Consider the following 72,089-nt stretch of genomic DNA (forward strand, 5'->3'; position numbering starts at 1 on the left):
TAATTATTCAAAATAATGTTTAGCATAAAAACTTACTTGGTAACGAGCAATGTGAGAAACGGCTTCCTTTGAAGTAACACCGCTGATTTCACAATGACTAGTATAAAATAATATTGTCGTCTAGTTAATGAATCACATTTTCTTGATTTGTGTAGGCCTATTAATCATAGACGTTAAACCAATGTTTGCGAGAGAGATTTGCTGTTGCCAGCTTGCTGTTTATATCCCGTGAGGAGTTTGCGGAGTTCCCTTGATGGGAAGATCATTCAAACAAACAAACAAACAAACAAACAAACAAACAAACAAACAAACAAACATATTTTTTGAGAAAGGTAATTTCAAACATATTGTAAAGACTTCAGGCCTGGGCCTTTTTAGGTATCTGAAGGCACACACACTTGTGCAACAAGGGTGTTTTTTCTTTTCATTATTCTCCTTCAACTTTGATGACAAATTGAGTCCATATTTTCACAGTTCAGTTATTTTATGCATAATGTTTGGATATACAACACCAAATATTGAACTTTGACAATTACCAAAGTTGTCCGGTGCCTTTAAGGGGTTTTAATATAACGATACAGCCAATAAACAAACGCTGATATGCCACAATTTTATAACGACGTGCATGACTGGTTCATGAGGAATTGGGATATATGCGGGTATGGTATATAATTATTCTCACTTTATAATAAATTATATAGGACTTTATAAGATAGATATCTGGAAATGTTACCACCTACCGCTCCAGCAAAAAGTGTAGGCCTTCATTATATTATACAAACAGTATTTTTTTAGTACCCATACACCGATGTGTGTTAGCACTGTATACTCTGTACTTTCCCTAGGCCTGTGAAAAACAATATCACAGGCATATTACTGGGATGGGATTCGAACCCACGACCCTTGCAATTCTAGAGCAAAGAATGTAAATAACTTTGGATTGGTAGGTCAGTGAAGCTCAACATGCATGTATGCTTCGCTTTTGAAAAGGGCAAGAACACTAAAGGCATTCACTCCTTGGTAAAGGGCACCCTAAATTTCTATTGGAACATTTCAAGGGCACCAAGGCAACCAAGGGGTATGGAAGCTATCCCCCCCCCCCGAACTGCCTTATTGAGACCTCTCTTTTTCTTTTTGTCTTTTGATTTATTCTCGGTCTTCGTTAACAAATGTTGAAACATCTGTTTCGCCGTCTGCTTTCAGATCCTTTTAATGGTTTTCGTAATTACCACATTAATAACTCATTTAATTTATATAGCCTATAACTACAGTAAATTAACAGTAAGTGAATAACAATTATAGTCATTGGAAGACTACTGGTTCAAGTGATATGGTATAATATAGTGGTAAATATAACTGGGTCATACTTAAAGAGGTTTTCAGTTTGATTAAAGGGAGTGGACACTATTGGTAATTACTCAAAATAATTATTAGCATAAAACCTTTCTTGGTGACGAGTAATGGGAAGAGGTTGATGGTATAAAACATTGTGAGAAAAGGCTCCCTCTGAAGTGCCATAGTTTTCGAAAAAGAAGTAATTTTCCACGAATTTGATTTCAAGACCTCGGATTTAGAACTTGAGGTCTCAAAATCAACCATCTAAACGCACACAACTTCTTGTGACAAGTGCTTTTTCTTTCATTACTATCTCGCAACTTCGATGACCGATTGAGCTCAAATTTTCACAGGTTCATTATTTTATGCATATGTTGAGATATACGAACTGTGAAGGCTAGTCTTTGACAATTACCGCTAGTGTCCACTGCCTTTAAAGGATATTATAGTCATGGATGGTGAACATTTGTAAGCAATATCTTGCCTTCTGAGATTGGGCCCTGGACCCAATTTCATAGATTGTTGCTGCTTAGCAGAAACAAGTAGGATACCAGTCACGTGTACATGTAACATACAATGTGAGCTGGTAACCAGATTCTGGTAAGCATTTCTATGTTGTGCTTATCTACTTTCTGTGCCTTAGCAGCTCTATTAAATTGGGTCTGGTCCCCTTTTCAGAGAACTGCTTAAGCAGAGTTAATAGCAGGATACCAAAAAAGGTGCATGTGACATGGAAACTTGGTTGGTGACGTGATTCCGGTATAAACACAAGTAAATTTTGCTTAATAGCTACTTTTTTTCCCCTATGTGGAATTGGGGCCGCAGGTGCAATGGGAACTGGGTGCTAAAATGAAGTGAACGCTTGCGTCGTTTTAATGCAACCTCTGAGGCCGAAACCACGGCCACCACACAGGAAAACCCACCTGAGACCGTACATTTCCCTTACATGTTAATTTGATATAACTGGTCTACCAGTTTATGATTTGGTGTCACTTTTGGCGCACAGAATTCAATTATTTCAACAACTCCACCCTACAATGTCAGATCTTATATTATTACGATTATTGCAATTTCTTTGCGAAGCTATGATCTGTTTTGCAGGGAGCACACAGGAAATAGTTCTTCTATGTTTCCCCCGGGCATAGATGGCTATCAGGACATTTAAAACAAAAAACGTTTGATTTAAGATAGCACCTAACCACAGGTATTGACAGAATAGGGAGACGGTCAACATAAGCTATAGAGCTCGTTTGGTAGAGTGCCGGCATTTAGAGTGCCGGCATTTTAAGCCGGAGGTCTTTGGACCAAACTCCGTTCTAGTAAGTTTTTCTTTGTTCAACCCTAACTTGTTGTATGGATATAAAAATGTCTGCCGGTGTCAGATGCAATCGTGTCCGCCATGCAAAACTGTCCGCTCCGGCAATTTTGCATATGCAATCGTGTCCGGGGCTATGCAAAAACCGTCCGGTGGACATGTACAATCCATGACTGTATGTGTGCGCGTAAGCGAGCGTGCATGCGCTGAACCTACGTATTTTATGCAACATGGGTATTCACGTATTTTATGATCAGCAAATACCCAACTGCAGAACATTTCCCATGTCATCCATGACATGCACTTATATGTAAAAAATGGCGAACGTGTTCCGTCGACCAAGAGCGTTTTGTTTACTGCAAGGCGGTTTTGCACGGGGCGGACACAACTGCATATGCAAATGTGTCCGGACGGACATATTATTGCATTATGCAGCAGCGTCCGGGCGGACACGATTGCATATGCAAAACCGTCCGGCGGACAATATTGCATATGCAATAATGTCCTCCGGATAGTATTGCATAGAGGACATAATTGCATGCGGCACCGGTAGACAAATACTTTGTGCAAAAGTTTGTAATGTTCAAGAAGATTTGATGTCCCTTGGAAATCTTGACACCGGATATTAAGTCCCTCATTGGGAAATAAACATGGACTTAAGGAGAATGACTCAAAAAGGGCGCTATCAGTAGAATTTTGTACACAGGGTGCGTTCGATAAGTTTCCCTGGGTCGACCCCGCGGTTCTCACTCGGGTGATCCCCTGACAAGAGCTCAATCGAATGATCACACTCGCCCTCTCATGGTGACGTCATGCACATCGGGTCACCCTCAAGTGACCCACTCCACAAGCAGGGCACTGGGGGCTGACCCGGTTGAGCCCATGGAATGACGTCAAAGCTATTCGAACGCACCGGGGCCAGACCGGGGTCGATCCAACGAAGGTAATCGAACGCACCCACAGTGTGTCACAGTTAGTTCGCCTTAGTGGGGAGGGGGCACACAGAGTCTCATGCCACTTCTATTTTTAAAAATGATATTTGGAGGCCTACTGGTTTCTCCTTATTTGGTGGGTTGAACCCCCCAACTGCATGCGTCTGTCCTTTTCATCTGGCACCCATCACCACTCTGCCGTCACACCTTTTAAAATAAGACAGGAACCCGGCTATATAATCGAATCGTGAAACATTTGATGCTATGGTTAGGTAGGACTACTTTATTTGCTCAAGATCGCTTTCAACCAACAAAGCGGGAGAAAGACAAAACAATTAAGTGTACAAAATGTTTCTTAATGGTATGATCAAAAAGATTGTGAAAATAATGTTTAACATGGCCAAAATCTTGATCATTCTGAGATAAGTGTATATTTTTACTCTGAAATATTGTAAAATGGCATACATGGTATACTATTTAAAGTTCCTCATAACACATAAACATTAATTTAATATTTTACATGGGTTGATTATTTAATAATCCTTTATACAGCTGCAAGAAGCAACGTAATCCACACTTATCGCAAAAATGGAAGATTGGCTTTTTTGGAAGTACTAGGGCTTACACATTAAACTAACAAATAATCATGAGTTGCTGACTATTGTTCATTATTTTAACAACATCAAATATGACATTTTTTGATTCATTAACTTTTACTCCGGAGCAGACGCTACCCCAAGAGGGTAACGGCAATTGTTTATTGGATTTGAGGCATTGCATGGTGAGGTATCAATATATACTTGGTTTGCGGTAACACCATGTGTGTATCTACTTGCTTGCTTTATTCTACTGCCGCGGAGTAGCTAATCGGAGGTTCAGGAGACTTCTCAGTTTCCGACAATTGGCGTAAGCTGCACCTAGTTAGTCAATGAATTGATATTAGTCAACTGACACGAATGAGTCAATGAATTAAAAACATTCAATAAATTTTAGTGATGACAACTATATATTCCGACACCCCCATGTTCCAAAAACCCATTTCCCGGTGATTTACACACTGTTATTGGTTGGGGGGTAATTAGAGCAAGGGTTAGACAATACAGAGTGTAGGAAGAGGGGTGTCAAAGCATACAGCCGGCCTAAGGTCGACCTATACGGATTTCTTGCGCCCGCAACAAACCGTCGGCAACGCGCAGTCAAAATATGCCCAGGTCAGAACAGCTGAGCAATACGGTGCGCCTGCGATTGGTTCCCGACCGTCAAGATCACGTCGTACAAGTTGAAACTGTTCTACTCTTGCGACTGTTAATTTTTTTCAAGTGGCGATTGTTTCCGATTGTCTTGAAATCATTGCAATTACGCTCAGGTCGTAAATAATCGCCGACTAAAAAGTTCCCGAGGGTCTTAGCTTAGTCGCAGCGTGATCCTGACTGGGTTTTTTTTTTACCTGAGGCCGGCTTTAGTGTAATCAACTAAACCGTTACAGCCAATGGACTAAAACAAGCCTATGGATTAAAATTAGTGAATATATTAAAATGTTTCAAACACATCAAACTGGATGACTCTTATGATTTCAGAAGCGCTTTATTAAACTTGAGTTTATTCACATTATCATTATATTGCAGCAAGTATTGGCAATAAATTGTTTTGAGGTGATGGTGGAGGTACATAATTATTTATTTTAGGCAGTGAAAGTTATTTTAAAAGATACTTAGGGTATAAAATAAATAACGATGAGTAGATGATCGAATATTATTGTGGAGGTTGGTCTGAGTTGATACTATTGTACGTGGAGAAGGGGATGCTTGTAATGTCAGTTTTCTCGGACCCTGTGTCGTCGTCGTCGTCGTCGTCGTCGCCTGCTGTTGACGAGTCAGTCATGGGGACCATACTGGCGAAGATGCCGCCCATGATCTGTGGGATCTTGACCACCGTCTCGCAGAGAAGGAGAAGTGAACCGACGCCTATTAGTAGATAAGCTGGAGAGAAGACACAACAAATATATCATTTTTTTTTTTTAAACTATCCTAAAATTTAACAGCATTCTATAATAAGGGAATCAATGTGTGATGAAGAACGCTTTTTACTGGTGTTATATCACCCGTTCAAACACCCCCACGTGATGCCCTCTCGACCAATCAGAATGGATAAACTGTCTTCGGTATTTATGAATGAAAACATCACACCAACTTGTAGTAGAGAGGACGGTGAAGAAATTCAAATTTTAGGCGTGGGCGGGAAAATCCTATAGGGGAAACCCAAACAGTCATAAGTGTTTTATTTAGTAATTTCGGCTTGTATTTTCCCCGCTTTTTCTGGATACCGTCCCTTAATCCTTTGCTCCTCTTTTTGCTATTAAAGTGGATAAGTTTTTATTTGTGTCTGTGCCTCTGAAAAAGGTCTGGTTTGGATCGAAAGATAAGGTCAACTACCCTACTTATTATATTATGGATTATATAATGTATTGATTGTTTTATTGATTATGAAACTTTGGAGGGGTGTGTCCAACTTGTGGTGTGAATGTCCTTGAGCAGGACTGGTGGTTGAGCTAAGGTTGTGAGCAAACACTTTCAATTGATTTTGAGAGGTTGAGATTTATGAGGGCATTGGTTGACATAGGGACCTGTTTACTTGGTATTGTACACATAAGACTGTCTTTCCATTTCAAACTGTACTGCAAAAACTGAGGTGTCGAAATTGACACCATTAGTTTTGTTACATTATGCCCACAATAATCGAATTAAGCACCGTATGGTGTTAAAAAAAATGTAATTGTGTCGGCAGATAAAAGTGTTAATTTAACACCCTGTGTTGTATAAAATGTTGATTTACTTCAGGTGTCTACATGTGACAACACCCATGGTGTCAATTTTTAAAACGCAGTGTTTGCAGTGTGGCCCTCTATTGTTCCAAATTGGTACAGTTGCCCAAACAGAATGTCGATTTTAACCACACTGACACTACCCCTTTAACGTCCCATGTATATAGTTTCAGTTTATAGTTGTTAAACATGTTTGTGCTTCGCATGCAGTGCATGAGGCGTTTGTTGCCAGCTGCGGTTTATTGAAGCTGTATTGTCTTAGATCTAATTAATACATATACTGCTCGTTTGCTGGCCCACGCAGATGTTTTTGTTATCATCGAATCGTGGCCTTAAATTAGGATGCATGAATGGGTTGATAATATTATGAATATGGTTTTATGGTTTTACAATATACAGCTTGTCGTCCTGGGGAATAGTAATCTGTTAAGTTTGAACCATTTGTTTTGGAATGAAGATGACATGTGTTGTATATAGGCTCGATTGATACAGACAAATAATGTGAGCGAATAATTGCGACAAATTGGACGTCGCTCATTTAGTCATTTATGTTTATTATCAGGATGTTAACTTCAATCTAATAAATGTGAATGATCCGATTTTATGTCACCTTTTTGAGGTAGCAGTAAAATTTATTTCATTCATTAATTTTATTTTATTACCTTCATTGACAAATACATAAAAAAAGACATCGGTGCAAAAGGGAAACAGCCACACCCAAAATTAGTGACGAACCTTATCAAAATAAGACATGACTTTGGAAATAACAATTAAATACGTCCCGCTTTTTCTGGTTCCCAAATGTCTTTGCTCCTCTTTTTGGTATACTTTAAATATATATTTTGTGTGTGTGCTTGTCTTATACTTCTTGCGTAAGCCCGTTCCCATACATGTTTTACAACAACAAAAACATTTAAAAAGTTAAAACAATAGTATGTATAAATTAACTTGCAATTGTTTATTTCCGAAGGAGGGGATAATTGAAGCAAACATACTGACACTAATAATATACTTTATAAGAGATGTTTTTAAAAATTTGCATCGGGGATAAAGAATATTAGTTCTTGAACTGCTCTAGAATTGCAAGGGTCGTGGGTTCGAATCCCACTCGAGTAAACATGCCTGTGATATTTGTTTTCTTCACAGGACTCCGGGAAGTACTGAGTGTACAGACGTGCTAACACGCATTTGTGTATATAAGGGTAAAAACTAATAACAATATACTTGTAAATGTGTGTTGTTGTCAAACGTGCCAGCTCGCAACATTTGGACCACAGTAGATGGATCGATAATGACGTCATTAACCGCCATCTTTGATGACAAATAATACACGCTGCACATGACTCTTAGCCAATGGTAGCCTGCCAAGTGTGCACGTGCATGTTTCGTTAATGAAACATCATTACACCCGCCCATTTTCATTCTTAAAAAAAAAAACATTAAAACCACATCGTCTGCTCGGGACTCTAGCTCATTAAATGCAATTTGTATGGATTTCATCAAATTGCTTTTACACTTTTTGGTGCTCGTGGTAAATCTCGTTTATTTGGATTTGGATGCATATTCTCAACGCACTTATTAGTAACGAGCATTGGAGAGCAAAACGAGAAGGGAGAAGACAATAAAAATCAGTTTTGGACCAAGAGTGTATTTCAAACCATTTTTGGGCAAAACGAAACATTCCTTTTCTAAGTAGAACATTTCTTTGTTGACTTTGATTATTTTTTTTTTTTTTTTTTTTTTTTTTTTTTTTTTTTTATACGAAGTTTTCATTTAATAACCTTTTGATTATTATGAGTATGAAATTGCACTTTAAGGCAGTGGACACCATAGACATGTTTTCTCACTTAGTGTATCCCGACATTAGGAATATAATAATAACAAATCTGTGAAAATTTGAGCTCGACCGGTCATCGAACGTTGCAAGAGAATAATGAAAGAAAAAACACCCTTTTTGCACAATGTGTGTACTTTCAGTTGCCTTAGTAATAAAATACTTCGGGCCCTTTGATTTCTGAAGCCTTTTAATATTTGAGTGAGAAATGACTTCTTTCTCAAAAAAAACTGCGTTACTCCAGAGGAAACCGTTTCTCACAATGTTTATACTATAAACAGCTCTCCATTCCTCGTTACCAAGTGAGTTTTTATGCTAACAGTTATTTGAGTAATTACCAATGGTGTCCACTGCCTTTAAAGCTACTGGACACTGTTGGGAATTACTCAAAATACTTGTACGCATAAATAACTAGGCCTACTTGGTGACAAGAAATGGAGAGTTGCTGATAGTATAAAGCATTATAAAAACAGCTCGAGACAGAAGTAATTTTCCACTAAAATAATTATTTGATTTTGATTTCGAGACCTCAAAATAAGATTTTGAGGTAATGAAATCAAAAATCTGATGAAAACACACAACTTTGGGTGTTTTTCTTCCATTATTATCTCGCAACTTCGACGACCAATTGAGTTCCAATTCACAGGTTTGTTATTTTGTGAGAATGTTGAGATACACCAAGTGAGAAGACAAGTCTTTGACAATATACAAAGGTGTCTAGTGCTTTTAAAGCACTGGGCTGTTTTTAGCACCAACCTGTACAACACAAGTAGTATAGACTCCTGTAGTCTGCATACGGGCTGTCATAGGGTTCGTTCCCAGGCACGTAGTCTCCTAAACCAATCGTCGAAATAGAGATAAACACGAAATAAAGACTCTCAAGAAAGTTCCACGTGTTTTCCAACTTGTCAAAGATGGCGGCCGGGATGACGAAGAACAACGTGAAGACGATGAGTGCGATGATGATCAAGTGAACAATGTGGATCCCAAGATTGTTGAACTTGTCCTCTGTAATTGGGTAAACGAACAAGCAAAGGGTGAAGAGTTTATCTTGGAACTATTAACTACCGGGAAGAAACTATATGAGTAGACTGCCGGGACGCCAAACTCATCATAACTTAGGATTTATCCTGACACATTGAACCCGTCCTAACTCGAGATAGGATTAATCCTAGCGTTTCGTGAAATCGGCTGCTGGTCCCCTAAGACGGGTGTTGGCTTTCTCTGTAAACTCATGTACGTCAGATTTGACTGCGAATCTCCATGACCATGAGGGACATGTAAATGAATGGGAGGTCAAATGTGATTATGGTCGTGGGCTCAAGGTAGATCTTTGGCGTAAGTCAAGAGCCTCCAAGTGTGACGTAAGATGTTCAGGCAAGTTTATAGTGAACAACTCGTGAGATTGTTTATTAAGTACCATGTCCGTGTAAGACCCAATGGCTATTTTAGAAACAATTATTTATTTTTTTATTTGTTTTTCTCCAGAAGACGATCAGAGCATACTGATCGAAACGTCGAGTTGAAACCAACTGTTTTTCAGAACCACCCCAACTCATTAGAGATAGTCATTACATGGTGTTACCGCAAACCTTTCTATATAATTATAAACATCTCTGAAAAATGAATTGACAATTAAAATAATTATAGTTTCAATACATCAGGGAGTCCTTGTTAAGTAAAACAGAACCATAACCAGAGACAAGTCCGTCCCACCACAAATACCACCGGTTGAACAAAACAGAACGAACCATAAAATGACTTTGGGCAAACATTGCTTGAACAAACCTCATGTTGCTGAGTTACCAGTGGCTGGACAAGTTATAGTGCAAGATTAGGAGATAAAAGCCAAACATAGGGGGTACCGAAACAATATAACAGAGACATTAACTAACCTAAGAGTAACAACTACAAGCTTATTTTGTGTATGAGTAATGGAGTTTTGTGTAGAAAACTTTGGATATTATTACATGAGTGTACCAGACGGGTGGGGATGCATTGTCTTTCGTTTCATATGAAGGCAAAAGAAGATTTAAATAAATTTATTTTTTACGACGTTTTTAGGTATTTTTTTGTCAAAATGGTAAACTACTCGCTGTGAAGAGACTTTAAAAACAAGTTGTCGGTATTTTGAACCGTATCCTGTGAGGGATTCTGAACCAGTGAAGGTCAGCAATAGACCTTTATCCAGTGCTGCCTCCATCTTGGTCATGTCCCTCATATCGAAAAACAATAACGAATGCTAATAATCATTGTGAAAATAGGAACCAGACTATTTTGTTCTTCCAGCCTCGGTTTGGTATCATGATATCAATGGGAGAAATTCAAGATGGCTGCACCATGATAAAGGTCCATAGGGGAGAAGTTGGTGTAGTGTGTGCTAGGTCATGTGGAGCACTCTTGAAGGACTTATTTTGAAGGGATTGTAAACGATCAAGGATCTTCTTTGTGATGCCATTGTAGTTCAGGCGAGATGCTACCAAGGCCTTTGTTATCCGTTGTTTGTACAGCCTTGGGTAAAACTTGCATAGCTGTTTAGATCCAATGTGTTCATTTTGAGAGATTTTTAAACTGTTTTGATCTAGATTCATGCTATAAAATGTTCTATGGATATTAGTGTTATGAATGATTTACTCATGCTGGTGTGAGAATTACTGTGTGAGTTGGTTTGGCATGATTATAAATAACAAGTGTTGGTGTATGGTCAAATGTGCTCTATTAAAGGCATTGTACGCGTTTGGTAATCGATCCTTGTTTGTATGGTATACAATACTGTGTGAATACCACTGCGTGCATGCGCTGTTGGAGAATACAATCGCGACCTTTGCCCTTCAAATCTGCATGACTGACTATGTTTCATATGTATTAATTGTGTGCCATTAATTGGATGATTGAAATCGATTCATGTTCAGGGGATCATTTTATATCTTAGAGATCATCGTATGGATTTTGCTGCACTTGTTGTTCTGTTTTTCAATTGACTGTATACAAATAACCTTCCATCGCCATCTTCAACGAAACCAAAAGACAACGGGATATCAGAAATAGTTGGTTATTATAAAGAGTAAAACGGCAAACGCCCTAACTCTAAACAAATAAAGGAATCTGAAACTTCCCCCTTGCCATCCTAGAAAAAAAAAGGCGGGGCGACTTACCTTGGGCAGAGGGACTGCGTTTGTTTTCTTTCTTTCCTGGTCCGATTGCGGAACAAAAATATGGCAAATATTTATAAAGACCTATTTGAACCCCTTTCATTTCCTCGCATGTCATTTTATTGAGTGGCTATATTGTGCAAGAGCGGGTTATTAATGCACAGACAATAGTTTTACTGGTAGGCTACTATATATAACGCAGTTACGAAAAGACACCCATACCGTTGTGTATTTTAAAAGCACTGTTTACTCGTTACTTTTCTTGCGGGGGGTGTCTAATAAAATGACCGTTACATTTAATGGGTTTAGAAGTTAGCATTAACATATATGGCTACGAACAAACACTTTGGAACCAATACGTTTTTGCACCCACCCCAAGAATAAGATGTGAGGGAAAGTGAATCAAGTCATCAACATGCCACTATGAAATTCCGTTTTTAGTTGAGTAACAAATCAAATGTGACAGTTAGAATACGTGCCCTTTCCTATGCGAGCGCACTTTGTTAGGGGCTTCAAATGTACCAGGTTCCCAGCCGAAGCCCGAGCCCAAGACAAATGGTTTCGAAAACGCCCAAGTCACTGGGTTAGGGCAAACAAGAGGTTTGCATAGTCTGTTCAATCGGGGGAAACAGACAGGTTTAAAAAGTGTTTGATTTCTTTATATGGTATAAATGAGTTTACTCAAAAAGGCAAATGTTACCAGAATGCTGCTTAAAACAATCGAGAGAAACATTGCACTTACGTAGTTTTTTAATGAGCCAATCGAGAAGACGCTGTGATGGTCGGTTGCATAGCGATACCATCATGCCAAGGAATAAAAAGGTAAAAGGGATTCCGATCAAGGCGTAGAATAAAGTAAAGTACTTTGCTCCTTCGGACAGGGGAGTCATGTGCCCGTAGCCTGTGAGAGAAAAATAAAATAGAAACTTTAATATTACTGTTGGTGCATCGAGAACCATTCCGATCAAGGCATTGAAATGCACTGGACACCTTTGGTAATATCGTCAAAGACCAGCATTCTCACTTGTATTGGTCTATCCTAACATAGGCCTATGCATTAAATAACAAATCTGTATAAAAATGTACTCAATTGGTTATCGAAGTTGCAAGAGAATAATAAAAGAAAGAAAAACCCTTGTTGCAAATTGCGTGTGCCTCAAATGCCGAAAAATGGCTTAAGGCCCAATAAGGTCTCACACTGTTACTGTTATCACCTCTCCTTTGCTCGTGACCAAGTAAGTTTTTAGCTAACAGAAGTAATGCTTTAATTAATGCCCAATAGTGTCCAGTGTCTTGAAAGTCAAATTATTATACACTATAGTATCCCGAGTATCACATCGTCTGGCAATACAGCGTCAAAACCAAGCGTAAACAAATGTTTGGTGGTCGGTGGTAGGTGAGCACAAATCGCTCCATTTGTTTTCCACACAAACAAAACAATTGATTGGAACCCCCCCCCCCCCTCACCCACCAGTCAAATCTACATTACAGACCCTTGCACGAGTACCATGATAGTTTAGCCCCCTCCCCCCTCCCCCTTCCATGGCGATCAGGTTGATGCAGTGTCGTCTTGCTTTGCCTGCCACCTCTAGGACCCCAGTTTAAATCCCATCGGGGGCACTATATGTAGATTGGGTTTTCAGTCCCTACTTGACTGCGCGGGTTATCAATGGAATAATTCTCCGGGGGTCTCCTCTCACATCTGAAACTGGGTCTCCTCTTCTACTCTGGCTTATAAGAGTGAGAATATCACAGTCCAAAAATGCACACACAACATTGAATAAATAATCCTTTACTTATCAGTCCCTATTGACATAAACTGATTTCCGATTTATTTGCTTATGGTCGATAGCACAAGAATGAAGATCAACGGAGAAACAACACTCCCCATCCGCGCCCTTCTTCTCTGCCGTGTATCGGTCGAAAAACCGCCGCATCTTATCTCCCACGCACGCTCCCTTTACCCAGCCCACGGCTTGACTCTACCAGCTGTGCCGTGGATGGCCTTGATGTTTCGCAACATCAATAATTCATATCATGTCAATAAACGAATACTTGTACAGGAAACATGATGAGAAGGACCCAGATAAAGTTAGATATCAGGCTGAGTTTATTTGTTGTGGTGTGCTTGGTTGATTTAAACTTTGTATATTATTATCTCCCTTCTCTAGGAAATGGTTCAGACAGAAAATATATATAAGTTTGGACACCTTTGGTAATAATTGTCAAAGATAAGTATTTCCTTTTTTTTTATATAGAAGAAAAAATATAGAAGGAACAAACCTAGTTGTTAGATATTTTCCATCTCAAATTATTTTAAATGGAGTAAACATGGCGACTATACATAGCATCATTGTTAATCCAACGGGTGGGTCTATCACACAAACTTAATGGTATGTTGCCAACAGTGTTATCTTACAACTGCATGACTTGGTTTCTGTGTTGTAATACGTTACTCTTCACTGTAACTGGGCAACATAATAAACCTATGGTATGGACTTAAGATTCGGTAGGTTAGATAAACACCAAATCCTTTACAAGGTTGGTTCATGGTTCAACTACTCACCAAAGTATTGGTATAAAAAAACCACACTTAAAGGGCAATAGGGTGTTGTCACCACACTGCGCTGACACGTCTCAGGTTCGTCATATTTCTGTAATTATGTCTCAAATTAATTCTTGCTATGCAAAAAAATGCTGTCTAGCCGAAATAATTCCCTACATATTGGACCTTCTTTCAGGATTATTATTGTCTGTTTTGGGTTGGGCTAAGCTATCTTTCCATACAGAGGTTAATTACCTTCTAATCTCTCAAACCTTCGTACAGCGTATAGCCTTTTTGAGATATGGTGGCCACTATAGGAGTGCACTGTTTGGTTTGGGTGTATACAGACAATTTACCGAAGCCTAAGTGTCATAAGTCGTGTGTCTGCCATACAAAATTTCTTATAAAAACTATTTTGGGAGAAGTGTTGCAGATTTTGAGGGAAGAACCGGTGTGGTCCCGATGTTTCAAACAGTTCACTCTGCTTGTCTTTATGTGAATTCTACTGTTTAGAAAACAATAGACCCGTTTAATTATGATGTTCTTTCTTTTATCATTCTCTTGCAACTGCGATGATCAATTGTGTCGAAATGTTCACCGATTTGTTATTGTTGGGATACACCAAGTGAGAATATTGGTCTTTGACAATTACCAAACATGTCCAGTGCCTTCAAAGGGTTTTGATACCTTGTGTAGGTCAAGTTTTTTGGCCATGACATGAATCGCTACTTACTGTGAGCATGTAAAAGTTTCAGCTTCATATGTCTTCATGTTTTATAGGGAAAAAAAGGTGAAAATCACAGAGTGATGTTTTCAGGAGAGTCGCGTAAAACTACGTTCTAAATGCTAACATAATTTTCGTGACATTGTTTTACTCATTTCTCAAAGCACCCGAGCAAGTAATATTTTAAGGGCTGCAGCTTCTACCAGCATTCTTTTCAGGCGAAATTGAATGAGCTGGGTATTAAAATGAAGTGAATTTTGTTGAAATTGGCCATGAAAACCTATAGTAGGCCTATGGGGGTTTTATCAATACATTGTCTCGTCCTCTAGGCTGCACCAGCTGTTGGCGCGAAACACTCAACACTCTCATTGATATCGATCTACAGTTTTATCATAACACAATATTTCGAAGAGTGGTGATTTGGGATCATCTGCTATAGTGTGTTTCGGACCTCATTTGCATATGACGTGGCTTAATTTAACGCTGATTTTGGATCTTTTGCTTGTGTGTTTTGGACCTCATTTGCATATAAGACATGGCTTAATTTACATACTGCACACATTAAGACAACGTTGATTTGGGATCACCAGCTAGTGTGTTTCGGACCTCATTTGCATATGACGTGACTTAATTTGCATACATTAAGACTACGCCATGTACATGTCTGGTCGGGGTGACTGAAAATCACAGCCAATAAATGTTGACAGTTCAGGGCCAAACTTCATAGAGCTGCATAAAGCACAAAAATGAGCTTAAAGCAAAACAAAATGATGCTAACCAGAATTAGGTTACCAGCCAAAATACAATGTCACATGAACAATTTGTGACTGGTGTCCCGCTCATTATCGCTAAGCAGTTTTTTGTGCTTAAGCTGGCACTTGATACTTTTGGTAATTTGTCAAAGATGAGCCATTTCTCACAATGTTTTAGTATCAACAGCTCAGACTCCATTGCTCGTTACCAAGTAAGTTTTTGTGCTAACAGTTATTTTGAGTAATTACCAGTAGTGTCCAGTGCCTTTAAAACAGTTTGGACGCAAATGTCTCGTCCGTACCTATCTAGCAACACTTAGGCCTACCAGTGCTTGCAACTCCTAGAAATGAATCCCTTTTGATTATTCAAATAGTCTTGACTATCTACATAATTGTTTGCAAACAAACAAAAACTAACCGACGGTTGTCCCAGCATGATACTAACAGTCATACCTTGTAAATTGTGTCCACTAAAACAATTTGGACGCATACTATAGGTCTCAATGCCTTTTTGAAACACAGTGCTTGCAACCCCAAAAGTGATATCCTTTTATGAAATATTCTTGACTATCTAAATAATTATTTGTCAAACCAAAAACTAACCGACGGTTGTCCCAGCATGATACTAACAGTCATACCTTGTAATTGTGTTCACTAAAAACAATTTGGACGCATCCCAGGTTTCGTGCCCTTTTGATCAGTGCTTGCAACCTAAAAAGGTGTTTCCCTTTATAATTTATTCAAAATATTCTTGACTATCTAAATAACTATTTGTCAAACCAAAAACTAACCGACGGTTGTAACAAGCGTGACACTGTAGAAGACAGCCGAGGCAAAGTTCCAGACCGTAAAGGACGAGCCATCAGGTTCCAGCTTGATCCCTTTGCTCCCCGCCGTCATAACCTCCTCAACGAACCCCTGAAGTTTCACCGGGTCCACGCAAGGGTTCTCGTGAAGGAATGTGCCCGTATCATCCTGTAGCTTTCGTTTGTATTCGCTCTCCACTGGCTGTTCGAAGGCGACAAAAACTCCGGCACCGACACACAAGTAGGCAACATAGCCTAAAGTCAGCACCATAAATCGAAAATAACTGTTTTCCGTAAGCGCAGACATTGTCTTCTCTTGGTGTTTATAAATCCAGCATGAACTTAAACAAGCTTCAAATAATTAGTTTCACGTTAAGTAGGATTTGAAACTTTGCATAGTGGAAAACCGATAATAGTGAAGGCTTGCGATAACACAATGTGATGACAATACCTAAAATGAGTTGAGGTGGTTCTAAAAAAGAACCGTTGGTTTCAACTTGACGTTTCGATCAGTATGCTCTGATCGTCTTCGGGAGAAAGCTGATTTCACGTTGTAAAGTTGATAGCAATTACCACCGCGACCTCACTCCCGTTGAATTCGAGTTCTCCAACCGCTTCCACATCATGCTAACTCCGGCGACCGACCGAACTTTGTAGCATCACAATAGAGATTATCAGTCGCTCCTAAATCAGACTTTTCTTCAAATATAAAAAAGACCATGGAGGAATAACAAGAATACGTTTTGGCATTCACAAAGAACACAGCTAGCCGACCCGTATAGTGTGTGTATGGGCTGGTGAACAAAAACCTAACACACCTTCAGTTTTGTATGCAATAGTGGCTGGTCTCACACTCTGGACTTAGCACAACCTTGGTTGAGGGATGTACACACAGGTCGGACACATACATGCTGGTTTATTATTCCAGTGTGTGTAGGCCTAAATTTTTACCAATGGCAAACAGATGGTACCAAACTATAATACGGCTGTAGATGATTTGAGGATTATTATGATAATGATGTAGCAGGATACTTCTGATGGTTGGTCGCACAGCCGGAACGAGGGCACGCCCCCCCCCCCCACATTATCTGAGTTTTCCCATCACCTCTTATGTGTCTCAGTCTCACTGCCAACTGTACCATAACAAGTTATTTTTATAAGTCTTAGTTCTTTCAGATCGTCATTAATGAATGGTCTACAATTCCTCTATAAAACTAGACATTAGGTGTTTGTGAACAAACACAAAGCTGTTCCGTGTTCTTTTGCTTTGATTATGTGTTAACATTACCAAGGAGTCTATAACTGACAAAAAGTGTGAACTTGGAGGAACGGGATGCTATCCTACTCGGGGATTTTAACACCAACATGGCTACAGATCAATCAAACAATAGACTTGTTAGGCTTCTGAACAATTTTTGCTTTGTGTTCAATCTTACTCAATTAATCCATGATTATACCAGAGTTACAATGGAACATAGGTCGATTATTGATCTAATCCTTGTGTCAGATGAGTCTAAAATTTCTCAACACGGGGTTTTAAATTCTAGTATTAGTGACCACAACCTGATTTTTTGTACTAGGAAAGTAATTCGTGCCCCAGTTAACAAACATAACACGTTAAAAATTCGGTCTATGAAGAATTATTCTAAGCAAGACTTTCTTGTCCGACTTAATCGTATTAACTGGTTCTCTGTCCTTCAGTCTGATGATATCGAATTTGCCTGGAGTGAATTTAAAACTAATTTTTTGAACACACTTAACTCCATAGCTCCATTTAAGGAAACTAGGTTGAAACAAAGAACGGAACCTTGGATTGACGATGAGATACTGGTCAGTATTCGAAAGAGAAACAAGTTGTTTTCAGAATTCAAAAAAACTCGAGATGCTGCCAAATTTTCTGAGTTCAAAAAGGCAAGGGCTCTTACTCGTAGGCTTTTAGAAAATGCAAAAGCTTCCTTTGTTACGAATAAACTTGAAGAAGAAAAATCAAATCCAAAAAAGCTTTGGCAGACACTTAAAAGTCTTGGGTCTTCTAGTAAACCCAAATCTTCCTCTGGTAATCTATGTTTAAATGTTGATGGTTCGCCCGTTTTCGATAAGCTTAAAGTTGCTGAAGTTTTTAACAACTTTTTTACGACTATGGCATCGACAGTTGTCTCCAAAATTCAAGCGGGAAGTGGTTATTTTAGCATTCCTTTTGTTACTCAGTTTTATGCCAACAAGGGTGTAGCTCCTGACTCATTCAGTTTGACTCCAGTCAGTGAGGACTACATACTTAAATTATTGTACTGCATAAACTGTTCCAAATCTACAGGTTTAGACCACATTCCTGCTAAGTTTTTGCGAGATTCTGCTGATGCCATTGTCTCTCCATTGACACACATTATCAATTTATCCTTGCATCTAGGTAAATTCCCAAATGACCTGAAGCATGCCAGGGTGGTTCCTATTCATAAAAAGAACAATACAGGTGACCCGGGAAATTATCGGCCGATTTCAATACTCAGCGTTGTGTCTAAGGTATTGGAAAAGGTAGTGCACAATCAGTTATACCCATACCTTCATGACAATCGATTGTTATTCCAGTATCAGTCGGGTTTTCGAAAATCTTTTTCGACTGAATCGTGCCTGGCTTTCCTTAGTGACCATGTAAGAACCGAGTTGGACAAAGGTAACTACTCTGGCATGCTTCTTCTTGACTTGGAAAAAGCATTCGATACAGTTAATCACAATATCTTAGTGGGTAAACTTAAAGCAGTTGGATTAAACAGCTCTGTTGTTTCATGGTTTTCATCATACCTGTCTGAAAGAAAGCAGCTGGTTTCTATCTCTGGTACTGAATCTAGTTTACAAACTATTACATGTGGTGTCCCACAGGGGTCTGTCCTCGGACCCCTATTGTTTCTAATTTATATTAATGATTTGGAGACGGCTGTAAATTGTAGATTATTAATGTATGCTGATGACGCTGCTCTTATTGTTTCTGGAAACAACACAGGTATTATTGGAAAAATGTTGACAACGGAATTGAAATCTGTCTGTGATTGGATGGCTGACAACAAATTATCCTTGAATCTCGGAAAATGTGAAAGTATTCTTTTTGGTCAAAAACGTCGATTAAAAACATGTTGTGATTTGAATATTCTCTGTAATGATAGTACTAAGATTAAATCTAAGTCTACAGTTAAGTACCTTGGTGCTGAACTTGATCAGGCACTTAGTGGCGAAATGATGGCTGCCAAGGTAATAAGCAGGGCTAACGGCAGACTGAAATTTCTGTACCGTAAGGCCAAATTTTTTGATAGCTCGATCAGAAAACTGTTGGCATCGGCTCTGGTTCTGTGTCACTATGATTACTGTTCTTCATTTTGGTATGATAGCTTAACTAAACACACTAAAACCAAATTACAGACTTCCCAAAACAAGTTGACTAGATTTGTTCTTAATCTGAAGCCAAGGACTCACTTAACGGTAGATCATTTCAAACAAGTTGGTTGGCTCCCAGTCCAGAACCGGATTGATCAATTGAAACTATGTAGTATATTTCGTATCTTGACTTCCTTGGCTCCGGATTATTTTAAAGATTTTTTTCAACTGACAAGTAGTACTCGCTTCTATAACACCCGATCAAATCACTTTTCTTTTGATATTCCCCATCATCACAGTTATGGTCAACACTCCTTCCGAGTTTCTGGGGCAAAGTTATGGAATAAACTTCCCATCATGCTCCGGAACACAAATTCATCCCTAGCCAAATTTAAAAAAACTCTCAAACTGCATTACTTTGATAAGTTGCAGCTCCAGGAGGATGCATTGTTTGTAGTCGGTTAATTTATTCTTTTTTTCATTAGAACAGTACTCGTGGTGACACAGTGGCCGGGCCAGGTGACACGAATCAATTTGTTTGTTGTTGGGTGTCTTGGTCGCCTATTCCATTTGTTTTATTTCATGTGCAATTTTCTAGTCATAGTTTTATACTTGTATTTTAATGTGTCTTCAGTGTTTCTTCATTTTTATTTTGTATAGAGGACCACAATGGAAATAAGCTTATTTTAGCTTTTTTGTGTTATCCTCGACAATTCCTCAGATTCAAATGTCTTTTCCCTTGTATTTTTTATCTGTTTTTGTCCAATTGTTGTATTTTATAGAATTCTGTGGAGATTGTCTAATAAACAAACAAACAAATACTGTACAGTGTCTTGAGTTACGGTGCCACTTCATGGGGTCACGGTAAACAAGGCTAATCTCTAACGCCCAAGGAGGCTGTAACTGAAAAAAGTTAGAAAATCGGTTGTGTAGTTCTTGAGATATGGTGCCACTTCTGGTTGACCCGGAAGTAGAGGTCAACTTGGGGTCATGGATTTTCAAAGTTTATTTTTAATACCTTAGGAGGATAAAACTGAACAAACAGGATTGAAAATCGGTTGTATAGTACTTGGCGTATGGTCCCACTTCCGGTTCACCCGGACGTAGAGGCCAACATGGGGTCACGAGTTTTCACAGTCAATATTAATGTCAAGGAGTCTGTAAGTGAAAACAAATTGAAAATCGGTTGAGTAGTTCTTGAGATATGGTCCCACTTCCGGTTGACCCGGAAGTAGAGGTCAAATTGAGGTCACGGTTTTTCCAAATTTTTCTCCTATACCCAAGGAGTCTTATAACTACAAACAGTCGACATTCTTAAAGAAGAATGTCGTCTTCCTGTGATAATTTATCTCGGAATGTCGACATCCTAAAAGTAGGATGTCGTCTTCCTGTGATAATTTATCTCGGGATGTCGACATCCTAAAAGTAGGATGTCGTCTTGCTGTGATAATTTATCTCGGTATGTCGACATCCTAAACGTCAGTTGTCATCTTCCTGTGATAATTTATCTCGGGAAGTCGACATTCTAAAAGAAGAGGGTCGTCTTCCTGTGATAATTAACAATATTTATAATATTCATGGTCATAAACTACGTGAAACTAAAATAATGGACGAAACAAATTGTCCCACGTAAAACTCCATAAGGTTTGGAACATAATGGTCCCGCAAGTTCAAATACACGCGAGACTTGCTTAGTCTACACAGAAGGTAATAAATAATTTATTACAAGCAAATGCAATCGTACAATAATAGAAAACAAAAACTAAAAATCAATGCAAAACACATGTAGGGGATGGAGGGGCCCATAAAAAGCAAACCTTAACGAGTACGGACCCCCCCCCCCTTTTTTCTAACGAAGAAAGCAATGTAAGCAATTCTATTTAGTGGGTGTAATCTTATGTAGCGGCAAAACAATTCAAAATTACAGGAAGAACAAACACAAAAACAGTTAGCGTAAAATAAAACTTAACCATATATTTAAATGAAACAGATAAACAAAATACCCAAAATAAATACTAGATAAATTGGGCCCCACAACTCTTGCTGGGAAAAAACCATGTCGAAATATACCCGTGTTATCCATTAGAGACGTTTTGTAGTCACCTTGGTTGGGGAGCGAGGACGATTGCACTTTTGGTATTGTCATGTTAAACTCCGGTTCCATTTTGTGCTGTCTGTTACCCTCAACGCATAGATTTTCTTGTGAATAGTAGCTGTGTATGATTCATGGTTCGCTGAATAATATTTGGCGATTAACAAACTTTTATCCTTTTGATCACCATCAGCCCCATGTATAATAAACCTTGAACGGCTGACGATTGCACTTTTGGTATTGTCATTGTTAAACTCCGGTTCAGTATAAGTGAAAGCAAATACTCCATTTACCATTGGTATTGTTCAAGAGTTCCTTGTATAAAAAAAATACCCAGTTTTATTGTTCACTATAGGCCTATACACCTCCCCATGGAGGATGAAATCCTAAACTCCAGAGTCACAGTAGGCTAGTTTGTATGTTTTTGTGAGGGGGGGGGTCCATCTTGTTTGTCCGTCCAAATGAAATTCCCAACAATGGCATTAATTATACAAGTGCACAGCACTTCGAGCACAATCATTTGATCCTAACAATATTAACTTTGGACCTCAAAAAAGTATGAATTTTTGTTTTCAACAGAGCGCTTATTGTAATACTCGGAGAGGGCCCCGCCCGCACCCGCGCCCACGCCCGCCCCTTTTTGACAGCCAGGGCCTAAAATAACTCTGCCAATGGAGGGCGCTCTTCAAGACACATGGATTTCGACAAATTTAGGCGACGATTTTAAAACAGTGACTTATTTTAGAGAAAAACTTCAGATAAGTTCGTAAGTATTACTTTACGGTTTGTGAATTTCTTGTTAGGTGTGACTTAGATAACATTGTGCTAGGAACAAAATAATCTATGAACGTGTACTTTGCGGTTGTTTGTCCCCACCTTCTTTGACCAAGCTTCGGTTCGTTCATTTTGTAATTTAGTTACTGAACTGAATACTGGGTGTTTATGCACACAGACAGTCGGTGACAGATGGTGACAGGTGTGGCGTATGGGAGCTCCATGGTGTAGGTAACAGTGTGTTGGAACCACCAGGGTCTATCCGCCCTTAAAAAATAGGCTTACTTAACTCCAAAACCACTGAATTGTTTTCTTACCCGAGTCTGAGAAGAAGGGTTACCATAGGCATATATAGTTTTTTTTTATAGATAGGCCTACATCCAGTAATATAAAGAGAGATAAATAACGCAACAGTTTGTAAACAACGGTAAATATTGGGCCGGTTTTGACTCGCAGTGACATGGAACTCCGCCATGTTTATGCTGTATGTGTGTGCGAGTGTAAGTTGTGCATCACTCCAATCAGTCAGTCATAGTCCATGGGCATAATAGGAAAAATCGCTCGGACTGATTCATTTCTGAAATTGGAGGAATGTGGTTTTCCTGAGTCTACTCTACTTACTAATACTATACTAAATAGGCCAAGTGAACTGGGGTTTTACTGTGACATCTGACTGAGGTTTTAAGTACGATAATCGCAGATCTCGACATTTTGTTATAATAAAATTCTGATCGCTTGATCTGTCACGTACCTGTCTGTATTAACCTCTATTGTTGTCAGTGTTTAATTTTGCCCTGTAAGTTGAGCTCTTCTTTCTGCTTGATGCAAGTTTTTTAACAGCTTTTGCAAACAGTATCAATCAGAAGTTAGGTTTTACCCATAATGATATGTGTGGGAAATGTAACCTCATTATTTCCCGAGTTCTGTGAAAAAAATCACCTAGGCATATGCAATTCTTTATCCCAAATGCAAGTTCATCATATCAGACTGTCAGAAGTATTTAGGGCCTGATGCAAGGTGGATTTTTAAAGCACTATTGATGGGCGTACTGGGCTTGAAAAATGCACAATAAATACATTTTCTTGTTTTATTTTTGTTCGTCACTAGAGGGCAGTCTATTAGATTATGGCATCCTCAAGGTCATCAGCCGGACGGCCGAGGGACGCCATCGGGTCTCTATGTCAACTCCTGAATCTTAAAGGAATTACCGGACTTACCCCAGAGATCTTCAGGCAGGCCAAGTTCAACAAACCAGAAGCTGTAAGTATATTCATGGTTCATAGTTCAATATATTTGACAACTGTCAACAGGGGCACGCTGCCTTTTACTCCTGGGGCTGAAACCGGGTTACCCCTCTACCATCCACTTGAAGCCTGACTGGTAGTGCAATACCGTCCCATCTTTTTCAAGCAGTTATGGATAATAGCCTTGCTCAAGGGTACAAGTTTCATGACCGGGATTCGAGCGAACACTCTGCTGCTGACGACACCAGAGCTGGGGTCCATTAGGACTCTTTCTCTGTACTGTAGTATAAAACGAAAGTGCTAGAGTCTGATGAGCTAGACCACTTGGCAACGATACCACAATAACTGATATATTAATTAAATTTTTTGTTTTTAGGTTGCTCCTTTATGGTCACTCCTTTACTCCCTCGCCCACTATAACACCCACAAGTGCATCCCATCTAAGAAAGACGCAACACGCCACGCAACACCAACTGACCTCATCTCCTCAACAAAGCACACCATGTGGGTAGAGGGTTATCGGTGTTACAAGCTATATCGCCTCCCAGATGACATGAGTGGGGGAAGTCGTGAGGTGCTTCTTGCATGCGCCTGGCTCTTGGCCAAGACGGATATCTTAGCTGATATCATTCTCGATGACAGGGCGATGGCGGTAGCCGACACGGCGCACCTACACCTTGAGGAGGTCGCGAAGGCCATGACGAGGACGAAAGGAGCTAGTCACTCGGGTGACACGCCGCTGAGTGACTGCGCTAAGAGGCTGGGGTGGATGGTCGGACGATGTAGAATGGCAATGAGGCGCTTATACGTCCAACAACAGGAATTTTGTAGCCTCACTCACCAGGTAAAATGTAGTCTCTTGTAAGTTTGAATACATTCGGGTTGACTGTGGGCTTTCTTTCCTGCCTTTCTTTCATCTCTGTGGACCTGGGGGCACTACTTAGTGGTAAGCGAATTTATGTGCTAACTATAGCAGAATAACCACAAAGCAATACACTAACACCATAATTGCTTCATCCTTCAGATAATCAGATGGGATGCAAAGCTGTATGTGTGTTGTTTAACACACGTAAAAGAACCCAGTACACCTTTCGTGTAGAGAAAAGGTTTACATGGTGTTTTAGTCTTATAATTAAAAACTGGAAAAAAACCATACAGTGAGATGCCTGTAAAGCTGTGTATAAGAATAAAATATTTTTCTCATTATTAGAACCTACCTACTAAAATTTAAATGTAAAAGTATGCACTCCTCAATTTGAAATTGTTTACTTTTTACAATGAATAACTAATGTGACTGTATTTCTTTTGTTTTATATCAGATTCACGTAGCAACCCAAGGATTAAGTGTTTCCATGGATACCTCGCATCTGTCGCCATTAGAAACCTTCATCACCAGGCATTCAGACCAACTCAAGACAGTAAGCGATTAATGGAACATTTTTGCTAGACCCAAATTTGTTTTGTTTGGTGGCGTAACTGCACAGAACTAACTTGTGCGCTTGTGGGTACTGTTTAGATGCATTCACCACTTGCTATCATATTGCAGACTGAGATACTTTATCTATCATTCAAAACCACATTGGATTTTATTCAATGGTCTAAGATGTTATCACCTTACAATAGCATATTGCAGGCTGTTCATTTTGGTTTTTACCCATACACTGATGTGTGTTAGCATTGTACACTCAGTACTTACCCGAGTTCTGTGAAAAAAAATTACAGGCATATAAAACTCGGGTGGGGTTCGAACCCACAACCTTTGCAATTCTAGAGCAGTGTCTTACCAAGTAGACCACATAATTATTGCATGCTGGTTAAGTTTATCTATCATTCAAAACTACTTATTGATATTGAATGGTCAGAAAGATGTGTCAGTGGGGTCCTTTGATTCCTAATTATTACTTCAATCTACTGAAATAAATATGACCCCCCCCCCTCTGTTGAGGGTTTCACTCCCACACTTAAGACTTCTACTTGTTGTCTTCTTTTCTTCATGCCTACTAGTTAAAGTGCCAAGAGCCTTTGTGTCTTTTTTGTTTCATCGTCATAATGAAATGAATAATAATTGACATTGGGTGATTTTCTTGCAGCATTATGACTTCTTAGAGACAGAGCAATCCAGACTTCACATCTGCATCCGATGGCAGGAGCAACAACAAACCTTCTGGCAATGGATGGTAGGTTGGATCTGTCATAGTAATAATACATATACCAGGCAACTTTTTTTCGCAACAAATAGTTTGAAAGATTTGAGCTGTGCTAAATACTTCTTTAATACAACTTTGGGGAAACATTTGCAGCAAAAACAGGGCTGTGACTTCAAAATTCTTAGCGCATTCGCAGGAAGTATAAACTGTGCTTTATTCCCTCTGCATTTTGGCGATATCTCAACCACGCGACCACCTTTTGAAATTAAATTTCACTGGTAAGTTTTATTGTATCATAGGGTTGAAACAATCAAACGGTGCCAAAAAACCAACGGTATACTTTGCTTTTAATCTTGCAGGAGAGTGTGCTAGACGCAAAGCTTCAAGACACGTCAGATGAACTAGAGGAAGAACAAGCTGATGATTCCACCAGACCTAATTCCTCATCGAGGTCAGGTGATCTCATGGAGATCCTTATCGATCTGGAAGGATGCACTCAGCAACTTGAATGCCTCGTTGACGATGATGGCTCTCCTGAAGATGTAAGATTATTAGGTTTTTCAATTTTTAAATATGAACTATTTCCGCTTTTTGTTAGCGTCTTAGATTGTGTATTTAGGGCTTATTCTTCCTGTGTGGACATAAATTGGCTCCGAATTTCCGCGATATTTCAAAATTGGGACCACCTTTTGAATCAAATTTTTGATCATGTTAGTTTTTGGAGGACCAAATGTAAACATCTACATTTATATCGGATTAAACCAATCAAATGGTTCCAAATACCAATATTTATTGAATTTTTTGGGGGCAGAAAAGGTGATATCTTTTTCCATAACCCTAGGACTTTGAGGTGAAATGTTGCTCAAAATGCATTGTACTATCCAAACCTGCTGTACTTCTTACCACATACATTTTTATTGCCAATAATTTTTACAGTAATTACTGTACCAAACGAATACAGACACTTACAGGGACAATTTTGTAATAAATGTGCCAATATGTTTTTTTCAAACAGGCTAGAGACACTTTAAGGGAACTTTTTTTCATGAATGTGCCATTGTGTTTTTTTCAAACAGGCTAGATACACCTCTATGTCCTTGATTGCAGAAGACGTCAGATCCAGACTCGCTCCACCTCCCACAGCAACTTCAACAAGACGACACTCTCATCAGACTACCAGGTTCCATCTCACAAGCAAACAATCTAAAGCGCCCTCTGCAGCTCAGAGTGAACCAATCGATAGAATCCATATCCAGGACGAGATCACGAGACTCTCGGCGGTCGTCGAGCAATTGAAAGTGGAGTTGGAGGACCTGAGGGAAGGCCATCGGTGTCGGATTGAGGACTTGACCTCTGTGCTCCCTGACGCTGTGTGTATTCCTCCCATGGGGTCATCAAGATGACATGACAGGCCCTCCGTCGATTCTACGTCCTAGACCGAGCCTTCTAGTGACCAAACTTAACCTGGCCACACTACCTGGGGCACATAGAGAATTAGACTGGCCCCTCGTCCTTACCCGCAAGGATGAGGACAGGTATTGGCTAATGTATACACATGTACATCGGATTTAACTGCAAATCTCATGAAGGCAATGTGAAATGATGCAAGGTCAAAGGCGATTATGTATGTGGGCTCAACAGCAGAATTCACAAGCCTCGAAGTGTGGCGTCAGGCTAACTGAGAATAAACCAACCAGATCTTGTCAGAGTGAACACCTCTGCTGAAAGAATTGATTTGTATGCAGTGCCAGTAAGAGTACCCCCAAAACTTATCAAGCTAACACCATTATGTGTACGAAAACCGCAGTCACCATGACACAAGTCCACATGAACTTTCTCCCTGATTACCCTGTATGGAAACAGTGTCAAGTTCACAACAAGGAGTGCCCTTAAGAGATCATGCATTCTTAGCGTCAGAGGGGGTGTTTAAGAACTCCAGAAGCCCTAATCGCAAATGAAACAAAATGTCAGCAGGGGAAACTCGATGATAACATGGGCGTCTGTAAAGTTTTGCAATAAGTATTTTCATTGTTAGTCAAGTGAAGGCAACATGAACAGCATCACCTGCCGTGTTATGGTCGGGTGGTCTAGCACACAGGACTCATGATCTGGTGGCCAAGTCATCAGGGTGTGGGTTTGAATCTCGGTCATGACACTGGTAACCATGAGCAGGACATTTAATTATAATTGCTTCTCGTCACCCAGGAGTAAATGGGTGAGGGCAGAGATGTTTTTTTTTATTGACTTAGTTTGGCGTGGTGCTTTATATTTGGCAGCACTGGCTATTATGTATACTCCCAGGGGAGATGAGACGGTTTAAGGAATGAAATGATTGGCCCAATAGCAGGGAAACAATATTTGAGTGCTATGGGCGTCACTGTGTGACAGCTTTGAGCACTTAACAAAAATTGTCTAGTAGTATCAACCATAAACATAGCAGCTGTTTGAAGGGAATAAAAATCTCTTTTACTCAGCAATATTTTGATAGGAAAATAATACATTCAAATTTCAAAAGCAAACTACTCAACTATTTAACCCAAAGGTCAGTTATATGAAGATTTGTTTTTTTCTTCACATAATTAGGAGTTCCAAAAACGTTTGTCACCATCCATTTATAATAACTAGCCAAACCTCACCAAATACTGGAATTCATGAATGGTTTTAAAACTGAAAACACCTCGGGCAAATCATTTTGATGAAACTACTTTGATAACTATGATCAATCCTGACTCTAACAAAACCCAACACCAAAGCTATTGGACTCTGATTATGGTGGTATGCCTGATCCCATGTAAGGCATGATCAGTTAAGTGGTGCAGTCCTCAGTCCAACACCATACAGTAACCCAACACCCGAATTGTTGGGACTATGATTATGGTGGTATGCCTGATCCCATGTGTCGCATAATCAGTTAACTAGTACAGTTCAGCACCCTACAGTGTTCCAACACCCAAAGTGTTGGACTCTGATTATGGTGGTATGCCTGATCACATGTAAATCATGATCAGTTTATTAGTGCAGTCCTCAGTCCAGCACCATACAGTAACCCGACACCCAAACTCTGATTATGGAGATTTGCCTGATCACATGTAAAGCATGATCGATTTACTGGTCCAGTCTTCAGTCCAACACCATACAGTAACTCAACACCCAAACTGTTGGACTGTTGTGGTTGTATGCCTGATCCCATGTAAACCATCATCAGTTTACTGGTCCAGTCTTCAGTCCAACACCATACAGTTACTCAACACCCAAACTGTTGGACTGTTGTGGTTGTATGCCTGATCCAATGTAAAGCATGATCGATTTACTGGTCCAGTCTTCAGTCCAACACCATACAGTTACTCAACACCCAAACTGTTGGACTGTTGTGGTTGTATGCCTGATCCAGTGTAAACCATCATCAGTTTACTGGTCCAGTCTTCAGTCCAACACCATACAGTTACTCAACACCCAAACTGTTGGACTCTGATCATGGTGGTATGCCTGATCACATGTAAAGCATGATCAGTTTACTGGTGCAGTCCAGAACCAAACAAAACATGCACTTTGATTGTCATGGCTTGGAGTTGCTTGAAGTTCATGCAGGAGCAAAAGAACTGAAGATTTTGTGGTCATTTTATAAAAAAATATCAATTTGAGGAAGATGGAGTGGAATTGTGAGGACTTACCCTGGGCCTGAGCAAACGTTCAAGGCATCAGAGCAACAACATAACAAATAGGTACTTGAATTTCCTTGAAAGATGGGATGGAGAAATCCTGGGTTCAAATCACACCCGAGTAGTATTCTTGAAAGTGTAAGGGTTAATTTTTTGTTGGGAGGGGGAGACGGGTGTCGTGCTTTCTTTACTACAATTGCAAACAGCTTTTTATTTATGAAGGCAAACAGCTTACAGATTTATAAACTATAAAGAGTATAAACTTTTTTTAATTTTTTTTATAAAATATTTGTTTATCATATTACATTCTTTTGGAAGGCGTACTTATGTTTTTTTTCATGGAGCACTGGGCATTTTGTTTGGGGGTTGTGGTATGTGCCCGAGTTTGTTACTGAGGACTGTATTCAAAAGGGTTTACCCCACCCAACGTTGTGGGTCCACTTCATGGCCTCTCTCATTTGTTTTTGTTTTTCTAAAGAAGGTCAACCTTAATTATATAAGAATATTGTTTAAAGTGTTTAACAGAAAAGGAACTGGTCCTTTATCCATATTGTGTAACTTAGTACGATGTTGAGCCGAGTTGAAACTGCACCTGCAAAATATAATTTTCAGACATCTGTTTTTTTTTTTTTTTTTAACATTATACAAATTCATGCATTTACGCTTTATATAGAGCATTCCTTTTTGAAGTCCATTTACCCTCAAAAGTTAACTGACATAAAGAGGATAGATGTCGTACAACTTTATCATTATTTCTCTCTTTTTTATTGGGGGGGGGGGTCCGAGTTTTGATAGGGCTGAATTAGAATTTTTGGAAGGGTGACCGTTTTGGGGGTGTTTTTTTATCTGGCCCTGGTAAAACTAGTAATAATGTTAATTGGAAACAAATGTCTATTTTGGAAAGACCAAACAAATGTCCTCGCTCAAGGAAAGAAAAAGAAACTAATTTAAGAAGTATTCGGATCGCGTATCTTTTATTTTGAACTGAAACCCTTTTCCGCATTTTCAATGGATTAAAAGTGAAGAACTTTTAAATACCATGGGGTGGTCTTGAATTTACAGGCGTTAATAACAAAAATGCTGGGGGGGGGGGGCTTCTAAATTTGGATCGAATAAAATTTGGTTGTTGCAGGTTGTTGGAAAAACCCTTTCTGGAAACCTTTTCTGAGAAGCTTAATTTAGGCCGTGTTGCATCACTACCAATAATACAACTACATACAAGAGAAACGGTTATGCAAATTCGCGTAAGTGTCTTTCAAATTGTGGAATTCGCGCATGCCTGTGGTGGTCGCTAAACGGCCTTTTCTACGCCCAGTAGACCGATGTTGGAAGTCTACTCGGGCACAACTTCGCATATTAGACTCGCAGAAATACCATTGTGACTGGATTTTTCCCCCCGTTTTCCTTCTGTAACCTGCAGGATTTTTCGACAATCTCGGGGAATAATGTGGACTAAAATCTTGACTTTCTGCGTGGTTTTATTGCTGTATGGAGGCCGTGTTCGTGGCAGTGAAGACGGCACACCAGGCGACCAGACAAGGGCCCTTCAGTTTCTCCGCAACGTTCTGTCGAAGGTGAGTTTAAGAAATGGTCCGTTCTCGCAGCCTTAAATGGACATCGGTGTTGAATTTTAAAATTATTATTGCCGTCGGTGTTTTTCATTCAGCCACTTCTTGGCTTCAAATCCAACCCCATGTGTTGTAATGAAAGCGTTCTGTTTTTTAATGAAAAATGGTTTAGTTAGCCATGCCGTTATAATGGTTTGAGAAGTCTATAGTTTAACTTTAATGATTTTTCAAACGGTGGGATTGTTATAAATTGAGTTCGTACGTGAATAAGACAAGTTTTGTACGTCTTTAAATTTTAAAGACACGTCCATGAAATAATCGAACCTTGCGCCCGACTTTGGTTTTGACAACGGTTCAGCTGGCGGGTTCTTTTGCGACATGTTTGTTCTTTCTCGTTTCTCCTTCCTTGGAGAACCAGCCTTCCTTTCTCAAATGACGGAGAATGAGACGGAGAATTGTCTTATACTTTCGTTTAAAAATTTAGGGGCCATCCAGAACATGGCTAATAATTAATCAATGAGATTTGTTTTCTCTCTTCGATGGGAGGTGGGCCAAAAGAAAAACCTGAAAATTGAAATTCATTAAAAAAAAAAAAAAAAAAAAAGAAATTCATTTCTGATTAATGTACACATAAAAGTTGTTTGTTTAAGCCAACATTTTTTATATTGAAAACACAAAACACTGATTAGAGACATTTGATCTAAAATATCTGTTCCGTTTGACGCATTACTTTGTTCTTCAAAATATAGATTTATTTGAAGTAATTAGATATTTAAAAATCGAAATATTATGGCCGGAGTGGGTAAAAAAAAAAAGTTTTTATTTGTTTTTAATTAACCATTAAAGGGCCAATGAGAGAGGGGGAAACAGTGACTTATACCACAATAATGCCTCAGTACAAGTCATAACTATGACGGAAACAGTGACTTATATCACAATAATGCCTCAGTACAAGTCATAATTATGACGGAAACAGTGACTTATATCACAATAATGCCTCAGTACAAGTCATAACTATGACGGAAACAGTGACTTATATCACAATAATGCCTCAGTACAAGTCATAACTATGACGGAAACAGTGACTTATATCACAATAATGCCTCAGTACAAGTCATAACTATGACGGAAACAGTGACTTATATCACAATAATGCCTCAGTACAAGTCATAACTATGACGGAAACAGTGACTTATATCACAATAATGCCTCAGTACAAGTCATAACTATGACGGAAACAGTGACTTATATCACAATAATGCCTCAGTACAAGTCATAACTATGACGGAAACAGTGACTTATATCACAATAATGCCTCAGTACAAGTCATAATTATGACGGAAACAGTGACTTATATCACAATAATGCCTCAGTACAAGTCATAATTATGACAGGTTCATTCTTAAAAGACAACACTTGTAAATGAAATTGCATAAAATAAGACTTCTATGACTTTATTGGAGCATTTCATCAGGAGCTTACTTTAGGAAATGGTAATTTTTAATGTCATATTGACTCTTAATTTCCTTTTTGCCCTTGGACACGTTGCCTTGGATCAGGCGAGTTGGTCTCTTAAAAGTGTTTGAATCCGTTATTAAATGCATATGGTTAGATAGATAATTTATAAGCAGAGTATAATAATCCACAAAAACATGCCTCAAAATTGCACGGTTTTCTTTTCTTTATAGGTCACGAACTAACACAGTCAGCCATTGTATGGAGTCAAAACTTTGACTCCACGAAATGGCCCACCGTGTTTGTTCTAACATAAAAGGAAAACTGCAATTTCGAGGCATGTTTGTGTAGATCATTATATTCTGCTTTTAAATTATCTATCTAACCATATGCATTTCATAAAAAACGCTTTTCAACGACCAACTAGACTGATCCAAGGCAACATGTCCCTTTAATTCCCTTAAAAAGAGAGGGTATACTTTTGGTAATTTAAAACTTAAGACTGCATTAGTTTCTGCAAATGTGGGTATCTTTTTGTGTTTTCTGTGTGCTCGTCTATAATTCTTCTTTTTTTGATATCTTTGCTATTTTCCAGGACTCCCAGCAGTCACAAATTTTCAAGAAACTTGCTCTCGGTCGGTCCCGCAGGGATGCAGAAAAAGGTAAGAAGAAGAAAAATGTGTGAAGTTATAAAGTACAGCAAAGTTTAGAGGAATGACAAATCATAGATTTTTTAAAAGGTTTTGTTTTAGACTCGCCCCTCCCTAAATTTTTGTAACATACATTCTATAAAGTGGGGTGTCGTGGCCAGGCAGTCTAGGGCGATAGACTTAAGTTCTGTACGTTTAAAGAATGTGGGTTTCGATCCTTGCCTCATCTGCCACGACACTTGTGTCTTTGAACAAGGAATGTTACCATAAGTACAAATGGTTTCCTGTCCCAGGGAAATATAAATATTCTAGGTCCTTAAAGAAACACTTTGCCTTGGATCTGTCGAGTTGGTCTTTGAAAAGCGTTTGAAACCGCTTCAAAGTGTGGGTTCGAGTCCCAGTCGTGACACCTGTGTCCATAAGACACTGGACACTATTGGTATTTGTCAAAGACTAGTCTTCTCACTTGGTGTATCTCAAAATAGACATAAAATAACAAACCTGTGAAAATTTGAGCTCAATCAGTCGTCAAAGTTGCGAGATAATAATGAAAGAAAAACCACCCTTGTCACACGAAGTTGTGTGCTTTCAGATGCTTGATTTCGAGACCTCAAATTCTAAAACTGAAGTCTCAAAATCAAATTTGTGGAAAATTACTTCTTTATCGAAAACTACGTTACTTCAGAGGGAACTGTTTCTCACAGTGTATTATACTATCAACAACTCCTCATTACTCGTTACCAAGTAAGGTTTTATGCTAATAATTATTTTGAGTAAAAACCAATAGTGTCCACTGCCTTTAAGCAAGACACTTAACCATTACTTCATCTTTGGATGGGATGTTAAGTCGATGGTCTCGCGTGTTGTGTAAAACACATACAAGAAACCAGTGCACTTATCGAAAAGAGAAGAAGCTCGCCCTGGTGTTCCTGGTTTGATTGGCAGCATATTGCGCCACAGCAACTTGTAAACCATTACATGATGCTATAAAGGAATAGGTTTCATACTTCAAAACGTAGCTCCACATACCTTGCAGGACAAAATACTGAGCGCTTTGGTACGCCCCTAGGGACGTGATAAAGCACTATATAAAAACCTAGTATTAATATTTCTATTATTATTACTACATTGTTTCGTTCTCAGAATGTGGTGGAACAGTCCAAGTTGAAGTGGGATCTTTCCAGTCTCCTGGCTTCCCAAGAGGGTATGCTCAAGACCTCCTCTGTGTATGGACAATACAAGCTCCAGCTTCAAAACAGGTATGCCATAAGGAACCACTCATCAAATTTATTTCAAATATCAATTAATATACCACAAGGGAAACTGACTATAGGATTTGAAACTTTGCATGGTGGAAGTTTAACTAAGAGAGGTTTGCGGTAACACCATGTGACTATCTCTTTTGAGTAGTGTTGGCTCTGAAAAGAACCAGTGGTTAAACACTCTACGTTTCGATCAGTATGCTGAAGAACGTCTTCAGGAGAACGCAATTAGGTATTCACATGGTGTTACCGCAAACCTCTCTTAGGAAACTGACCAGGAATTTTTTTTTAATATTTTGGGATTCAACAAAGACAACTTTACTAGATCAGGACTCTAAACCGATGACCTCTGGTTTAACATTCCAGCGCTTTACCAACTGAGCTATCTAGCCCTATTGTCTCTCTCACTACTGTGTCAACTTGTTCGAAGCCATGCAACTGTTAGCTGTCAGGTTGCCAGGAATCACACCCAAATTTACAATACAACCATTTTTAGATGCGGCAGCCAGGGGATCACCGTTAGGGGAATTAGACTTTTGGTGTTGACAAAACAGATATCCACAAGGATATTGACGAGCAAGTTGGTTTGAGTTCTGTGAAAAATAACTACAGGCATAACATTCATAGGACTTGGGGAAAGTACTGAATATTCAGTGCTTTATACACACATTTGTGTAAACCCAAATAATATTCTTTATTTAACTTCTATCTACGTAACATTGGTTCTTCTTTCTTCCCATCACAGGTGCTGCTCCGCTTCATGTCGTTCGATGTCAAAGGGGGCTCTAGAGGTGTCTGCAACCCGGGAGAGGATTACGTCATGATGCGAGACGGCTCAAGAACGGGAAAGAACCTCGGGATATTCTGCAACGCTTTAATGTCAGAATCGCCCTTGCCGTCAGCTATTCTTTCCGTCACCAATGAAGTTTGGATCATCTTCCACACAAACCGCAGAGACGAAGGGAAAGGTTTCCTACTCAGCATCCAGGCTGTGACCTCGGTGAAATTCTCGGATTACATTGCCGATCAGATAACCTTTGAACCAAGTACAGAGGCTGAGTCATCCTCGGCAGGAAGACCATCAACGGAAGTCATTGAGACCACCAAAGCACCTACAACATTGCTGCGTCGATTATCTGTTAATCCAGCAACCACCTTTCCTTTTACTCAAGAGAGTGATCAACTAACAATCGCACCAGGAGACAAATTTTCTTTTGAATCAGTTGCAATTGGTAATCCCCAATTGGGCACTTCTTTTTTCGGAAATAGCATGGGCTCTTTTGTAGGCTACACAAATCCACCTCCATCGGATACGCCTACGACTGTGACTGACCTCATCACACACCCTGATTTAACACAGACCCTCCCTAAAGACACAACTGATAGCAGAAGTCAACCACAAAGCACCTCTCAGTTACAAACAGTATCATCAACTGATGGGGTAACTTCACATCATGAACTTCAAACTGGGCAGCCTATAATGCAATCAAAAGAGCAATCTACAGTCTTAACCAAAAGTTTTGGTGTAACGAACAAACAACAAGAGGCTACTGAAACTGAACTGCTACCCGTCGCCCAAACCGAACTAAAGTTTCTTACTGGAACTGAGCAGATATATCTACTTCAATCTGATGAAGAATCTGTAAGTCTGCCTGACTTGCAACAAGCAACTGGAGTTACGCTGCTACCTGTTACTGAGCCTGAACAATACACTGTGACTCAAGTTAGAGACGTTTCTGATGCTAAACAGCCGTCCGTCTCTAATACAGATTCAGTAACTAAGTCTTGGCAACAGTTTGTGACTCAAATTGAAGAGCTTCCAGTCACTGAAGTTAAACAGGAACCTTTAACTAAACCTGATGAGCTACAACCTTCAACAAGATCACTACCTACGGAACAAGAAACAATAACTCTAACAAAACAACTCCTCTCTACCTCCAATCTGATACCAACAACACAGCCTGGTCCACAAATTGTTACTCAAACTGGAGAACTTACCAATCTGAATGGATTACAGGAACTAACAAGCTCTTGGCAACAAATTATAAGTCAAACAGTAAAGCTGCAAACTCATGCCAAACAGCAACCAGTTACTAAATCAAATGGACCCCAGCTCGTAACAATGCTTTTGAAAGAGATAACTGTTCCAACTATACAACCATCAGTGAGTGAAATAGATAATCAAGAACCTGGTATTCAAACTGGAAAACAAGTTGGAACTGAGTCCTACAAAACTCAAAGTTTAACTATGGCCAAAACAGATGTTCAGCAGCCTGTTACTCCAGCTGAACAACTTCTGACTGAGATCTATGAACTACAACCTGTAACCATGAGAAGGCAGCAATCTGATTCACCGACTGGACCACTTGATCCACTAACAGACAAACCTCAGTATTTAACCGAACCGGATGAAAGTTGGATCAGAACTGAACAAGACATCGCTACTCAGACTGATGCTGGCGATATTGGAACTCAACAGCCCACTGAAATGTTCACTTATCAAGAGCAAGGTTCTACTGCAGAATACCAACCCATAAGCACAACAGAAGTCATAGTTTCCAATGAGCCGAAAGAAACAATCTCCCAGCAGCATCTCCCCTCTTCAGCCAAGTCAGCATCCACTACTGAACAGCACCTTGATGTTAAAACACAATGGCAAGCCCTCACCACAGAACAGCGCAGACCTACAACAGATCCAGAAGCTGATAGACAGGTCACTGTTCCTCCATCAGTTCCTCCAACTCTACCACCGCCTCCTCCATCTCTACCACCACTGCTTCCAACTCTTCCACGTCTAACACCACTGCTTCCATCGCCACCACCTCCCTTCTCCTTCCCAGATATTACCCCGGAACCGGGTTTCCCCTCAAAGGAATTTGACCACCCTCTCACTCAGTCTCTGTCCCAAGTATTTAACACTTTGGTCAATGTGAACTTACATGATAGAAAGAGCATAATACAGGCCTGCCAGAATCTGAACGAGACGATGAATGAAACGCTGGAATCCTTCAAGTCTCTACCACGGCTGGTACAGGGTTTAGAATACACTAAATCATTACTCACAGCAAGCCTTCCAGTTGAGATGCTCAGTGTCAACTTCTCAGGAGATGCAGCTCTTGATAATCCGCAGTTGTTCCAATTTCTGCTCATACAGAGTTTGGAAGACGGCGTTTCAGAGATTATAACACAGGCCAGTCAGTTCTTGAATTACACCATTCAGAATGTTTCCCGCATCCAGTCTGATATACCTGAAGCATCATGCATTCGAGGTTACTCCCAGCAGCTTCTGAATGCTCTACAAAGAGACACGAGTATCACTGGAAGCCTTGCCTTAGTTAATGAGGTGTTTAACGACCTGTTCGGAGTTAATATCACTAAAAAACTTCCGCCTAGAGTTGATGATTACCAACCTGACTTAGCTCCGGACGAAGAGCCCTGGGACTTTAATCAGGTGATCACCAACCCCTCGGGTGAGCTTCAATCCCCAAACTATCCCGATGCATACCCCATGGGTGTTCGCTATCGTTGGAACATCACAGCTAGACCACACGGATTAATCTCTCTCAATTTCACCCATTTTGATCTGGATTCAGCACTGATAGATAATCAATGTGACAGCCGATATGCACATATTACAGTTGTTGATGGATCTGGTCTAGAAACTGAAAGGAAACATGTGTATTGCGGTCAAGAAGTACCTGAACAAATAGTGTCATCTTCAAACTTGCTTATTGTGATGTTTATAAGTAGTTATGGATATGGTACAGGGTTCCATGCTGATTTTGCTATGCATAAACTGGGCGATTTTGGGGGTTACCAGTATTCAAAAACAGTGGTGCCTGATCGTGTGTGTGGAGGTGTTTTGACTCAACGGAGAGGTAGTATAAAGTCGCCAAACTACCCTGGAGATTTTGAAACCAGTGTTGATTGCCAATGGATTGTAACAGTAGAAGCTGGACTAACCATCTCCCTCAATTTTACCGATTTCAACTTGGACTCGTTTCCAGTCGACAATTGGTGCAGTGAAAGCTACGCTCATGTGAAAGTAGATGACGGAAGCCATGGGAGTAGTCGTGTGTACTGTGGGCAAGAACTTCCACCACTTTTCATATCGTCGACAAATTCTATAACCATCTCATTTGTTGGTATGTATGGTTCTGGTGGAAAGTTCTTCGCATTCTACGAAGCTATCAAGCAAGATTCAAAGCCCCTCTTAACATCAAGTCCAGATGTTCCATCAACAGAACCAGTGCACCCCTGTGGAGGAAACCTGGAGGACTCAACAGGCGTCATTCAGTCACCAAACTACCCTGGAGATTTTGAAACCAGTGTTGATTGCCAGTGGATTGTAACAGTAGACTCTGGACTAATCATCTCCCTCAATTTCACTGATTTCAACTTGGATTCTTTTCCAGTCGACACCTGGTGCAGTGAGAGCTACGCCCATGTGAAAGTAATTGATGGAAGCCATGGGAGTAGTCATGTGTTCTGCGGCCAAGAGGTTCCACCATATTTTATCTCGACAACAAATACAATAAGCATCTCCTTTGTTAGTATGTTTGGTTACGGTGGAAGGTTCCACGCATTCTACAAAGCTATCAAGCAAGATTCAAAGCACCTCGTAACAGCAATAACAGAACCACAGCACCCCTGTGGAGGAAACCTGGAGGACTCAACAGGCGTCATTCAGTCACCAAACTACCCTGGAAATTTTGAAACCAGTGTTGATTGCCAATGGATTGTAACAGTAGAAGCTGGACTAACCATCTCCCTCAATTTCACTGATTTAAACTTGGACTCTTTTCCAGTCGACAACTGGTGCAGTGAAAGCTACACTCACGTGAAAGTTATAGATGGTATCCATGGGAGTAGTCATGTGTTCTGTGGGCAAGAGGTCCCGCCACTCTTCATCTCATCAACCAACACATTAACAGTAACTTTTGTTAGTATGTACGGATACGGCGGAAGGTTCCATGCAGTTTACACAGCTCTTCTGCAAGACCGAATCAAGCCAACGGAATCAGTGTGCGGAGGGAATTTCAACAAGACAAGAGGTGTCATTCAGTTGCCAGACCACTTGGAAGGAGAGTTTGAAATGGGTTTGCGCTGCCAGTGGAACATTACAGTGGACATCACTGAGGTCATCTCCTTTATTTTCACCGAGTTCAACTTAGATTCTCTCCCCATTGACGACAAATGTAACGAGGGTTATGCCCATGTTAAGGTAGTGGAAGGCTCGGGAAAGAGCAACATCTACTGTGGACAAGAGATACCTCTGTCATTCATCACCACCACAAATACGCTTCTTGTTGTTTTTGATAGTTCATATGGATACAGCGATCGCTTTCGAGCAGTTTATCGTGCTTACCAAGTGTATGATAGTGGCTCAGGAGACCCTAAGCTGGGTATTGAGCCTTCCTCTATGTCAGTAACCGAACCTTTGTGCGGGGGATCGTTCAACCAGCCAAGTGGTAGCATTCAGCTACCGGAGCAGACCAGCGATAACTGCAGGTGGAACATAACGGTTGAATCTGGATGGATTATTCTCCTAACTTTCACAACGTTCGATATTGATTCCTACACGGTGGACGGACAGTGTGACGAGAACTACGCTCATGTCAAAGTGACGGATCAGCAGTCGTCGAACATTTTCTGTGGCCAAAATGTCCCGCCTCAAGTCACTTCCAGATCGAGAACACTGATTGTGGACTATGTTGGGGTGTATGGTTATGGGGAAGGTTTTGAGGCATCTTACGTCATACGAGATGCTGATTTTGCGACGCTTGAGGCCAGCCAAGTTACAGATGCTGTTTCTTCCCCATCCGCATCGACCCAGGCACAAATACTAACTGATGAGACTTTGTATCAGTGTGGTGAAGACCTCAATCTACCATATGGGACAATTCAATCTCCTTCCTACTTGGGTGACCAAGCCACTGGTGGGAGAACTTGCAGATGGACCATCACAGTGGGAGACAACTTACTGATTCAGCTTGCCTTTACAGACTTTAATCTAGATTCAATGGCCATAAACGGTGAGTGTGACCAACGGTACGACTATCTCAAAATAGTAGACGGCGAGACACAAGTTGGCAGCTCTGAGTTTGTTTATTGTGGTCAGGATATCCCAAACATTTACGTGTCGTCATCCAACGATCTGATTGTAATTTTCTACACCAGTTATGGATACAGTGGTGGTTTCACTGCCGAATACAAAGTCGTTGAGCCGGACAAGATCCTACCTAATACGTTCTCACCTTCCACATCCAAGTCAACACAGGCACATCTAACTGATGAGTCTTCGTATAAGTGTGGAGGAGACCTCAACCTACCATATGGGACAATTCAATCTCCTTCCTACTCTGGTGACCAAGCCACTGGTGGCAGAACTTGCAGATGGACCATCACAGTGGGAGACAACTTGCTAATTCAGCTTGCCTTTACAGACTTTAATCTAGATTCAATGTCCATAAACGGCGAGTGTGACCAACGGTACGACTATCTCAAGATAGTAGACGGCGAGACTAAGGAGTTTTTATATTGCGGCCAGGATATCCCAAACATTTACGTGTCGTCATCCAACTATCTGATTGTAATCTTCTACACCAGTTATGGATACAGTGGCGGTTTCACTGCCGAATACTCAGTCATGGAGCCAGACAGCATATTAACCAATACCTTATCACCTTCGACATCCAAGTTGCCATCGGCTGTTGAACCTCATGAGTGTGGTGGAGATATTTCAACACCTACCGGGGAAATCAAATCTCCAAACCCTGGTGATTACACCACTGGTGTTAACTGCGTATGGAAAATCACTTTGGATGCTAGCTCAAAGGTTGTACTGAGGTTCACGGTTTTCAATGTAGATTCTATGCCTGTTGATAATGAATGTGACACAAGATACGCTCATGTACTTGTAGTTGATGGCAGCAGTGAAGAGACAAGTCCAAAACATGTCTACTGTGGTCAAGATCTTCCAGAGGACTTTGTGTCAACCAGTAATTCATTAATCATCGCTTTCATCAGTCAATATGGCTATGGGGGAAGATTCAAAGCAGGTTACTCTCCACTCGAATTGGAAGACGACTACCTCATACTCCTTCCGTCAACTTCAATTCCATCCATTCTAGGCTGTGGTGGTATTCTGGACTCTCCTGATGGTGTAATACAATCCCCAGATTTATCCACAATGGAAAGGACTCAAAGCATAAACTGCAAATGGTACATAGAGCTGCAGGAGGCTGGCACCATCACCATTGTCTTTGAATACTTTGACTTGGATTCTGTTTTATTTGAGAACGGATGTGAGGAGATGTATGCCAACTTAAAGATCATCGACACAAGTACCGGTGTGTCTCAGGTGTACTGTGGTCAGGAAGTACCCCCAAGCTTTGTAGCATCAACTAATGAACTGTTGATCGTCTTCAGTGGATTGTATGGGTTTAGTCGAGGCTTCCGTGCAGAGTATCACTCTACTCAACCTCTTCTAAGTGTTGACCCAACAACTGTTTCTGTTTTACCAACATCTGTTTCAGCTGTAGAAAGCCAGCTTCCAGCCTGCGGCAGTATTCTAAGAGAAGACTATGCTGAATTTTCAACCCCAGGCTATCCTAACTTGTACCCTTTCAATACCATTTGCTCATGGCATATCTTTGTCGATAGCACGCACTTCATCGCCCTCAAGTTTCTTGACTTTGATATTGACAATCCCATGGTGCAACCGGATTGCTCTATTCACTACTCATACGTCAGAGTCAGCTACCAAGGAGAAAGCGGCATCCAGGAAACCCATCTCCTCTGTGGAAGTGAACTGCCTGAAATATTGAAAATGAGAACGCATTCGGCGGTGGTGTATTTCAAAAGTAACCTTGGTATGGGACAAGGTTTTAAAGCTTCATATCAAGCATACAGTCAATCCAGCAGTGATGTTTGGGCAACCGCAATACCACCTGCTACTGTAAGTGTTATATCCCCCTTGGTCTTAATTGCACAATCTGGACAGATTCTCTCACCAAACTACCCAGTGCAGTTCCCGCACAATGTGGACAAACTATGGATCATCAGACCAGCTCGTCAGACATTCATCACTCTCATCTTTGAAGATATCGACTTTGATGCAATAACTGGTGAGAGCGGACAATGCAATACATTGTACACCAATGTGGCCCTCACTACCTTCAACATCGACAGAGGATACTCAGAATTTCTCATCTGCTCAAATCAAATGACGACCGCTGTGTATTCGTACGGTGAGCTTAAACTGGCGTTCCATAGCACCTATGGCATTGGTCGTGGATTTAGAGCAACATACTCGTCTGACATTCGTTTTGGAGATTTTGGGTTTGTCACCGAAGAACCAGATACACCAACACCTATACAAAGCCAATCTACCTATAAGGAATATGTCATGAATACCCGGAATCCCATAGTGGAGATCACAGATGGGTGCCTGTATACCCTGACACAAAGCAGAGGTCACTTTTCGTCGCCAGACTACCCCAGTATGTATCCACAGGAGGTAGTGTGTCAGTGGATCATGCTTGCTCCTAGTGGTTGGCTTGTACGTCTGGACTTCTCCCAATTCCTACTGGACTCTGACGACTCTCCTCCTTGTGATACTAAATACTCCCACCTTGTCATCACCACTTCTGACGCCTATGGTGGGAGAGACTACACTTACTGTGGTCAACAGCTACCGCCCAGAATCATCTCTCCAACTAACAGGTTGGTTGTGACTTTCAGAAGCATGTTTGGTATAGACTTTGGATTTGTTGCGGCCTATCAATTCATCAGTGCGGAGACATATCAAGGATCTTTCGGCCCAGTTTTCATTGACAGAGACGGAAATACAGGTCATGGGTCAGATGCTGAGAAAACAACATCACCCATGAGCTCTCAGGAAGAGGACAGTGCTGCTCGGGTTACTGAAGGCAGTCTTATTGGTGATACTCCTTGTGAACGAGTTTTCAGTAATCCTGAAGGAGTCATCCGCTCGCCGTACTTCCCTCAGGGTATGCCTCAAGGAGAAGAATGTACATGGACCATCACTGTACCAGGAGAGAAAGGAATTCATCTGTCTTTCCTGGACTTTTACCTGGATGACTACGAGGTTGACACATCCACTTGTTCTGAAGATTCTGCCTCGGTTAGTGTTTTAATGGATGGCAGTCTCTATGAGTTTTGCGGGAACGTCCCACCGTCTCCTCTCATCTCAACTGGAAACTCTATCATCGTCGAGCTTAAGACAATGTCAGGAAATGGTCCAGGCTTCAGGATGCACTTCATCGATGCCAGCCTAGTGTCTGCCGACTCGGTAACATCCCATAAGACTGGAGACATCACGGAATCAGGTACTTCAGGAGTAGACTTCCGATTTCTTGGAGACGATGGCATGACTGTCCCGCCCAATGGTGACAAGAGGGATTTCACGCAACCTGATAGGGAGCGGGTCAACGTGCCAGTTCCGCAGTCAGATGACCCTTCAGCCATAACTGCTTCAACTCCGGTGTCAGGTGTGGAAGATGAGGTGGGGTCGACGGGTACCATCAACACGACGACCGTCAACAAGGACAACATGGAAACCTTGTCAGGGTATACCTCAGTAGCTAAGACAACTGGCACTGCAAGTACAGCTGATGCAGGAGGTAAATTTTCATCTCTCATTTATTTGTAGTTTATACTTTCTGCGAATGCTACAGCAAAACAAATGTTTACGCCACAGCCCTGTTTTTGCTGTGAATGTTTTGCAGGAGTTGAGCACATTTTCACTGATGCGAATAATTTGTTGCGAATTTGTGATGTCAAAGTTCGTATGGCCTTTGCATTCGCAGAAAGTATGAACCTGGCTTAACTAGCGTCATACTTCGAAGAGGGCCTGGTTATTGCCAGAGTGCCTCTTTAAATCCTCTGCATAATAGGACTATCAGTCTCTCTCTACAAGGCGCTATTTACCCCCAAAAAGGCAGGCGTGATAGTCTCCCTACTCTAGTCTGATATCAGATTTGTTTGCCCATGGGAAAAAAACAAACAAATTTGTGGTTGAATAGAATGAAAAGTTCATTGAAGCCTGCACCATATTTTCCAAAGTTTCTGTCTTAAAAGATGTATTTGAATGATGAAACACAAGCAAATGTCAGCTTTGGAGCTGAGAGTGGGAAAACTTGCAAGGTGCAGGAATTACTAAGGTTGGTGATGCAATAACTCTAATTGAATAGGCTGCAATATGTGTTCATTATAACAATAATATTAGAGGTCCTATAATTTCTCTTGTAAGGTAGCATTGAATCAAACTTTCATGCGTAAGTTAGATTTGGATAATGTCTGAGACAATGATTTGCTTTACTCATATGTTCCCACTTGAATTTGAATTTGTGCCATACACATGTATTTGCAAGTTTCCAGTCTTAAGCAAAAGCTTGCCCCGAATCATCTGACATGAAAACTGCCTCTGCTTAGTCTGATGTATTCTGAATTCAAACTTAGGTAGTGAATTGTGACTAAGCAGATCATTTTGCCAGACACGATTCAAATCTCACTCACAAATGGCTGATTAACCCACCCATTATACGGACCAAACAGGGCCCAATTTCATGACTATATTACCGTGAGCACAGAATTGGCACTTACGGAAGCAGGGAATTATGTGCTTACGGCAAGCGTATTTCATGGGTTATGGCAAATTTTGGCTTCTGCGCGTGCGTACTCAACGTTACTGCGCGAAATTCGGCACTTGCACGTAAGCGGGGAATCGTGATCGTAAGCGCAGAATTCAGCGGTAAGTAGAGCTATGAACTTGGGCCCTGGTCCATCACTATGTTAAGTGCGTAATATTTTTTCAAAAGCTCTTTGTGTGTGTGTTTTGCCCACTCAGATGTACTGACCAGCCACCAGCTTCGCGTCACAGCGATTGTCTGCGGCAGTGTGTCCTTCATTCTTTTCTTTCTACTCATCCTCCTCACTACCATCTGCATATACAAGAGACGTAGGCGTCACTCCAGCAAAACTGTCAACATGGGACAATCAGAGAAGAACTACTGGCAGAACTACAAGTCCTGGGCCCGGGAGTACACCGGCGGTCCGAACAAGCTAGAGGTGGCTGATGAGGAGGGGGTGGAAGCAGTACCAATTCCAGAACAGGAGAGGTTGGTTTGATGGTGACTGTTCTCAGGCACTCTTGGCTGCAGTAGCTAATTTCATGGCTCTGCTTAGCACCGAATTATGCACTTATGATCACCGCTCTCCACTTACTGCGCAAGCGCCAAATTTATGTGCTAGCTGTGTAAGCAAAGAATGCACACGCACAAGCAACAATTTCCTGCTTACGCATGAAATTTGCTTGATGTTAGTGCGGAATTCCCTGCTATTGTAAGTGCTGATTCTTTGATCAATCCTCTGTTCAGGGTGGTGACTTTCATTAGGCAGTTCTAACCAATTTTTTGGCGACTTTGCTCCAATGTCATGTTAAGTTTTTTGATGCACTCGTTTTCCAAAAGATGGAAAAAGTTACAAGTACCTTTACCTCATGTAATTGTGTAAAATATCATTTCATTTGATACTCTTTACATCATGATGTCATCAGATTTCACAAAGAAATGGGTCTGTTATTCCAAAGAGGAAATTGTTCGCACCCTGTCAAAAGGTCAAATTCAATCTCTGTCTATAAACTCTACCAATTGGAAAAGTGAGTGTGCCACAAAGCTAAATTTGACATTTGAGCCTTTTTTAAGATTGGAATGCCTGACCCAGTGACAAGCAATTGGCATTTGGGCCTACAACCCTCAGTCCTTCTGAATCCTTTGTTACAGCAAAGTGAAATGAGAAGGGTTCAGGGCCCAATTTCATAGAGCTGCTTAGCATTAAAATTTGCTTAGCATGAAATTTCTTCCTTGATAAAAACAGGATTACCAACAAAATTTCCACCAGATTTTCAGGAAAGCAAACAACAGCTGAATACCAGTAACAAGCAATATGCATGAATGGATATTTGGTTGGTAATCCTGTTTTTATCAAGGAAGAAATTTTATGCTAAGCAAATTTTTGTGCTTAGCAGCTCTATGAAATTGGGCCCAGGAGGGTTAGGGTTAAGGTAATGAATTATTCTTTCAATAGCGATAGGTGAATTTTGAATGTAAAAGCAAGAGATAAGAAACTGAATGTGCTGTAAAGGGTTGGGAAAATAATAGTTTCCTTTGGTGGACTAAAATTTCTCTGGCAAAAATTATAACAATGGGAGACTTTTGAACGCCAGGTGGCAGCATACCTAACAGGTTAATTTCCATAGACCTTTTCGCAAATGGCCATTGCGCAAGCGCTAACGATTGTATGAGGTGCATGCTGGTCTAGCTATTTTTCTCGGTAATGTGCGCATGGTCAAAACTAAAACAGAAGACCTTATCGCAACTAGTGGTACGCGCACATTAGGTGTGGAATGAGGTGCATAGACCAGCATGCACCTCATTCCACACCTAATGTGCGCGTACCGAGTAGTTGCGATAAGGTCTTCTGTTTTAGAGAAAATTGATTTGACCTTGTACGTCTGCTTCCACCAAGCATCCCGAAAGTAACCCGTTATACTGTGGGCTCATTTCTATCTGGCAGAATGTTTAATAGATGGGTTGCAATACGCGTCGTTGACCGCCATATTTGATGTATTTTACACGTGAAAAGTGCACGCCTGTACGCGCTGCGCATGACTATCGTGCAATTTTCACGTGTAAAATACATCAAATATGGCAGTCAATGACGCGTATTGCAACCCATCTATTACTATACTGGTATCATTTAAAAACTATGGTTGTAAATTGCGCTAAAGTACTATAAGTATTTCATAACAAAAAGGTGATCTTTAAGATCACCTTTATAAATGATCCATTTCGAAGTGAGACAAACTCTGCTACCAAAGTGTTTTGTTTATTTTGCTTTCTACAATGCAATAAATTGTAAATTTATTTATTTATGTGCAGTTAAAAGGTTGTGAAGAGAAATTTATAGACTTTATTTAAGAATAAGATTGAGATGAAAAGATAAGATTGCTTTCAAGAATTCATAATAATTTTCAATTTGTATTTCCAAGAGAGAAATAATAATATTCTTTATAATATTCAGAATAATAGTCTCTATATTATAGCGACTGCAGTTTGGATTTGTCTCATAAAATTTGTTGTCAAAGTTACACCATAAAAGGTTTAAAACCATTAAAAAACTTTACAGGCATTGCACATTATTGGTAATTATTATAAAATAATTGTAAGAAAAAAACTTAGAAACAAACAATGGAGAGCTGATGACAGTATAAAACATTGTGAGAAAAGGCTCCCTCGGAAGTAAGGTAGTTTATGAGAAAGAGGATATTTCTCACTCAAATATTAAAAGACTTTATGGATTAGGCATCTGAAAGCACACACTTTTTTGTGACAAAGGGTGATTTTCTTTCATTACTGTCTTGCAACTTCAATATCAAATCAAGTCAAAATGTACTCAGGTTTGTTACTTGATGCATATGTTGGGACACACTTAGTGAGAATACTTGTCTTTGACAATTACCAAAGGTGTCCAGTGCCTTTAAGAGATTTAAAGATTTGGCTTCAGCTGATAGAGTTTGTTGTAAACAATACACCATGCTGTGTGTGCTTTCTGATACCAGTAACCTTGGTGAGAATGAGTCGAAAGCGAAGGCACTTAACCAAACAATTTCACTTTGTGGAAACCCCCCTCACCTCTCTGGTTAAAGCCATTGGACAATTTCGGTACAGAATTTTTTTTTAAAGCTTACAGGGTTTACTGAAGGTAATGGTTAAAGACTTCTCTTGAAATATTAATCCATGAAATGGCAAAAATGTGCGGAATCAAGGGTGGGTTTTCCCATTATTTTCTCTCGACTCCGATGACTGATTGAGCCTAAATTTTCACAGGTTTGCTATTTTGTATAGAAGTTGTGATACACGAAGTGTGGGTCTTGGACAATACTGTTTACCGAAAGTGTCCAATGGCTTTAAGCCACAGCTTGGAGGAATAGAACATTAATTTGAGAGTTATGTAGTTAAATTTGAAGACAAATTAGAATAAGGACCTATGGTATAAACGCAAAAAAGTAGTTAATGTTCTGACATTTCGACCCTAGCAGAGTCTTTCTCGACCCAAGAAGAGTCTTTCTCTTTCTTTTTAGCCTCTGAGAAAGACTCTGCTAGGGTCGAAATGTTCAGCCATTTGAGAACTATTTTTTTGTAGTTAAATTTGTGTACTTTTGTTCAGTCATTCAGGAAAGAATATATAAAAATCAAATGAATTAATGATGTACAGAAAAAATAACAGAGTAAATTAAAATATTTCTGAAAAGATATTTTGTTACATTGTTTTATAAAGGAAGGAGTTTCAGTTGAATAAATAATTCTCTGTGAAATTATCCACTTTGAAAGCCAGTTGAGTTCTTTGCAGTTATGTAGACAATGGTTAGAGAATTAAAGGGCCACACCACCACATGTTCATGTCCTACAAGTGTTACTCACTGATTAATGTTTTGGTCTGGAGGGGGGTCAGGGGTTGACGCTGTAATTAGCCATGCAAAAAGAACCTTTGCCCTCTCTCTTTTAGCCCCCCCCCCCAACATGGTTAGAGAATTAAAGGGCCCACACCACAAGTAAAATACTGTATGCAGAGGGAAGCGTACCATGAGAGCCGATGTTCATGCCCTTCCAGTGTTACTCGCTGATGAATATTTTGGTCTGGAGGGGGTCAGGGGTTGAAGCTATAAGCCAGGAGCCCCCACTAAGAACTTTTGCACCCCCACCCCTTGCCCTCATACTAATAATAATAATGCATTTATAATGTGCGACCTATCTAGTGAACAAGATCTGAGGCACAGAACCCCCCAAAAAACATTAATAACAAAAGAGAAACAATTATAGGACACAATGACAATTTATACAATGAATAATCCAAGTCTAATAAATAATCCAAGTGTATGTTGAGTAAAATAAATAGGTTTTCAGCAAGTTTTTACCCCCCCCCCTCTTGCTCACCCCAAATGACAGAAAGTTATGAAATAAGGCTTTTATTATATAAGCCTGAAGGCCCCCCCCCCATGCTCAGAACCCTTTGCCCCTCCCCCTGCAACGAGGGGGGGGTGGCTCAATCTAATAAAAACATTTATTTGTTTTTGTATTTTACTTTGCCTGAGGGAGGGGGGGGGCATAGAGAGGTGGAAACGGCTTCCGGGGGGGGGGGGGGGATGACATCCCATTCCCCCTAGTTATGCCATTCACATAACCGCTATGCCCTAAGTACCCCCCCCCCCCCCCCACCCCCACGGTCCCCCCCGCCCCGCCCGCCTCCCTCAATCCGCTTTAGTTTTGCCAGAAGTTTTTTACTTGCCCATTGCAACTTTATTCGAAAAAAATAAGTGTAAGTTATTAGATTTTAGTTTTAGGAAGGACTGATCGAGACAGTGGATAGTGTTTGGCAATCAAATAAACGTCAAATCAATACTTTTTCACCATAATTTAGGGGGAAATAATTACCGAAGCCACATCTCCCATGCTGAAACATTTTGTAATTTAAATGCCCCAGCAGCGAACAGCGCCCTCAGTGTCTCGTGACGGCCCCGCGTTCTCTCCGGCAGCGTGGCCGAACTGGTAGAAGAAGAACGGCCAAATGGCTCTGAAAAAAATGCCTGAAAATCACTTAAATTGGACCCAATTTGTTGCGACAAGTACACATTTCAAAAGGGTAGGTACTCTACTATAGTGTGTGTTGTTAAAATTGCGAAATATTAGTTTGAAAATGCATTTTTTTAAGTATTAAAATCGTATCAAGATCTAAGACGAAATTATCAAATCTTGAAAAGTTCCCAAGGTGGCGCTGCAGATGGGACACAAAATCATTGGCGGGCTCTCTATGTGTTTAAATAAAAACATAAAAATACACGCAAAATTTAGCACATATTCAAAATTAAAATATAACTTATTTTGGGGGCGAGTTTGTGTTGAACAAATCTTTGTTAAATATTACATTCATTCTTGAACCTTTTGTATAGAGCTTTCCTGATCCTGCCACCATTTTTCTACTCTTTTTTACAAAATAATCTTATTATTATTAATTAAAATAAATTATAGGCTATGCTATTTTAGTCCCTATTTCATTCTAAAAAGTCATTTAAACGAGTCCACCTACACATCATTTTAAGGTATTTGTATCTGTTCGGTACTGCACACAAACTCCACTATCGGGATATCAATGGTGCGTGGTGGCTATAGTACTACGTGGATTAATAGTGGGCCCGGTATTTGTATATTAGAGGGTAAAGTAGGCCAAACTTTGACGTTGAAGAATGCTACAAATACAGCGTTTAAACAATTACAGTTCTGTACAGACCATTTTCCTTTGATTTGCCTGCAGTAAAAGGGGGGGGTGTACATTTGATAGTTTTTTGGTACTCCCCGTGAGCCTTATAGGGTACTAACATTTTTGGCCCCCTTAACGCTAGGTTGTTAGGTAAATATTATGTGGTCTTTGCCTCCAACAATAACTTAAATTTCCTTTGTACACAACTAAAACTTTTCCAACAAACTGAATATGTATTAATTATGATGCTTGACGATGTTTGCATTGTCGTATCATCCAGGCGTAGTGCTCTGCCTACCGCGGCGTCGCTGTGCACGGTAGGCAGGACACCTGTCTACAGCAGAGTCATCTAAGAACACTCAACATGATGGATGGTCTCAGTGACTGTCTTAATAATCATACTTTTTCAGTACAAAAATCATCGTGGGTACAATTTCATGCTTAAATATGGAGAGGCCAGTAGGCGGTTTTCAAGCCATTTCTATTGGTATTTTTGTCATTTGGGGGCAATTGTATGTGTGATAATCATAGAAAATTGTGATTTCCTGGGTGCGATGACTTACAAAATGTATCTGGAGTACAAGTATGAGTGGGAAGAGAGGAGTACAGCGCCCCAGTAACTGGGTCTAGTTTTTGAGAAGGTACCAATAAAGTTAACAAAATTGAACAAATTTTGATTTTTGAAATAAAAGTCAACATACATGAACCCACACTCCTGAACAGATACAGCGAAGCTTGAGTTCGGTGCTCTAATAAGTGATTGGCCAAGACCCTAATCCACACTCTGCTGATCAGAAACAACAGAGCCTGTGTCCAGTGTGCTTGACCACTTGGCAATGCTTTTTTTTAAACTGAATTTAATAGTTGACTAATAGAAGGTATACTTTTCTTCCACAATTATCTGGTTCCTGTCAGTCGTTATAACCCAGACTGGTTTATTGAACTGAATTGAATAGTTGACTAATAGAAGGTATACTTTTCTTCCACAAATATCGGTTCCTGTCAGCTGCTACCCAGACTGGTTTATTGACGAAGATGACAATGTCTACTCAAATCAGCTCCTTGAAGCAAGGCTAGTGGAAATGTGGAGGTTGAAGTGAACTTAAAGGTAAAATAAACTTGCATTTTGTACAACATCATAACAAGAAAATATAGAGGTATCAATGTGTACTTGGTTTGCAATAACACCATGTGTTTATGTATCTACTTGCCAGGTAGAGTTTGTTCTTAGAGAACTGTCTTTCTTTATTCTACTACCGCGGAGTAGATTTATCGGATGTTCGGGAGACTTCTCAGTGCTGAGAAGAACTGTCCTTTTTTTTAAAGCTTTTTTTTGGTGTCTTTTGATAATATAGTCTTCCAAAATAGTGGTTCATGGAGCTAAAGAAACGTTCACTCCATACCTCTAGTAGTTTTGTACAGTAATTGAAATGTGGTACAATTTCTTGCCCAAAATAAGTTGCATGAGTTTTCAAGCAAGTGGCTTGGAGTAAATGTGACAGACAACCCCCTAAAAATACTTTCTTTAGATGAGCAGAACCTCATAAAATTAAGCGGATCCCTGTCATGACACTTGTGCCAAATTGCTTTGTAAAAAGTTGGGAAGGTATTGTATTCTGCTCTACCAGCCAGGCTCTGTACCCATGCCTACTTGTTACAGACTGAAATGGGTAACCATTTTAGCCCCATGAGTAGGTGGCAACGTGCCCCCGGTAGCAGTTGATTTAGGTCGATAGGCCAAAATAGTTAGGTAAGGCCCTAACCTTCTGATGTTATGTCATCTCTCACCCCAAAAATATTAATAAAAAGCTACGACATTGATTTAAAGGCACTGGACACTAATGATGGTAATTTTCAACGACCATTCTTCTCACTTAGTGTATTTCAACATATGCACAAAATAACTCAATTGTTCGTTGAAGTTCCGAGATAATAGTGGAAGAAAAAACACCCTTGTCACACAAAGTTGTGTGCTTATAGATGCTTGATTTCAGGACCTCAAAATCTAACTCTGGGGTCTGAAAATCAAATTCCAAGATTTTAGTGACATATTACTTTCTCAAAAACTATGTTACTTCAGAGGAGCCATTTCTCACAATGTTTTATCAACAGCTCTCCATTGCTTGTTACTAAGTAAGTTTTTATGCTAACATTTATTTTGAGTAATTACCAATAATGTCCAGTGCCATAAATGCTCACGTATGCCTTCTTATTTTACAAGCTTTCCATTGATACCAAGTTTGGTGTTGTGTTTGTGCAGGTGCTTTTTGTAATCTTAAAAAAATGCTGGACTTGCTATGGATTCAATATGTGTGCTTTTTTAATGTACTTGTCTGAATAAACACAAACATGCTTCTGACAAGATTTGTTGTAGTGAACTTTGTTGAAATAATTTGTAATGTTTATAAACTATTTGACATGATAAGCCTACTTTTCAATGTGTAGTTGTGTCCAGTTAAAGGGTGACTGCAGTGTTTTTTAATAATAATAATAATAATAATAACCATTCTTATATAGCGCATAACACATAGAAATCAAACATGTCCCCAAGCGCTTCTGAGAAAAACACAACAGAATACAAAGACAAGACGTACTGGGTAACAAACAAAATGGATGAATTAAATGATAAATAAGTGCGTCTTTAAAGCAATCTTAAACCTAATAATGTTTTTTATGTGTTCCGGGAGATTGTTCCATAAGGTTGAGGCAGTGTGAACGAAGCTGCGTTCACCATATGATTTGGTTATCACTGGTGGAATAACAAACAACTTTTTCTTATTAGAATATTTTAAATGATTAAACATGACTTTTCAAACCTGAAACATTTTTATATATTTTTTATTAAATGCGCAAGTATTTTAAAAATGGCTTTCAAGAGAAAAGGGAAACCCACCCCGCCCCTAAAAGGGAGCCTTCATTTGCATAAACGTGACGTCATGTCGGTAACCCGAGCCGTCGGGCCCCCTGGCTGTGTGCATATAGAGACGTGTGCACTGTGTGGCCTGGTACCTAGGCACGTGTAGTTAGGGACCAGACTCTTTTTGCCGACGATATGTTTGAATTCCCGACGTGATGTCGATAGTAGGGGGGGGGGCAGAACTATCCACAAAAGGGGGGGGCATGACTTATTCGCTAATTACGCAAGTGAGATAATGTCGGGAATAAACAAACCACATTTTAGTGATGTTCAATACATATATCAGAAATAAATGACAGCAAAATTAACTGTTTTATTTTAATTTACTGCAGCATCCCTTTAAACATTTTTTTGCACTGTGCTGTCTCGCCTATCCAGTGAGTAACTCAGATAAAAAAAACACTTGTGGCACAAATTGTGCTGATGTATTTTCAATGAACAAATTGATTTTAAAATCCCTTTTCTAAGGTGTTTCTATTTTCACATACTTTGAACCAATGGTAGTTTTTATGCTCTTCTTAAAATGGATAATAAGCAAAACATTGCCTGGGTCGACAAACGACCCACTTTGCTTGATCGCATCACATTTTATTTTATTGGGTCCATCCCACATCCCTTTTTTTGATCACTTTGTTTTTAATATTAAAACTGGTCTTGTTACTTTGTGTTCCTCGAAAAGACCTTACTCGATAAGACAATCCTCCATTTCAAACTCAATTAATTTATTTCAAGGCACTGGACACTTTCAGTAATTACTCAAAATCAACAATTGTTAAGTAAAAACTTGCTTGGTAACAAGCAATTGAGAGCTGTTGATAGAATAAAACAATGTGAGAAATTGCTGCCTCCGAAGTAATGTAGTTTTTGAGAAAGTGGTAATTTCTCACTCAAATAAAACAATACTTCAGGCCTGCAGTATTTCATTATGCATACTGAAAGCACACAAACTTGTGCAACAAGGGTATTTCATTATTTTCTTCCAACTTCAATGACCAATTGAATCAAACTTTTCAAAGGTTTGTTATTTTACGCATACATGTACGTTGGGATACAACAAGTTTAGAAAACTGGTCTTTGTCAATTACACAAGGTATCCAGTACCTTTAAAGGGTCAAGTCCAGTTTATCACGAATCTTTCATTTTTGTACCAAGAATGTTCAGTTCGTTCCTGAATTTGTGATATTCAATTAAAACGGCATTGAACTTGACCTTTTGACTGGTGCCAAACTTTCTCTTTGGAAGGATAGGGCCCCATGATGTCATGTTTCAAACTTAGCTCTGAGAGAGCATAAAATAAGATGACGGGACAGGACTATTTTATCGATAGGTTAGATATTTGTATTTTTTTTCCTACAAAATTCAATTTGACCTTGGAGCCCCTCTTTGACTATATTTGAACGTATTTTAGTTGTAGATTATTTCCCCAATCAATGGTAAAACTTTGTAACCTTCCTATTACTTTGTCGATAAAATATTGTTCTTAGCAAAACATTTGTTCTTATAATACGCCAATTTGTATGATGCAGACAATAAATTGTTGTGTTCTACTAAAAATTGCAAGATTTGCTTTTTAAACTTAAGTGTAGGTCATGTGTGGTGTTATTTTTTATCAATTATCAAACCACAAGGGGAACTGACTGAGTAAAATTGAAATTCTGTTTGTCTTGTCAGTATTATGGTGTTGCAAGTCTTGTGATTGCTCTATGCCTGTTGTTGTCTGCTCTTGTTGTTTGGTCTGTTTTACTATAGTCATGTTGGGTCTATTCCCCTAAGTGTGTAAGCTTGGGCGACTAGGAAAATTTACTACTGGACTACTTGCGCCTCAACCACTAGTGTTCGCCTCCACACGCAGTTTTGGACAGGCGCTGCGCATGTCAAACATTTTCAAAATACCAAATGCCCCCATTAAAAAATGAAGCACCTGAATAAAATCGTTGAGTGCCCGGGCAAATATTACTTACGACAAACACACCGCTTTCAATGCGCCTTAAACTAGATTGATCTTTTGGTATAAATAGCCTACATGTAGTGTGCAGTGGCTGGTACCCAAAAGTCAGCTGTTTTCTGAGGTATTTTGCGTGCATTTTTTCCTCTGTGTCCCAAGGCATCCTGACTACGTTTTTGCCGATGAGCAGAAACTTTTGTCCAAGACTCAATAATTGAGTTGACCCCGTGCTATCATGAGAGATATTATAGTATATTGTCCATCAGGGGCCCGAGATTGACAATTCTTTTGGATATTTAAAAACAGCTCGGTATCAGAGATCATCGAAAAATACCTGGATGCAAATCTGAAACTTGCATTCCAAAAAGAAGCTGTTCAGCAATCAGGCACAAAGTGGATTTTTAGTTCAAGATCAGGAGTTTTCTTCGTGCTCAAGTGGTTTGCACACAAATTATTGCACAATCAGTCAATCTGCATGAATTGTTTCCGCAATTTGACGATCTTGCAGGATTGGTTTAGCACCCAGACAAAGTTTAGCCTTGTGGAGAACTCTGCTCATATAGTCAAGAATAATTTTTAATTCCCAAGATGCATTGCAGCATAAAGTTCGTCGCAGGCGCAATTAAGACAAATTCGAGCTAAAAGGATTTGATGTCACATTGTCACTGATGTCTGATTGTGTTTTGCAAGTAAATTATGTTGTTGTGAATAGTCCTGATGAGCTCCACACAGTTGGTTGACCAAGCAGGAAGTCACACTATTTTTGAAGTAGTCACGATTAACCGAGTAGCTGAATTGAATCAAGTTAGCCGCGACTCGACTAATCAATCAGTAGTACACTAGCTGCACTAAGTCTGGTGTTTCATTTGAGTTACCTTCAAATATCTAGAAGAGGAGACTGTAGAAGCCAAGGAAGAGAACCGCATATCTTGAGAAATGGTTGCAGCTGGCCTGGGCGTCTTTGATGACAAACATTTGTACACTCTCCATTTAAAGCCAAGGAAGAGAACCGCATATCTTGAGAAATGGTTGCAGCTGGCCTGGGCGTCTTTGATGACAAACATTTGTACACTCTCCATTTAAAGCAAGTAGATGGCCACGAAGATGGCAGGAAGATGGTTGCAACTCGGCAGGCATCTGTGACAGAGTTACCCACCAGCCAAGTTGACCATCTGTAAAGATAGAGGTGAAAGTCAGGAATGAGGTGCTCTGATCTGCCAACTCCACAACTATCAGAAACACATGTTCTTTGGTTGACTGGAAACTATGCTTCCGCCAGGTCATTCAGCCTGTTGATGTTGGCAGACGTAAATCTTCAACACCCAGCATTGCACGCCAGCCAAGTCATAACTTTTGAACCAACCCGATGGAGAGATGAACTGAAGGCATCTTTCTAAAACCATGGTCAAGATTGCACCAGGGACCAGGGTGCTGTTGAACTCCAGAAATGTGGTATATCCATCATTATGGCCGACATAAGCACAATTTGCACTGGATTGATAATGATTTTGATGTCTTGATATATGTTTTTGTTTTAATTAACCATTTCCTTTGAATCATCAGTTTGTGATTTGTAAAAATTACAAACTCAAACAAAGATGTTTGTTATGATAATTCATGTTTTCTTTTTAGAACTTGTATACATTTTTGCAATACATTATGGGAGGTGATAATTTTGGGTGGGCTTTGATATAAAAACTTTTCCAATTTCTTGTCTATTGTTTTAATTGATTTTATTGTGACAATTGGAATAAAACAAATGTATTTGCAATCAGTGGTATAGCTTTAAGAGGGCGAACTAACATTTCCTTGGCACAACATTTATAGGGGTGCTAAGGGTGTAGTTGGTCGTGGTTCCTGAGTGTTCTTACTTGAAAACTCAAAGTTATGCTAAAGATTATCATAGACAATGTGAGTGAAGGGGCATCTATTCCTGGATGACAAGAACCCTAAGCTATGCCACTGATTAACAATGCCAGATATAGGCCTGGGCGAATTATTCGAATATCCGGTTAATGGCGAATAGGTTTTCCTATCCGTAACCGCGAATGCCTTTTTTTTTTTAACCGGATATCCGCAATGGGCGCGAATACCTTTTTATAAACCGGATAGTTCTGTAATTACAACCAAGTAACCGGATATTCTTTAATATCCGAATATCCGCGGACGTCGGGCGACGACTGATATGAATGTTTTGTCTGAATCCTTATGAAACTTCTATTAGGACAGCATAAAACAGCATAAATTAAGTATTTAACTATGCTCACCTCCGTGAAGAGTTAAAAAAATTACATTCTTGACGTAAATTGTTCAAAGATTACAAAAGTTTTCCTTAAACTATTCAAATATCCGGTTCATTTCGGATAGTTGGCCAGCGGTAGCCAGATAAAACAACTGTCTCTGAAGTGTGTCATCCCCAATTCCATCCAATCTTCATATCCCTTCTGCTCCTTTGAAATAAGAAACTTTAAATGTACATGTATGTGTGTGATTTGATGATTAAAGGAGAATTACTTAGTTTGTTTAGTCTGTTGAACTGTTTCTTAACCGTGTATTTCTTGAACTGTAATAAAATGTTCATATTTACCCTTTTCAAAATGATACAAGTTAACACTCCATGTGACTTTCTAATTTTTCGATGTATAAAGTTGTTTCTTAAATATGCATTGTGAATTCAGTGGTTTAAACAAATAAAGAGAACTGGTGTATTTTGTCTCGAAAAAACTAAATAATTATGTCACTGAATCTTGTAATTTTTAAGGATTAAACATGTTCTTTGTTTGTTTTGTGTTCATTGTTTAGTGTTAGTTTTGTGTTTGTTCAATTGTTTGTTTTTATGAGGGGAGGGAAGGTCATTTTTTCTCACCAATGGTGATAAATTGTTTGAAATGTTTTCTGAGTGAAGTTGAAAAGTGCAAGTTCAATTTTAAACAGTTGTTGCCATTCCAAAGAGAGTTGTTACTGTTCACTAAAAGAATTTATTCAGTTAAAATAATCCACATTTCATTTTGTGAATTTTAACCAGTTTTTGCCGTTCCAAATTTCACTTTTCACTATATTAAGAAGTTAATCAGTTTGATTGATTCAGGTTTCATTTTGTTATTGAGTCCCAAGGTACGAGCATCGAGTCTGAGCCAAAGACCATAGTGACCCAAGTCCGACATCATGAGTTATACTTGAGGAGTTGTCGTACAACACTGCTTTGCATGGAGGACTAACAATTTGAAGAGTCGCCCTGGGACGAACTCAGCAGACGGCATCTACCACAGCCAACAGAGAAATCCACTGCGCATCCTACTTCTGAACTCGGTGTCAGCAGAGCAAGCCTTCACTGTGGTGACCTCAGGACTGACACGCACTCATCACTGGGTATGTTCTCTTAAAGTAGCTAACACTAGACCTGGGCAAATAGTGCGACACGTGTTGTAGTTGAAACTATTAGGACCTCGACCACTCAACTACATCGACGTGATCGGGAGAGATACGGAGGCTGATATCGTTAAACCTTCCAAACATGATGAGGGATAAACACCTCTGGCGTGACGTTGTGCATGGAATCTCTGTTGCGACCGCTAAATGATGATGATGAAACTATTAATTGCTTATTAGTTGTGTCGCGAGAGTCGCAACTACCGTGCTTCATCAGTCTGGATATATAGTGCAGATACATGCATATAGGGCTCTATACAATTTTGTAATTATTGTTATTATGATTATAATTTTTTGCAGTGCCAGGAAGCTTGAATTAATGGGCATGATACTCTGTGATGGATTGGTGAGGGTCAGCATGCCAGTTTCATCACCATCCCCCATTGGTCGAGAAGTAAATGCCGGGATGTTGTTGTAACAAGTCGCCGCACATTGTGGATTCTCAGTATTTAATTCTGTTTGTGAGTATTTTTCTAATATACTTTTTTGTAAAGGTATAATAAACCACAAGGGAAACTGACCGGGTAAGTTTTACCCAGTCGTTTACCCGCCCCTGAGTTCGGGGCCGTCTGTTGTGGCGAGCCCATGCAGTGGTGGGCAATAAGGCCCTGCCCCCCCCTCCCCCCTCACTGTCTGCTTTATCTGCCCCCCGGCAGATAGCCAAAGTGGATGGACCAGTGGTAGCACCCTGCTCAACCTGCTGTTGTTGGTCACGGTTGGGTGGGTCAATCGGCACACAATCTGCCGTGCGCCATTGTCCCAGCCGTCCCTCAACCTGCACTCAACCTGCATCCCTTGATGTCTCTTGTGCCTGAGGTCAAGCCTCCAGGCCCTGACGTGGCTGTCTGCACCAACTTGGCCCACCTCTATGGGGGAGGCGGCCTCAAGGAGGAAGAGGTCATTCAGATGCAGCACGTTTCCATCGCAGAAACGGGGCAGCACGTTTCCATCGCAGAAACGGGGCAGCACGTTTCCATCGCAGAATTGGGGCTTTGTCTGGTGCAGTGTGATCATGTATCCTGTGCTTCAACGGTCCCTCGTGGATGGGTCGCATGGTTTTATGTTGGTCAGCAGAGTGCCCTATTCTAGGACTACTCTTAACTATAATAATCTCCATTTAGGGGATTAGATTGTGCTAATGTAGTTGATCTCAGGTAATTAATTATTAATACCACATTTATTTGAATTGCAGTGTGTTAAAACGTCTAGCAGTCAACAAGTATATGTTTGAGATCAACCTAATGACGTAGTTCCACTTTCCCAGTAAAAGGTAATTTATTTCCAAAATGTTAAATTGATGTGTCTATACATTACAGTTCACTTAAAAAAAGCTTGTTTGGTTTTCATTTTAGTTGTGAACGGCTGGCATTTCCGTTGGCTTTCTTCAAGCCTTGTGTACCTTGTTTTGATTTGGATGCCGTGTACTACATAAGATTCATTTTGAGAAAAAGCTTAACTGATATTAAAGTTCGCACCACGCAAATTTGTCAATTGTAGACTGGTTTGAGGAATTTTTTGTTAACCTTTGTTAAAGAAAAAAGGAATAAGCATTCATGTAGTTTTAAAAAATGGAAAATATCATTCAGGAAAAAGCATTTTATTTAAAATTTGAAATTGTTAAAAGATCAAGTGTGAAGACTTTAAACAGCATAAATTGAAGAAACATTTTAAATTGTTTCATCAATTTATGCTCTTTACATTAAATAATGTAATCCTGCATTTTTTGCACAAAAAAATCATGGCTTTCATAATTTGTTCTCATCCGTTAACGTTATATTTCAGAGCCAGAGGTGAAGCTAGTGGTTCCCTGGAATCAAGTGCAGATGGAATCACCACTACTGACACCTTAAAGGCTACAGGAACAAGAGAGCAACCCGTATGAATACATCGTTTTCATCAAGACATCTTAGCTGTTCATCAAGCAATCATGACTGAACAACCAAGCAGTTTGTTGCCTTCAAAAGTAAGATATTTGTAGAGTTTTTAGTTTAATGTTATATTTTTTATACAGTTGGAAATAAGTACACCAGTGCCATTCCACTGTTGTTTAATGAGCGCCGACCTGTGGTGGTATGCCACTGGTTTGCTGATGTCGGTTCACTGTCATTTCTTGAGCGACTGGCCTGTGGTGGTATGCCACTGGTTGCTGATCTCGGTTCATTGTCGTTTCATCAGTGACCGGCTTTTAATGGTATGCCACTGCTGGTTTCCAATGATGCTTTACTTTTCTTTCTTGAGCGACAGACCTGTGGTTGTATGCCACTGGTTGCTGATGACAGTTTACTGTCGTTTCTTGAGCGATAGACCTTTGGTGGTATGCCACTGATTGCTGATGTCTGTTCATTGTCATTTCATAAGCGACAGGCTTTTAGTGGTATGTCACTGATTGCCAATGTTGCTTAACTTTACTTTCTTGAGCGACAGACCTTTGGTTAAATGCCACTGGTTGCCAATGTTGTCTAACTTTACTTTCTTGAGCGACAGACCTTTGGTTAAATGCCACTGGTTGCCAATGTTGTCTAACTTTACTTTCTTGAGCAGCAGACCTTTGGTTAAATGCCACTGGTTGCCAATGTTGCTTAACTTTACTTTCTTAAACAAAAGACCTTTGGTTGTATGCCACTGGTTGCAAATGTTGCTTTACTTTACTTTCTTGAGCAACAGACCTTTGGTTAAATGCCACTGATTGCCAATGTTGCTATGCTTTACTTTCTTGAGCAGCAGACCTTTGGTTAATGGTGCTGGTTGCCAATATTGCTTTACTTTACTGTCTTGAGCGACAGACCTTTTGGTTAAATGCCACTGGTTGCCAATGTTGCTATACTTTACTTTCTTCAGCGACAGACCTTTGGTGGTAAGGCCACTGGTTGCAAATGTTGATTTGGTTTACTTTCTTGAGCGACAGACCTTTGATTAAATGTCACTGGTTGCCAATGTTGCCATACTTTACTTTCTTGAGCGACAGACCTTTGGTTAAACGCCGCTGGTTGCCAATGTTGCTGAACTTGATTTTGTGAGCGACAGACCTTTGGTTAAACGCCACTGGTTGCCAATGTTGCTGAACTTGATTTTGTGAGCGACAGACCTTTGGTTAAATGCCACTGGTTGCCAATGTTGCTTTACTTTCCTTACTTGAGCAACAGACCTTTGGTTGTATGCCACTGGTTGCCAATGTTGCTTTACTTTACTTACTCGAGCAACAGACCTTTTGGTTAAATGCCACTGGTTGCCAATGTTGCTATACTTTACTTTCTTGAGCGACAGACCTTTGGTTGTATGCCACTGGTTGCCAATGTTGCTTAACTTTACTTTCTTGAGCGACGGACCTTTGGTGGTATGCCACGGGTTGCCAATGTTGCTTTACTTTCCTTACTTGAGCAACAGACCTTTGGTTGTATGCCACTGGTTGCCAATGTTGCTTTACTTTCCTTACTTGAGCAACAGACCTTTGGTTGTATGCCACTGGTTGCCAATGTTGCTTTACTTTACTTACTCGAGCAACAGACCTTTTGGTTAAATGCCACTGGTTGCCAATGTTGCTATACTTTACTTTCTTGAGCGACAGACCTTTGGTTGTATGCCACTGGTTGCCAATGTTGCTTAACTTTACTTTTTTGAGCGACGGACCTTTGGTGGTATGCCACGGGTTGCCAATGTTGCTTTACTTTCCTTACTTGAGCAACAGACCTTTGGTTGTATGCCACTGGTTGCCAATGTTGCTTTACTTTCCTTACTTGAGCAACAGACCTTTGGTTGTATGCCACTGGTTGCCAATGTTGCTTTACTTTACTTACTCGAGCAACAGACCTTTTGGTTAAATGCCACTGGTTGCCAATGTTGCTATACTTTACTTTCTTGAGCGACAGACCTTTGGTTGTATGCCACTGGTTGCCAATGTTGCTTAACTTTACTTTCTTGAGCGACGGACCTTTGGTGGTATGCCACGGGTTGCCAATGTTGCTTTACTTTACTGTCTTGAGCGACAGACCTTTGGTTAAATGCCACTGGTTGCCAATGTTGCTTTACCTTACTTTCTTGAGCAACAGACCTTTGGTTGTATGCCACTGGTTGCCAATGTTGCTTCACTTTACTTTCTTGATCGACAGACCTTTAAATGCCACTGGTTGCCAATGTTGCACAACTTTACTTTCTTGAGCAGCAGGCCTTTGGTTAAATGCCACTGGTTGCCAATGTTGCTTTACTTTACTTTCACGACAACAGACCTTTGGTTAATCGCCACTGGTTGCCAATGTTGCTTTACTTTACTTTTTTTGAGCAACAGACCTTTGGTTGTATGCCACTGGTTGCCAATGTTGCTTTACTTTACTTTCATATGCAACATACCTTTGGTTAAATGCCACTGGTTGCCTATGTTGCTTTACTTTACTTTCTTGAGGGACATACCTTTGGTTAAATGTCACTGGTTGCCAATGTTGCTTTACTTTACTTTCATGAGCAACAGACTTTTGGTTAAATGCCACTGGTTGCCAATGTTGCTTTACTTTAATTTCTTGAGCAACAGACCTTTAGTTAAGCGCACTGGTTGTTAATGTTGCTTTAGTTTACTTCCTTGAGCGACAGACCTTAGGTTAAATGCCACTGGTTGCCAATGTTGCTTAACTTTACTTTCTTGAGCGACAGACCTTTGGTTGTATGCCACTGGTTGCCAATGTTGCTTAACTTTACTTTCTTGAGCAACAGACCTTTGGTTGTATGCCACTGGTTGCCAATGTTGCTTAACTTTACTTTCTTGAGCGACAGACCTTTGGTTGTATGCCACTGGTTGCCAATGTTGCTTAACTTTACTTACTTGAGCGACAGACCTTTGGTTGTATGCCACTGGTTGCCAATGTTGCTTTACTTTCCTTACTTGAGCAACAGACCTTTGGTTGTATGCCACTGGTTGCCAATGTTGCTTTACTTTACTTACTTGAGCAACAGACCTTTGGTTGTATGCCACTGGTTGCCAATGTTGCTTAACTTTACTTTCTTGAGCGACAGACCTTTGGTTGTATGCCACTGGTTGCCAATGTTGCTTTACTTTACTTACTTGAGCAACAGACCTTTGGTTAAACGCCACTGGTTGCCAATGTTGCTTTACTTTCCTTACTTGAGCAACAGACCTTTGGTTGTATGCCACTGGTTGCCAATGTTGCTTTACTTTACTTACTTGAGCAACAGACCTTTGGTTAAACGCCACTGGTTGCCAATGTTGCTTTACTTTACTTTCATGAGCAACAGACCTTTGGTTGTATGCCACTGGTTGCCAATGTTGCTTTACTTTCCTTACTTGAGCAACAGACCTTTGGTTAAACGCCACTGGTTGACAATGTTGCTTTACTTTACTTACTTGAGCAACAGACCTTTGGTTAAACGCCACTGGTTGACAATGTTGCTTTACTTTACTTTCTTGATCGACAGACCTTTAAATGCCACTGGTTGCCAATGTTGCACAACTTTACTTTCTTGAGCAGCAGGCCTTTGGTTAAATGCCACTGGTTGCCAATGTTGCTTTACTTTACTTTCACGACAACAGACCTTTGGTTAATCGCCACTGGTTGCCAATGTTGCTTTACTTTACTTTTTTTGAGCAACAGACCTTTGGTTGTATGCCACTGGTTGCCAATGTTGCTTTACTTTACTTTCATATGCAACATACCTTTGGTTAAATGCCACTGGTTGCCTATGTTGCTTTACTTTACTTTCTTGAGGGACATACCTTTGGTTAAATGTCACTGGTTGCCAATGTTGCTTTACTTTACTTTCATGAGCAACAGACTTTTGGTTAAATGCCACTGGTTGCCAATGTTGCTTTACTTTAATTTCTTGAGCAACAGACCTTTAGTTAAGCGCACTGGTTGTTAATGTTGCTTTAGTTTACTTCCTTGAGCGACAGACCTTAGGTTAAATGCCACTGGTTGCCAATGTTGCTTAACTTTACTTTCTTGAGCGACAGACCTTTGGTTGTATGCCACTGGTTGCCAATGTTGCTTAACTTTACTTTCTTGAGCAACAGACCTTTGGTTGTATGCCACTGGTTGCCAATGTTGCTTAACTTTACTTTCTTGAGCGACAGACCTTTGGTTGTATGCCACTGGTTGCCAATGTTGCTTAACTTTACTTACTTGAGCGACAGACCTTTGGTTGTATGCCACTGGTTGCCAATGTTGCTTTACTTTCCTTACTTGAGCAACAGACCTTTGGTTGTATGCCACTGGTTGCCAATGTTGCTTTACTTTCCTTACTTGAGCAACAGACCTTTGGTTGTATGCCACTGGTTGCCAATGTTGCTTAACTTTACTTTCTTGAGCGACAGACCTTTGGTTGTATGCCACTGGTTGCCAATGTTGCTTTACTTTACTTACTTGAGCAACAGACCTTTGGTTAAACGCCACTGGTTGCCAATGTTGCTTTACTTTCCTTACTTGAGCAACAGACCTTTGGTTGTATGCCACTGGTTGCCAATGTTGCTTTACTTTACTTACTTGAGCAACAGACCTTTGGTTAAACGCCACTGGTTGCCAATGTTGCTTTACTTTACTTTCATGAGCAACAGACCTTTGGTTGTATGCCACTGGTTGCCAATGTTGCTTTACTTTCCTTACTTGAGCAACAGACCTTTGGTTAAACGCCACTGGTTGACAATGTTGCTTTACTTTACTTACTTGAGCAACAGACCTTTGGTTAAACGCCACTGGTTGACAATGTTGCTTTACTTTACTTTCATGAGCAACAGACCTTTGGTTGTATGCCACTGGTTGCCAATGTTGCTTTACTTTACTTTCTTGAGCAACAGCCCTTTGGTTAAACGCCACTGGTTGCCAATGTTGCTTTACTTTACTTTCATGAGCAACAGACCTTTGGTTGTATGCCACTGGTTGCCAATGTTGCTTAACTTTACTTACTTGAGCAACAGACCTTTGGTTGTATACCACTGGTTGTCAATGTTGCTTTACTTTCTTGAGCGACAGACCTTTGGTTGTATGCCACTGGTTGCCAATGTTGCATTACTATACTTTCTTGAGCAACAGACCTTTGGTTGTATGCCACTGGTTGCCAATGTTGCTTTACTTTACTTACTTGAGCGACAGACCTTTGGTTGTATGCCACTGGTTGCCAATGTTGCTTTACTTTACTTACTTGAGCAACAGACCTTTGGTTGTATGTCACTGGTTGCCAATGTTGCTTTGCTTTACTTTCCTTACTTGAGCAACAGACCTTTGGTTAAACGCCACTGGTTTTACAATGTTGCTTTACTTTACTTACTTGAGCAACAGACCTTTGGTGGTATGCCACTGGTTGTCAATGTTGCTTTACTTTCTTGAGCGACAGACCTTTGGTTGTATGCCACTGGTTGCCAATGTTGCTTTACTATACTTTCTTGAGCGACAGACCTTTGGTTGTATGCCACTGGTTGCCAATGTTGCTTTACTTTACTTTCTTGAGCAACAGACCTTTGGTTAAACGCCACTGGTTGCCAATGTTGCTTTACTTTACTTTCATGAGCAACAGACCTTTGGTTGTATGCCACTGGTTGCCAATGTTGCTTTACTTTACTTTCTTGAGCAACAGACCTTTGGTTGTATGCCACTGGTTGCCAATGTTGCTTTACTTTACTTTCTTGAGCAACAGACCTTTGGTTGTATGCCACTGGTTGCCAATGTTGCTTTACTTTACTTTCTTGAGCAACAGACCTTTGGTTAAACGCCACTGGTTGCCAATGTTGCTTTGCTTTACTTACTTGAGCAACAGACCTTTGGTTGTATGCCCCTGGTTGCCAATGTTGCTTTACTTTACTTTCTTGAGCAACAGACCTTTGGTTGTATGCCACTGGTTGCCAATGTTGCTTTACTTTACTTTCTTGAGCAGCAGACCTTTGGTTGTATGCCTCTGGTTGCCAATGTTGCTTTACTTTACTTTCTTGAGCGACAGACCTTTGGTTGTATGCCACTGGTTGCCAATGTTGCTTTACTTTACTTTCTTGAGCAACAGACCTTTGGTTGTATGCCACTGGTTGCCAATGTTGCTTTACTTTACTTTCTTGAGCAACAGCCCTTTGGTTAAACGCCACTGGTTGCCAATGTTGCTTTACTTTACTTTCATGAGCAACAGACCTTTGGTTGTATGCCACTGGTTGCCAATGTTGCTTAACTTTACTTACTTGAGCAACAGACCTTTGGTTGTATACCACTGGTTGTCAATGTTGCTTTACTTTCTTGAGCGACAGACCTTTGGTTGTATGCCACTGGTTGCCAATGTTGCATTACTATACTTTCTTGAGTAACAGACCTTTGGTTGTATGCCACTGGTTGCCAATGTTGCTTTACTTTACTTACTTGAGCGACAGACCTTTGGTTGTATGCCACTGGTTGCCAATGTTGCTTTACTTTACTTACTTGAGCAACAGACCTTTGGTTGTATGTCACTGGTTGCCAATGTTGCTTTGCTTTACTTTCCTTACTTGAGCAACAGACCTTTGGTTAAACGCCACTGGTTGACAATGTTGCTTTACTTTACTTACTTGAGCAACAGACCTTTGGTGGTATGCCACTGGTTGTCAATGTTGCTTTACTTTCTTGAGCGACAGACCTTTGGTTGTATGCCACTGGTTGCCAATGTTGCTTTACTATACTTTCTTGAGCGACAGACCTTTGGTTGTATGCCACTGGTTGCCAATGTTGCTTTACTTTACTTTCTTGAGCAACAGACCTTTGGTTAAACGCCACTGGTTGCCAATGTTGCTTTACTTTACTTTCATGAGCAACAGACCTTTGGTTGTATGCCACTGGTTGCCAATGTTGCTTTACTTTACTTTCTTGAGCAACAGACCTTTGGTTGTATGCCACTGGTTGCCAATGTTGCTTTACTTTACTTTCTTGAGCAACAGACCTTTGGTTGTATGCCACTGGTTGCCAATGTTGCTTTACTTTACTTTCTTGAGCAACAGACCTTTGGTTAAACGCCACTGGTTGCCAATGTTGCTTTGCTTTACTTACTTGAGCAACAGACCTTTGGTTGTATGCCCCTGGTTGCCAATGTTGCTTTACTTTACTTTCTTGAGCAACAGACCTTTGGTTGTATGCCACTGGTTGCCAATGTTGCTTTACTTTACTTTCTTGAGCAGCAGACCTTTGGTTGTATGCCTCTGGTTGCCAATGTTGCTTTACTTTACTTTCTTGAGCGACAGACCTTTGGTTGTATGCCACTGGTTGCCAATGTTGCTTTACTTTACTTTCTTGAGCAACAGACCTTTGGTTGTATGCCACTGGTTGCCAATGTTGCTTTACTTTACTTTCTTGAGCAGCAGACCTTTGGTTGTATGCCACTGGTTGCCAATGTTGCTTTACTTTACTTTCTTGAGCGACAGACCTTTGGTTGTATGCCACTGGTTGCCAATGTTGCTTTACTTTACTTTCTTGAGCGACAGACCTTTGGTTGTATGCCTCTGGTTGCCAATGTTGCTTTACTTTACTTTCTTGAGCGACAGACCTTTGGTTGTATGCCACTGGTTGCCAATGTTGCTTTACTTTACTTTCTTGAGCAACAGACCTTTGGTTGTATGCCACTGGTTGCCAATGTTGCTTTACTTTCCTTACTTGAGCAACAGACCTTTGGTTAAACGCCACTGGTTGCCAATGTTGCTTTACTTTACTTACTTGAGCAACAGACCTTTGGTTAAACGCCACTGGTTGCCAATGTTGCTTTACTTTACTTTCTTGAGCAACAGACCTTTGGTTGTATGCCACTGGTTGCCAATGTTGCTTTACTTTACTTTCTTGAGCAACAGCCCTTTGGTTAAACGCCACTGGTTGCCAATGTTGCTTTACTTTACTTTACTTGAGCAACAGACCTTTGGTTAACGCCACTGGTTGCCAATGTTGCTTTACTTTACTTACTTGAGCAACAGACCTTTGGTTAACGCCACTGGTTGCCAATGTTGCTTTACTTTACTTTCTTGAGCAACAGACCTTTGGTTAACGCCACTGGTTGCCAATGTTGCTTTACTTACTTTCTTGAGCAACAGACCTTTGGTTGTAATGCCACTGGTTGCCAATGTTGCTTTACTTTACTTTACTTGAGCGAACAGACCTTTGGTGTAATGCCACTGGTTGCCAATGTTGCTTTACTTTACTTACTTGAGCAACAGACCTTTGGTTGTATGTCACTGGTTGCCAATGTTGCTTTGCTTTACTTTCCTTACTTGAGCAACAGACCTTTGGTTAAACGCCACTGGTTGACAATGTTGCTTTACTTTACTTACTTGAGCAACAGACCTTTGGTGGTATGCCACTGGTTGTCAATGTTGCTTTACTTTCTTGAGCGACAGACCTTTGGTTGTATGCCACTGGTTGCCAATGTTGCTTTACTATACTTTCTTGAGCGACAGACCTTTGGTTGTATGCCACTGGTTGCCAATGTTGCTTTACTTTACTTTCTTGAGCAACAGACCTTTGGTTAAACGCCACTGGTTGCCAATGTTGCTTTACTTTACTTTCTTGAGCAACAGACCTTTGGTTGTATGCCACTGGTTGCCAATGTTGCTTTACTTTACTTTCTTGAGCAACAGACCTTTGGTTGTATGCCACTGGTTGCCAATGTTGCTTTACTTTACTTTCCTTACTTGAGCAACAGACCTTTGGTTAAATGCCACTGGTTGCCAATGTTGCTTTACTTTACTTTCTTGAGCAACAGACCTTTGGTTAAACGCCACTGGTTGCTAATGTTGCTTTACTTTACTTTCCTTACTTGAGCAACAGACCTTTGGTTGTATGCCACTGGATGCCAATGTTGCTTTACTTTACTTTCTTGAGCAACAGACCTTTGGTTGTATGCCACTGGTTGCCAATGTTGCTTTACTTTACTTTCCTTAACTGAGCAACAGACCTTTGGTTAAACGCCACTGGTTGCCAATGTTGCTTTACTTTACTTTCTTGAGCAACAGACCTTTGGTTAAACGCCACTGGTTGCCAATGTTGCTTTATTTTACTTTATTGAGCAACAGACCTTTGGTTGTATGCCATTGGTTGCCAATGTTGCTTAACTTTACTTACTTGAGCGACAGACCTTTGGTTGTATGCTGCTGGTTGCCAATGTTGCTTTACTTTACTTACTTGAGCGACAGACCTTTGGTTGTATGCTGCTGGTTGCCAATGTTGCTTTACTTTACTTTCTTGAGCGTCAGCAGCTATGTCACTTGTTGCTGAAGTTGGTTCACTGTTGCTTCTTGCTTGTGCTGGTATGTCACTGGTTGACGATGTTTTTTTTTGAGCGATAAACCTTTGGTCGGACCAATTCGGCACAGGTGATAGTGAGATATCCTTCGTCCCACTACCCTCTTCATTTTGGAAAATACTTAGGCAAGCTAGATTTTAAACCTTAATGACAAGAAAAATCTGTCGCTTTTGGTACATGTAGTTTTAAAGTGTGCATTTAAATTTGTTGGCAGATTTTAATTTCTGGTCTTCAAACTTGACCTTTCAGAGACGGAGATAAAGGGAATAGTTTCCTGAAAAGATTTTCAGAATGGAATCACCACTACTGATGTCATCAAAGATACTGGATATAGAGCGACGCATATTAAAACATCGCTATCGTCAAGACATCTTTTATAGCTGGAAGCAATTATGGATGTAACAATCAGTTTGTTGTCTTCAACAGTAAGGTATTATAAATGTGTTTTTATTAACTGAATAAGTTGCAACGTATTCAGAACACTGCTGCCTGCTTTTGGTACAGTCTCCAAGATATAAGCACATCATCCCTATTCTTCGCTGTCTCTGCCCACTAGCTGCCAATCACAGACATTTGTGCTCAAGCCATGGTTGCTCACTTACAAGTCTCAACATGATCTCGCTCCTGCATGTATCTACAAACTTAAAAACTCATATAAACCCCCTCGTCTTCGCTCATCATCACAGTGTCTACTGCAAGCTCCCCACAGAGCCTCTGAACTTATAACCTTGTCTACACATCCTTGTTGTCTTCGCTCATCGTCACAGTGTCTACTGCAAGCTCCCCACAGAGTCTCTACTTCGCATTATGGGGGTTGATGCTGCTCCCATCTCAAGGAACAGTCTTCCTCTTATTGTTCGCCCAGCTACTTCGGTCACTTCCTTCAAGAGTCGTCTGAAAACTCATCTGTATTCGTTTAATGATGCACTTTTTGTGCTTTTAATTCTCGTTTTTTGCTGATCAATTCTGTGTTGTTTTTATAGCCAGATGCTGAGGATCTTGGCTAAGGGTGTAAGTGCTGGTAACCTCTCCCCTTTTTAAATATGTTTTTGAGTTAATGTTGCACTTCTTGTGCTTTTAATTATTGTTTTAGCGGATCATTTCTGTGTTGTTGTTTATATAGCCAGATGCTGAGGATCTTGGCTAAGGGTGTAAGTGCTGGTAACCTCTCCCCTTTTAAATATGTTTTCTTTTAATGGTATGCTTACTTTTGTGTAGAGGTGTGAAGGCACTGGACACTATTGGTAATTACTCAAAATACTTTTTAGCATAACAATTTACTTTTTAACTTGCAATGGAGAGCTATTGATAGTATTAAACAATGTGAGAAACGGCTCCTACTGAAGTAATGTAGTTTTTGTGAATGAAGTATATTCTCTGCCAGATAATAAAAGACTTCAGCTGAAGCCTTTTATTATGCATCTGAAAGCACACAAAGTAATGCAACAAGGGTGTTTTTTCTTTTATTATGCTCTTGCAAATTCAATGACCAATTGTGCCAAAACTTGTTATTTTATGCATATGTTGGGATACACCAAGTGAGTGTATTGGTCTTTGACAATTACCAAAGGTATCCAGTGCCATTAAGAAGTATCTTCATGTGTTATTATCATTTTAATTGACATCCTGTAAATGAGTACACCATCGCAAGCAAGCACAAACGCGATTTTTTTTTTTGCGCTATGAAATTGCGATAAATTGTGAAATTGCATAATGCGCTTGCAAGCAAATTTAGCGATCTTTGTGGTGCGGCGGTTAGATTAAAGGGACCTGGACACATGCACGTGGCATG

At 40.1% G+C, this 72,089-nt stretch overlaps 3 protein-coding genes and 1 long non-coding RNA gene across 7 annotated transcripts; 3 read left to right on the forward strand and 1 right to left on the reverse strand.

Moving 5' to 3' along the window:
• Positions 1–3,844: 3,844 nt before the first annotated feature.
• On the reverse strand, positions 3,845–17,076 carry LOC117305774 (potassium channel subfamily K member 1-like). Of its 2 annotated transcripts, XM_033790651.1 has the most exons (5): positions 16,202–17,076; positions 12,132–12,290; positions 11,393–11,428; positions 8,994–9,245; positions 3,845–5,561 (listed from the first exon to the last, which is right to left on the reverse strand). In XM_033790651.1, exons 1-5 carry the CDS (start codon positions 16,521–16,523, stop codon positions 5,335–5,337), a joined length of 996 nt encoding a protein of 331 aa, XP_033646542.1. In that variant the 5' UTR covers positions 16,524–17,076; the 3' UTR covers positions 3,845–5,334. The 2 variants fall into 2 exon arrangements, with proteins under 2 accessions (XP_033646542.1, XP_033646543.1); XM_033790652.1 differs by lacking the exon at positions 11,393–11,428.
• A 5,306-nt stretch (positions 17,077–22,382) lies between these two features.
• LOC117305777 (tubulin epsilon and delta complex protein 1-like) lies at positions 22,383–27,309 on the forward strand. The gene is made up of 7 exons (XM_033790653.1): positions 22,383–22,440; positions 23,556–23,708; positions 24,069–24,536; positions 25,012–25,110; positions 25,783–25,869; positions 26,199–26,381; positions 26,916–27,309. Exons 2-7 carry the CDS (start codon positions 23,574–23,576, stop codon positions 27,240–27,242), a joined length of 1,299 nt encoding a protein of 432 aa, XP_033646544.1. The 5' UTR covers positions 22,383–22,440; positions 23,556–23,573; the 3' UTR covers positions 27,243–27,309.
• A 3,492-nt stretch (positions 27,310–30,801) lies between these two features.
• LOC117305762 (cubilin-like) lies at positions 30,802–45,812 on the forward strand. 2 transcript variants are annotated; one of them, XM_033790636.1, is made up of 6 exons: positions 30,802–31,072; positions 33,117–33,183; positions 34,315–34,430; positions 35,179–38,341; positions 39,143–44,080; positions 45,307–45,812. In XM_033790636.1, exons 1-6 carry the CDS (start codon positions 30,944–30,946, stop codon positions 45,585–45,587), a joined length of 8,694 nt encoding a protein of 2,897 aa, XP_033646527.1. In that variant the 5' UTR covers positions 30,802–30,943; the 3' UTR covers positions 45,588–45,812. The 2 variants fall into 2 exon arrangements, with proteins under 2 accessions (XP_033646527.1, XP_033646526.1); XM_033790635.1 differs by having other exon boundaries at positions 35,179–44,080.
• A 4,248-nt stretch (positions 45,813–50,060) lies between these two features.
• Positions 50,061–71,589, forward strand: LOC117305768. 2 transcript variants are annotated; one of them, XR_004520725.1, is made up of 7 exons: positions 50,061–50,159; positions 51,781–51,882; positions 58,744–59,005; positions 59,366–59,526; positions 60,258–60,335; positions 60,848–61,028; positions 70,547–71,589. It is a non-coding gene; the product is annotated as an uncharacterized LOC117305768 (long non-coding RNA). The 2 variants fall into 2 exon arrangements; XR_004520726.1 differs by having other exon boundaries at positions 58,751–59,005.
• The last annotated feature ends 500 nt before the right edge of the window (positions 71,590–72,089 follow it).

The sequence above is a fragment of the Asterias rubens genome, unplaced genomic scaffold, assembly GCF_902459465.1.
Source record: "Asterias rubens unplaced genomic scaffold, eAstRub1.3, whole genome shotgun sequence".
Lineage (NCBI taxonomy): Eukaryota > Metazoa > Echinodermata > Asteroidea > Forcipulatida > Asteriidae > Asterias > Asterias rubens.

Bases quoted from the DNA above. Each gene is read 5' to 3' on its own strand.
- LOC117305762 (XM_033790635.1), top strand. From the start codon at position 30,944: ATGTGGACTAAAATCTTGACTTTCTGCGTGGTTTTATTGCTGTATGGA. The intron at 31,073-33,116 runs GTGAGTTTAAGA...GCTATTTTCCAG, and splicing joins TCCGCAACGTTCTGTCGAAG to GACTCCCAGCAGTCACAAAT. The intron at 44,081-45,306 runs GTAAATTTTCAT...TTGCCCACTCAG, and splicing joins AAGTACAGCTGATGCAGGAG to ATGTACTGACCAGCCACCAG.
- LOC117305777 (XM_033790653.1), top strand. From the start codon at position 23,574: ATGGCATCCTCAAGGTCATCAGCCGGACGGCCGAGGGACGCCATCGGG. The intron at 25,870-26,198 runs GTAGGTTGGATC...TTAATCTTGCAG, and splicing joins AAACCTTCTGGCAATGGATG to GAGAGTGTGCTAGACGCAAA. The intron at 26,382-26,915 runs GTAAGATTATTA...TTTTTCAAACAG, and splicing joins ATGATGGCTCTCCTGAAGAT to GCTAGATACACCTCTATGTC.
- LOC117305774 (XM_033790651.1), bottom strand. From the start codon at position 16,523: ATGTCTGCGCTTACGGAAAACAGTTATTTTCGATTTATGGTGCTGACT. The intron at 12,291-16,201 runs GTTAGTTTTTGG...TTTCTCTCACAG, and splicing joins CACGCTTGTTACAACCGTCG to GCTACGGGCACATGACTCCC. The intron at 9,246-11,392 runs GTAAGTCGCCCC...ACCCAATTACAG, and splicing joins ACGCAGTCCCTCTGCCCAAG to AGGACAAGTTCAACAATCTT.